Source organism: Colobus angolensis, unplaced genomic scaffold (assembly GCF_000951035.1).
Source record: "Colobus angolensis palliatus isolate OR3802 unplaced genomic scaffold, Cang.pa_1.0 Scaffold80, whole genome shotgun sequence".
Lineage (NCBI taxonomy): Eukaryota > Metazoa > Chordata > Mammalia > Primates > Cercopithecidae > Colobus > Colobus angolensis.
The window spans coordinates 4,327,847-4,399,935 of NW_012121821.1; the positions used below are offsets into that span (position 1 = coordinate 4,327,847).

At 39.7% G+C, this 72,089-nt stretch overlaps 1 long non-coding RNA gene across 1 annotated transcript; it reads left to right on the top strand.

The window, feature by feature from the left end:
- The first annotated feature begins 14,220 nt into the window (after window positions 1-14,220).
- Window positions 14,221-51,721, top strand: LOC105502647. The gene is made up of 3 exons (XR_001000370.1): window positions 14,221-14,373; window positions 17,261-17,373; window positions 51,521-51,721. It is a non-coding gene; the product is annotated as an uncharacterized LOC105502647 (long non-coding RNA).
- The last annotated feature ends 20,368 nt before the right edge of the window (window positions 51,722-72,089 follow it).

The window sequence follows — 72,089 nt, forward strand, 5'->3', positions numbered from 1 at the left end:
CGGGTGTGGTGGCATGTGTCTATAATCCCAGCTACTCAGGAGGCCGAGGCAGGAGAATCACTTGAGCCCAGGAGTCGGAGGTTGCAGTGAGCCAAGATCACGCTACTGCACTCCAGCCTGAGTGATAAAGCAAGATTCTGTCTCCAAATAAAATATAATAAAATCTAAAAAAAGAAAAAGAAAGAAGGACCTGGGCCAACAGGGTGTCACGTTAGAGGCAGGCACCTGAGAGCAGGCAAAGGAATAATTCCACCTGCTGAAATACTGGGAGAGGTTGCAAGAACACTTTGAACAGTGTCTCAGGGCTGAGACTAAACACAAAGCAATAACATGTATAACATGCTGACATTTTTACTGTGAAAGAAACTGTATATGACTTGGAAATTACAGAAAACAAAGAAATCACTCATAATTCAACAATTTCTATCTATTTCCATTGCACATTTTGATGCATTTCCTTCCATCCAGTCTTTTTGCCCAGTACTCACCATTTATGTCCCAGGCCTGACAAGTCTGAGCCATGAGAGAATGTTACGCTTGCTTTTTATATCTAACTTGTCATGATGTGAGCCCCCACCCCCACTCCCACCACCTTGGTTCCCAGGAACTAGCTGGCCCCCAGGGGTCTCCTGGCAGCAGTCTCCCAGGCGGGACTCCTGCTGTCTCAGGAATGTCCCACAACCCCCGTTTCTCCAAGCTGGCTGGCTTCTCACCTTGCACCTCACTGTGCCTCTGTGCCTACCATCCTAACAACATCACTGCTCTTCAGGGACACCAGTCTGCAGCTCATCTAACCTCACCTAGCCCAGTGAGGGGCTTCTGCAGGTTCCACTCTTAAACTCTTACTAAGGGTCTACAGGCCCAAACTCACAGCATTCTGCCAGTGGTTGGGGCTAACTCAGCTCACACTCATCAGAATTCTCTAGGTATTTCTATGCCTTAGAGTACAGGCCCGACTCAGCCCCCAGATGGAGGCCGCTTCATTTTCAGAGCCAGAATTAGCCTCTTCCCAGGATGACTGGACAGTGGAAGCACATGTTCCTTTATGGAAACATCTCTTGCAAACAAGGCTGTGGTCTGGTTCTGTGGCCTTAGCATGATCGTGACAGCAGCCTAACTATGAACTTCTCACTGCCTGGGCTAGAGTCTTGTCTTGTTTTCTGTTTCTCTTCTTTCTTTTTCTGCTTTTTTTCTTTTTTTTCTCTCTACTCACCTTTCTTCTGTCTTCTGTGCTTCCTTTTTCCTTTTTGAAATTTTACTTATATAAAATGGTATCTTAGAAACATTCTTCTGTCATGAAAGTACAATATATTCTCATCACAAAAAATGGGAAAATTCAAATAAACAAAAAAAGCAGAAGAAAAATAAACTTCATGAACGCAGTATTTCAGAGCTAACTATCCTGTAAATCCAACACTTTGATTCTTCACCATGAGAGAATGTTACGCTTGCTTTTTATATCTAACTTGTCATGATATGAGCCCCCACCCCTACTCCAAACAGCTTGATTCCCAGGAACTAGCTGGCCCTCAGGGGTCTCCCGGCTGCAGTCTCCCAGGCAGGACTTAAGAATCTGAAAGCTAAGGCAACCTCAAGTATCAGAACCCTGGGATAACCCAGAAATCTGAAAAGTCAGATGCTAAACTAAGCTTTGATTGATAATAAACTAGTGTTATCTTAGCAAGTTCCCAAGTGTAGGTAGGTCTTTGTATAAAAGTTGTCATAATAATTTCATTTGCTCCTTTATTAAAGGAATTGTTAAAAGTTATTTATCATTATATAAGACCAAAACTTTGGCCAGAAAACTGGAGAAAAAAATCTGAACTTGAACTCCTAAGTTATACAGATGGTCCCGACTTACGAGGGTTTGACTTATGAATTTCTTACTGGATTGTGCTGTGAAAATGATACACATTCAGTAGAAAGCATGCTTTGAATTTCGATCTTTTCCTGGGCTAGCAATATGTGGTACAAAACTCTTACATGAGATATTTGACATTTTATTATAAAATAGGCTTTGTGTTCAATAATTTTGCCCAGCTGTGGGCTAATGTAAACCTTTGAACACACTTAAGCTAAAATGTTCTACAATGTAAGCTAAAATGTAGGTAGGTTGGATGTATTAAAAGCATTTTCATCAAACTATGGCAGGTTAAGGGGCATCTGTAAACTACTACCAATAACCATCATATCCACACACTTAGGAAATGTTGACCTCTGCTAGGACTGTCTCAGTCATTAGTGTTTCCTTTCTCTTTCTTTTGTGAACTACTAAAAATAATACAAAATGGGAATCAAAAAAATCTGGATGCTAGCTGTTTCTTTATTACATGGTATCTGTTTCCCAGATGTCAAACAAGGATAAGAAAATTTATCTTAGAAGTTTTGTGAGGACAAAAATAAGACATTTGCTGTGAAATAACTTCAAAACAGTAAATCAATTGCATGATACATGGCATTGTTATTTTTAGAAAAAATTATTTCTCAACGGCTTTTTTTTTACATGGTTGTTACCATCATTAGAATTGTTTTGGTGAAAAATGATACCAAACAGGAAAGAATTTCTTTGCATTTCTCTACTATTTTAGAATTTGGAGATCCAGGTGCTTGAGATTGAAGACATGCCAGTGACAAGCTCAGTTTTTCCTGCAGGCATCTTGAATTCCAGCCTTCCAATTTGAACCTAACACCATTAACTTAGTTTTAGCTACCATGTTTTTAAAGGCACAAAACTCTGTTTTTGTAAATAACCTGAACAGAATGCCACACTCACACTCACACCTCCATCATTGCCACTCATTGGTCTTAGAGACATTTCTCAGGACTTGAATTATAAAACATCATGAAAAAACTAGCAAACAAAAAATTTGCTCCACACCATTTAAAATGAAATAAAGTTAGTATTTATCATTTATAAAGTTTTACAGGGAACTTTGCTAAGGAGCCAGTGACTTCCACATAGAAGGCAGTGGTATATTCAAAATTTAGATGAACGTATATGATGAAATCTTGTGCAACTCTGCTAAAGTTTGGAGAACAATTCTTTCACATGATGTACCGGACACGTGTGCTACTGGCTAGCAAGAAAATAAGTGTTTAGAGATTTACAAATACCATTTCTGCTACTGTCCCAGCTCCAAAGGCCACAGCACCAGCAGGTATATGGCTGGAGGCATCTGGTGTGGGAGCAGGCAGTAGGGTCCTCACACTGCCTGTCAGCTACAAGCATCTCCCACCGTTTCTCATTGGCATGATTTTCACTTCTTGGGGCTCTGTACTTATCAGGTAAAAATAACATATACCTAGTTCCTTCCCATGATAAGATTCTAAAGTTAAGTGGCATGATGGTGAACACAGTGCAATTTAAAGTATGCAAAAGCCCCTGTTTTCACTCTTTCTTCCTGATTCTGTGTGTGTGTCTATCTTTGTCTCTCTGTCTCTGTATCTCTCACACACATGTGCGCACACACACACAATTTGTTCAGATAGAATATATCATACTACTCGTCTTCTTAGAGTTAACCAAGTGATGAGCCCTATTTTAAATACATATTTCAGGTAAAAGAGAAGTCCTTGAACTATTAATGGTCATTAGAACAAGATTTTGAACGAGTTGACCAGACTACCTATTCAGTCAGCTTAAAGGGGATGGAACTATATTCAAGAACATTGTGATTGTGAGAAAATAGGTAAAATGTATGGGGCACTCCCAGGATAAAGTCTTGGGTGACACTACCAGGGGGTCATGCCATGCCATGGGGCCTGAGGCAGTCTTAGGACACCGAGTGTCTTGAGGTGGGAGAATGGCAGAGAGAGAGAGCATTCAAATCCAGGTACATAACAACCACCAGCAGACAAACCAGGAGTTTAAGCAGCCTCGTTGCAAAGGGAAAAATCAGAAGGCCTGGGGGCTCCAGACCTAGATTTTACTCAACTTGCATTTTCTCTATGAAAGAAACTTCTGAACACTGTAATAAGATTGTGAATAAACAATGACTCATTAATTCAGTACTTTCAAAGAGATTCTTAGACAGGCAAAAATAATACATGGAGCCTGAACCAAAGAGAACATCTCGAACTTCCTCCAGGCAGAACAGTCCTGAACACTGAGAGGTAGGTAGAAAGAGAATAAGGAGAGGAGAGAAAAGAATACATAAATCATATTGTATATCTTCCTTCTTCTTTCTCCAAGACCATTACTTCAAGTGACAGAAGGTAATAAGGAACAGAAAAGGCTAAAATAAACATTAAAAGGGAAGGAAGTCACTAAGTCAAATATGTAGTCTGGGGATGTTGTGGCTGAAGGTTATGCTTCACTCGCTTTGACTGTAGGATTAATGTTTGTGGGTTTATTGAAGCTATCTTGATCCCAGACCTTTCCTTTGGTATCAGTAGACAGTGCTTTTTCCTTTCCCACTCATATTGATTAGATTAGCAACCAGTATCTTGCTCACCCTTGACTGGTACTTCTTCCATCCATTCCGTATCTCTACATACATGCATGCACACCTGTGCGCACACAAACACACACATACACAGACACATAACATCACAGTTAGCTTGCTTCAGTTTGCTGCTCTTCATAGCTAGCTCCAGCCCTGGAAACCTGGTTGTTCACAGCAGGGAATACAAACTGAATTGAGCCCTCCTGCCTTCCATGGGAAAAACCACAGGGTCCCAAGTAAGGATGGATTTCTGGGGCCTAGAACACCAAGAGCTATGAGCCACTTTTATATGCACTTCGGCAGAGTTTCCGAAACAAGATAGCTGACAAGCAACTCAGTTTATCAAAACCAAGACAGAAATGCAAGTAATCAACTTGAAGGAACAGCAGGACAAGTCAGACAGAAAAACGTAACTCACCTCCTTTTCTCCACCCAACACAGTCTTTCTTTCAGAGCAAGAGACTATTACCATGGGGACTGTGCTAAGAATACATGAGAAAAAGTATAAGAGAGCTGTCTTGGGTGGGTACATTTACCTGGCAGATCTGCATGAAGTGTTGCTTATAAAAGCATGGTTGAAGGTTGTACCTGGGCCGATGATGCACAGTGAGGATTTTTGAGGTTTTCCCTTCATCCATTAGCCTGGCATTCCATCACTCTCAAAACATGTATTCAGTGCTTGCTGTGTGCATAAGACACTTTGCCAGATACTCTGGGGGTATGAATCAGATACATCTCTGTACTCAAGGAGTTCCCAATCTAGGAGGGGGCTGAGCAGATACACACATAAATAAGATATAAAGTAGAAAGTGATAGGAGCCCTAGGAAAGGAATTTAATGAATAGAGGTGTCAGCAAAGCTTTCTCAGAAGGGTGAAGCTGAGACCTGAGTGAGATGGGGTCATGACTTCCTCGCTGAGGGCAGAGAATGATCAAAGCACACACTGTGGTTCCAATGCCTGTGAGGAAACAGCTGCACCAGGCTAGAGCTAATGGCATATGGAAGGATCTCAAGGAACAAGAGCTTGGGGGTGTAGTTTAGGCATATATTTAAAGGTCTTTGAATGACATGGGAGGATGTTTAAACTTTATTCTGGAGGTAGAACAATGAAAATCCAAAAGCCCAAGGTCAAGGAGGGTTGTGAAAGTTTAAGTCAACAAAGATATTGACATGAAGAAGGGAAGCCCATTCAGAAGCTATTGCAGGAATCCAGGTAAGTGGGAGAAGGGCCTGACCTAAGGACGAGTGGGACTAGGAAAACAGCAAGAGATGGAAGCAACAAACATTGATTGATGCATGTCCCATCACTCAGGAAAAGCTTACAACTGAAGAAGCCAGAACAGAGGGTTTCTACATGCTTCTTGGTTTTCTCCATGCTTCTTGGTTTTCTCCAGCACATTAAAGCTAGCAGCGGGGATGTGAGTAACTGGGGATGATTGGCAGTGCCTGGGAATTTGCCCTTTGTTCCAAACAGACTGCTTACATAGCTCCAACCACAGCTTAGAGTAGTTGAGGTTAAGCAAAGCAAAAGGGTAATTAGAATCTCACAGGAAATAATTAGGATTGACAGAAAATATAGTAAAGCTGCTTTGAAAGCAAAACAAAAAAATTGAGATTGGGTACTATATCTCACAAATGTTTAGACAATGGTCATGTTTCAGAATATTAGTGTCTTTCAGAAATGTTACTGAAATGGATTTTATCTGAGGGAAGAGGGCATTTTGAAAAAAAAATACTTTTTGATACAGGGTCTCATTCTGTCACTCAGGCTGGAGTGCAGTGGTATGATCATGGCTCCCTGCAGCCTTGAGCTCCTGGGCTCAGGTGATGCTCACACCATAGCCTTCTGAGTAGCTGGGACTACAGGTGTGTGCCAAACACTGTTTGTTTTTTAAATTTTTTATAGACACAAGGTCTGGCTATGTTGTCCAGGCTGGTCTCAAACTCCTGAGCTCAAGTGATACTCCCACCTTAGTGTCCCAAAATGTTGGGATTACAGGCATGATCCACTGTGTCCACCCCCAGGGTTTCTTCATCACACCAGCACAATGTTAGCAGTGAAAGGGCCTGGAAGCTGGGAAAGCTTAAAAGATACAGACTGGACCTGAGGCACTGAGTTGATTTAATAATGTGAGCTGCAATGTGGGTGCTCATTTTAAGCCTCACTTGAGTGTGCCACGAATATGAAATGCATTTCCAAGGAGTTTGGGAGGCATCTAAACTACTCTTACCTGCCTCTGTGAGAAAATCAGTCACTATGCTGAAGGAAGGATCTTGACATTTCTTCTACAGTAGGAATGGTTGAGGGGTAGGAACTTGCCTCTTGGATGTCCTACCAGCAAGATGTGCAGGGAAAGGCAAGCTTTTGTTTTGCTCTCCTGGGCAGATCAGTTACCATATTAAAACCAAATCAAACAACCTGGAGAAGACTCATGAGGTGTCAGACACTTAATTTCCAAAAGTACAAGAGGGGAATGTTTTGAAATCCTGTTTGACAACCATATTTCACATACTTCGTACTTGTATATTTCTGTAGGTTTTTGGTCACATGAAGCAAATATGGAATTTCACAAGTTCTAAACATGGTGGGAGGCAAGATCAGACTCCCAAGGTGTCAGCTTTTCATGATATCGTATATTTAAGGAGCAATTGGTGCCAGTCTACACCCCTTTTGGCATGTGCATATGAAAGATATTACTGGTGTGTGACCATCCAGTTTTTATGCTACTGTGCTTTGCATGCCTACTATGTGCTAAAGTTTAAATACACAATCACATTTAATCTTCACAACCACCCCATAAGAAGTCTTACTACCCCTATCTTGCAAACAAGGGAAAAATGAGGCACAGAGAGAGAAGTGCAAGAGGCAGAGGCGGAATTAGTGCATCCACTTATCAAGCCTTAAGATGCAATCAGCACTGTTGACCAGCCCCTGGTCCCACTTGTCTCAGACACTGCATTCCCTTCCTATTTTTCTGGTTGAACCTTCTTTTGTTCTTTTTCTTTAGCTTTCCTTTAAATGTTGGTCATTATGGATTGAGTTGCAGCTCAACAAAATGTCTCTGTTGGAGTCCTAACCTCTGGTACCTCAGAATGTGACCTTATCTGGAGACAGGGTCTTTATAGGGGTCATCAAGTTAAACTAAGATCGTTAATCGGGGCTGTAATCCAGTATGGCTGGTGTTCTCATGAAGAAGGGAAAATGTGGACACAGACGTGCGCACAGAGAGAATAGAAGATGAATATTAAGGTAGAGATTGGGGTGATGCTTCTACAAACCAAGGAATGCCAAAGGTTGCCAGCAAACCACCAAAGCTAAGGAAAGGCACTGGACAGAGTCTCCCCTCACAGCCCTCAGAAGGAACCTACCCTGCTAACACCTTGACCTTGGATTTTTAGCCTCTGGAGCTGTGGGACTACAAATTCCGTTAAGCCACCCAACTTGTGGTATACCTTGTTACAACAGCCCTAGCAAACTAATACACAGCTATGCTTCAGTAAAGGGCACCTCATGGAGAAAGACCTCTGCCTACCTCCCCAGGCTTGCCCGACTTTATCCTCACATGCAAGGCACCTGCACCCCACCAAGTAATTAACTTCTGCTAGTTTCCTGGACACCTCAAGCCATTGTATGCCTTGTTCCCTTGCTATGATATTCCCCCTTTCTGGAACATCTCCATCAGCAGTCCAGCTCAATTATCACCTCCTACAGGAAGCCTTCCCTCATTTCCTCCTATGTCTATCACTCAAGAAGTATTAACCACACTTTTCTCTGTGCTGTAGCTTTTTTTTTTTTTTTTTTTTTCTATGGTTACATTTTCACTGTATTGTAACCTGGTATTCACGTGCTTATCTGTGTCCCCTATGGAGCTGTCAGTCTCTGAAAGGCAAGTGCCTACTTCATTTCCTCTCTAGATTCCAGCACTAAGATGGTGCCAGGTGTCAGCCCTCCTTGGAAGCCTTAGAAAGATCTCTCCAGCCGGGCGCAGTGGCTCACACCTGTAATCCCAGCACTTTGGGAGGCTGAGGCGGGCAGATCACGAGGTCAGGAGATTGAGACCATCCTGGCTAACACGGTGAAATCCCGTCTCTGCTAAAAATACAAAAAAAAGTAGCCGGGTGTGGTGGCGGGAGCCTGTAGTCCCAGCTACTCGGGAGACTGAGGCAGGAGAATGGCGCGAATCCAGGAGGTGGAGCTTGCAGTGAGCCAGGATGGCCCCACTGCACTCCAGCCTGGGCGACAGAGCGAGACTCTGCCTCAAAAAAAAAAAAAAAAAGAAAAAGAAAAAAGAAAAAAAAAAAGATCTCTCCAGTTGCCCTACCCCAACCACAATATAGGGGACTACAAAATGAGCACATAGTGGGAGGAGACAGAATGGCTCCGTGATTACCTGTAGGAACACAGCTGGTGAGAGAATGTGTCCTTCCAATGTGGGCGAAGGTAGAAAAGCAGCATCTATGAAAGCATGAAAAGAAGGAAATAGGTGCTGGACCTATCGAGGAATTGTCTGATAGGGAACCTAAGTTATCAGGCATCCAATCTTTTTAGTCACATTGGAAAGTAATCTCAAGAGACAGATGATTCAGAGTCTCCTAGTTCTTGGTCCTTAATCTCTGATTTTATATAACTCCCCTTATCCTGCTTCCATGTTTCTCAGACAACCTCTCATTCCCATCTGGATCTCCCACTGACCAAGAATAGGATAAGCCCATGGACTCCACGTGTTTCCAGTCCTTGAGCAGTGATTGTTCATTGCCAGTGGACAAAGTGGCTTTGGATTGCTTGGCTCCCAAGCAGTCTGATAACAACCAGAGAAGGCTTGGAGCATGTCAGTATGAGAATTTCTGGTCTGAATGACAGATACATTTGTCAAATTGAATTAGTAACCTGTCATTCTGGTAGCCACCCCAGTCTCCTTTGGGTTTTGCTTAGTGTAAGCTAGTGAGTTAAATCGATCTTGGTTTGTATTTATTAGGTAAATAGTAATACTAGCACCTGAGCAGGTGTCTCACGCCTGTAATCCCAGCACTTTGGGAGGCCAGGGTGGGCAGACCACTTGAGGTCAGGAGTTTGAGGGCAGCCTGGCCAACATGGTGAAACCCCGTGTCTACTAAAAATACAAAAATGAGCTGGGTGCGGTTGTAGGCACCTGTAATCCCAGCTGCTTAGGAGGCTGAGGCAGGAGAATCGCTTGAACCCAGGAGGCAGAGGTTGCAGTGAGCTGAGATCATACCACTGCAGTCCAGCCTAGGCAACAGAGACCGACCCTGTCACAAAAACAAAAACAAAAACAAAAAACAAAACAAAACAACTAGAATGTAAAACAGAAGCAGCCTACATCCTAGTGATTTAACAATAAAGGTATGATTCTCACTCGTGTCCTTACATTCCAGTCCTTGCAGGGTAAGTGAGGACTTGTAATTCAGTGCTACCTCCTCATTGTGACTTCTTTAAGCTGGAAATCATGTGGAAATAAAAGCAATTTTGCTTTCATGTGGAAGATAAAAGGGAATGGATATGGGAAGTGGCCCATATCCATTTTGCATATTGCAGACACCCTTGTGCTCCTGGACAGAATTTCGTCCCATGGTCACTTCAAGCTGAGGGAAACTGGAGAATGTGGTTGAGCCAGATGCTTGGGAAAAAGAGAACCTGGAAATTGACCATCCCAAGTGGTCTCTGCCACATAAGGACACAATAAACTGACACTCTAGATCCTTCTTTGGGTGATACCATGGCCACTTCCAGACTCTTCCTTCCTGACACTGATTGCTATACCTGAACCAAGAAGGGGTTGGTGCATGTTCATCAAATAAGTGAATAGAACTTTTGACTTTTCTCAACTATTCGGCAAGCTTTAGTCATTACCTCTAAGTGGATGTCCTCCTGAATAACTTCCTCTCTTTTCTCTCCTCCTGAGCCCCAACCTTACATTCCCATTTCTTTCCTGGGTACCTTCACATGAGGTTCAACCATACTTTCAAGTCAATATGACAAACCTAAGCTCAGCAAGCTCTTCGTTGGCTGAGCTTTGTTTTTCCTACACAAGGCCTTATCTAACTCCAGTTTCTCTTCCTCCAAGCATCTAGTACAACTTTGCACGCTAATAGTCATCTTTTGAATAAGTGTTTGTTGTGGAATTATGTATTTAAACTATGCTAACTTTAGATTAACAGAAAAAAATGTAATTTTTCTGTTTTTCTGTAGCTTACCTGATATTCCTCACATCTACCCCTCTGTGTCTGATAATCCAATCTGTTGTAAACTGTTGCATAAAATAATTGAAAGTCTCTTTAGGTAACTCAGTCTATCATTTTTTTGTTTTGGACATTCCATCCTCAGATGACCCTTTCCTCTGCTCTCTTCAAGAGGCATCTGTGGCTATGGCTGTACCCACTGAATCCAGGCTCAGGTAATCTGGCCTGTAGCCCTCAGCCACAGGGTCTGCCTGTTTAATTTCACCACAGCAACATCCCTAGTCAACTTCCCCCAGCACTGTTGTCCAATCTCTGCATGTCCTCCACGGGGGCCCAGAATGTCAGGACACCCAAGGAGAGTGGAGGAAAAATTGGGAGAACTAAATGTAGTCCTCCTTTGGCCTAACTGCAAAGGTTACTCTGATGGAGCCCATCAATGTTGGTGTGAGGGAAAGAGGGGCATCTGTGAGACTCTCCCCACAGTCCCCAACTGGAAATGAGAAGGAACCTACTCTCCTCTGTGCTTTGCTTGTAACCAGCCACCCCTACCACCCTTCCAGGAATTCTCCTATTGAAAGGAAGGTCCACCTGTAACACCAATCCATGCCAGCTTTCTCCTAGTTCTCCTAAAGTCCACCATGGGCCTACTTCTTCTCTCACTGTGGCCAACACTTTCCTGGCCCCATAGCTACTGCTTTTCCCAGGTGGCAGTGACTTGCCAGCTTTCCCTGGAGTGTCCAGTGAAATAACTTCTGAGTGTTATGAAATGCAAGAGAGAAAATGAAAACCATATTTATTTTTTCAGACGGAGTCTCACTCTGTCGCCCAGACTGGAATGCAGTGGCTCAGTCTCAGCTCACTGCAAGCTCCACCTCCCAGGTTCAAGAGATTCTCCAGCCTCAGCCTCCTGAGTAGCTGGGACTACAGGTGTGTGCCAAACACCACCACACCCAGCTAATTTTTTTTTTTTTTTTTTTTTTTTAAGATGGAGTCTTGCTCTGTCACCCAGGCTGGAGTGCAGTGGCACAATCTCGGCTCACTGCAAGCTCTGCCTCCCGGGTTCACACCATTCTCCGGCCTCAGCCTCCTGAGTAGCTGGGACTACAGGTGCCTGCCACCATGCCTGGCTAATTTTTTGTGTTTTTAGTAGAGACGGGGTTTCACCATGTTAGCCAGGATGGTCTCGATCTCCTGACCTTGTGATCCACCTGCCTTGGCCTCCCAAAAGGCTGGGATTAATGCCCAGCTAATTTTTGTATTTTTGGTTGAGATGGGGTTTTGCCACGTTGGCCAGGCTGGTCTTGAACTCCTGACCTTAGGTGATCCACCCACTTTGGCCTCCCAAAGTGCTTGGGTTACAGGCATGAGCCACTGTGCCTGGCTGAAAACCATATTTAAAAATATTTTAAAATGTAATAAACATTAAGTATCAGGCACTATTCTAAGAGCTTTCCAGATATGAACTCACTTGACCCTATGACAATCTGAGGGGGGGTTCTGTAATCAGACCCATTTTACTGACAAGGAAGCTGAGGCATAGCACAGCTAAATGATTTGCCCAAGGGCACAGAATTTTGGTTCAAACTTAGGCAAGATGGTTCTAGAATCTCTATTCTTAACCACTATGCTAAGCTACCTCTACATTTTCTTTATATTTTTAAAACATTACTCCTACTTCAGCTGGTAACTAAAAGGACATTATAATTGCCCATCATATTTTCCCACAGGCGGTAAACCAAGATGCCAAGTGAAGACTTCTCTATAGCATAGGGCAAAAATCCATGAAGCTAAATCCTGGTGTTCATGGTCTATGTTAATTTGAAAACCAAAAACCTGTGAAACGCTATGCGGGGAGCTTCAAAAGAACTGCTGTCTTGGGAATTCTTACCAACTTTGAAGACTTTGGGGAGGTGTGGTCTGTTTTTCCTTCTCTGAATTCTCCTCCCGGCCTCTAATCCAGAGCCTGTACATGTGGGTGAATTTGCACACACACACCCACCAATGGCAAAAGCCTCGCCGGGATCCTTCCAGGATCCTTGGAGTCGGGGCTCTACAGGGCTATGTTAAAGTGTGATGGTCCACTGAAAAATGTTGTCAAACAGCAAAGTACCAACCTTTTTGAATCACTAGGTCATATTTTAGAGATGATTGTGAGTTCTACCTCTGCAGGAGCAATGACTTTTTCACAGTGTATTTTCTCAAATAGGAGAGAAGAGAATTCCAAACAGCGAGATGAGAATTGCACAAATCCTGCAGCCCATCTCTGCCACAGCTCAAAGTAAGCAACTTTTACTGCTGTATTCTTAAATAGTCCCAAGGATCAAATTATGTCTCTGCTAAAACATTGTTAGGCCTAACTTCCTCACCAAGAATGTGGGCTTTGGTCTGACTGCCAGGTTGAGAGGGCGTTTCTTGAAAACTTTGGTTTGTAGGCACAGTATGTGCTCATTAGATATAAAAGCTGATGGATTAACTAATTCCTTTAGCCTTTCCAAAATAGAGGTTTCATGGAACTATCTAGGCCCATAACAAATGTTTCTGTGATGAAACAAACTCAGGAAACTGTATATTTTCTTTTTCCCTTAAAGTTTCACAGAATGCATCATCTCATTAAAAGCTCCAGAAACCTTACAAAGAAGAAACCTTACCTGGTATTCCCCAAAGTGAGATTTGATAGACTTCTACTGATTTGTAAAAGAGACTCTTATTCTGAGAATTTCTCATGGCTCTTAAAAAGAAGTCACCTTCCCATTGTATAGACTTAGAGACACAATTTGTACTTCTTTTTCGGATTGTTGGGTAAGTAATGACCCAGGCCATTGAAGAAAATGAGGAAACTGTGCACACAAACTGATGTCTTATGTGACCAACATGCACAGAAGAAATGGAAGCTTTCCCCTATCTTTCCAGTGTTCAAAAATCCTATTGCTGAATTCACCTCCAATTCCATGAGATGATATAGAAAGTCTCCATAAAGACCCCAGGTTATAATGTTTACAATTTATTCTGTACCCCTTTTCTCTGGCAATTGATGACTGTTATTATTAATGAAGACATTACAAGGAATAAAAGGGCTTGCCTGCCACTTCTCACCACAAAACCGTGTGGCATCAAACAGAATGAAATCCTTCTGACACTGACAGCTGGAGGAAACCTTGTCACCACAGTGAGTGTCAAGTGTGGTGTGACATCTTTGTGTGTGCTTCCTTTGCACCTAATAACTTCGTTGCCAATACAGACCAAAATAATGAAAGAAAACCTGCTTTTGCTGGCCCAAAGGATTAACTGTACTGTTGAGAAAACTGCAGGAATATTTGACATGAGATCACAATTTTTAATTATTTTTCCCCCAGGATTCTGTATGAAGTATTTTTCTATCAAGGATTTAAATAGAATTACTTTTCCTCACATTGGTCATGGAGAGAATTAAGACATTAACTGTTGATCCAATTTATACTGCCATTTGATCCCATAAGTGCTATACAGGACTCGGTTACTCATGGAAAATAGCTCCTGCCAGATCAAACACTCTCAGGGCCAAAGTCACAAGATTCTGACTTTACATGCTCTGTTCTGCCTCCTTTCATTTTGCCTCTTGGATTGTCATGAACTTCCTGAGCAAGGAGGCCATCCACCATGCAGCGTAATGTCTTGCTAAGAGAAATTAGTACTCAGTCTGCTCAGGTTCCAACAAAGACTTTCTTCGTGAAGATCTTCAAGTGGAATCGAGGTAGGAACTGTTATCCTTTTCAACCCTTGTCCTATTCATTCACACCTTGGAACAAAAACAGAAAGCTGAACTCTGTACAGGGGAAAATTGATACCACATGGCTTCTGATGTATCTGCAACTTTTGGCTCTCATTTGGAAAAGGATGTGTGTGTCATGCACACGTGTCTATTTCATCCCCATATCTGACAAATACCTTTGTGAATTGCTCTGTGGACTATTTGGATGTTAGTGCAGGTTACAAATTTCTAGAGGGCTGGGAGATGTCTTTAAATTTCATAGGTCATGAACACCAGAAGTTTCAGATAAAAGGTCTCATTTTCAGATGAGTATGAGGAATACTTTATTTTCAGCCCTCTCTTTTAAGAGGTGTAAAATCCTTTAGTGCTGAAAACACTTGTACTACCGATAATGAAGATTTATGTTTAACTTTAACTCAGTGTGTTCCTAACTTGACTGTGGAATTCAAAGTTCTTGTAAGATTCCACAGACCAGGTAAGACTTAAAGATTTGCCAACATTCAAAACCTCTGAAAAATAACCCATTACTGGGCAGCTAGGTAATCTCCCTCCTGATTTATCTGGCTCTATTTTCTTTTCTCTACCATCACCAACAGCATCTTTCTAATCCCTCACTCAGATCTTCTCATTCCTCCATTCATTAGAACACCGGTTCATTTCTGCAATAAACATGCCAAATAGGAGTGGCTCAAACAAGACGGGAAGTTTTTTCTGATGTGACAGTCTGTATATTTGCAGTATTTGCAGTCCAGCACCTGAATGATAACAGCAAGAGGACAGAGGCTCCGGGTCCCTCTTTAGTGCCCTGCCATGTGTAGGGTGTTTCCCATCCAGATGTTCCAAGATGTCTTACCACTATGCCTGTATTCCAGGCAATGGGAAGGAGGGAAGGGGAAGGAGAGAGAATTTTCCTTCCTTGCAAGAGGATCATCTGCAAGTTGTGTTTCTGCTCACATCCCATTGACCAGAGCTTTATTGCTTGACCAGAGCTAGCTGCAAGGGAGGCTAGGAGGTGTTTTTGTCAATCTGGTAGCCTTTATCACACTACAATTTTTATGTTAGAGGAAAGAGAAAGAACATTTATTAGGGAATAGCTAACCATCTCTGCTACACCTATGACCTTGCATTTGGCTTTTACAATGATTTTGTGAAGTGAGAATTTTTATCCCAAGTTTTCCACTGAAAAAAGTAAAGCTCATAAAGCTGAAATAATTTTAATATTGTCATCATGTTAAGAATGATGAAGGGTATGAAATTTTATCTGCTTCCAAGCTAACAAGGGAGCCGCCACAATTGTGTGGATTCTTATAGAAGACATAGACTCCTGACTCAGACACAGAGGACTTTATCACTCATGGCACAGGAAGCAGCAACAGCTCCAATATTCATGTTGGTTCTTCTTGTCCCCCAAATCCTGTGGGGCATTAAGAGGTGGCCAAGGTAGATGCTGTACATGCAGTCGGTTTGCACCAAAGGTGAGAAATCCCGAGCTTAGGAAACTACAAGCTTTTAGAGAGGCTATCAGGAAATCTGCCCTACTTTTTCCTTAGGAGGAAAACTTTTTTTGGTATCCTAGTAAAGAAACAAATCTCTCTGCTCAAGAGAGACACATTGCCTCTAAGCTCCAAGAAGTTCACCATACAAATATTCTCAGAAGGCAGTCCCAAATAAAAGTCTCTTTGTTGACAAAGCTTGCAGAAACATGAGAGACCCATGGACATTTTTTCCCCAACACACAGATAGTCTTGCTATTTTCATTACAATAAATGCACTTCTATAAGATGTCTCCCACGTACACTCACCATGCCTCCATCAGGGCAGTTCTCACTTTTTATTGTAATTGTTTACACCTCTGGATCTCCATATTGGAATATCAATTCCCTGAAGGTAGGGGCCATGGCTTTTGCTTTTATATCCCTAGCACCTAACACATTACTTGGAATATGGAGCATGTTCAACAACTATTTTGAAGTATATTAGAATAAGATTTACTTAAGGGATAGAACAAATCAGCAAGCATTACATGTTATTGAATCCACTTGAGGTTCTCTTTGCATGGATCCTAGGGTAGGTGGCTAATTTTTATGATTCTGGCCTCAAATACCACTCCCCTGACTACTGTATTTAAAATATCATTCTAGATAAGTCTAATGATAAGCACTTGTCACTACCTGATACTATTCTGCTTGTTTATTTAGGTATCTGACTCCCCTTCTAGAATAGAAACCCATGACTTCAAGGACTTGCCTATCTAGTTCATGACTATATTGCTATACTCTAAAATAGTGTCAGGCCTAAAATAGAAGTTTCATAAGTATTTTTGAATGAATAAGTGAATGAGTAAATTCAGCAAACATTCACTAAGTTTATACCATCTGCTAGGAACAAAATGTTTTACCGTGTCACAGTGGCCCACAAAGAATATTGTTACTTTGGGCAACTGAAATAATTCCATGTCTGGGTTGAGTTGAGTGGCAGCATCACTTTTGTTGGGGCAATGAGCTTCCATTCCTCACTACAGGTATTGAACAGATGTTTCCACTGCTGGCTTGAACTGGGTCCTGAACACTGCCCTTTCCTGGTCTTGCTGGCAAAGGCATCCTGTGCCAGCAGGCAGCTTCACTGCCTTCTTCTCCTCTCTGAGTCCCTAGGTAGCCATCCTGCTTATCAGGTATCCACAGTTCTGGTAAGGTAGCCTCAGGGAGCCATCTGATTGACTCTGCGGGTCCCACACCTCCAAGGACCCCATGCCCTTCATATGATGCTTAACCCTTTGTTTATCCTTATTCTCACGTGGGCAGCAGGTAGCTATCAGACCCTCTCTCACCTTTCCTTTACGCTTCTTCCACCTCTGTTTGATCTCCTGTAGCAGCCTTGCCCATAAAGTCTCTCCTGTGGCTCCACTGAGAAATTCGATTAAGTATTCTAATACTGCTCTGAAACAAAGTGATCCAATTCAGGTGAGGTAATTTGTCTTGCAAGGTGTATCAATACTCATTTTGTTCATTATTTACCCATTTCCAAAAATGATGTGAAGTGGGAAAATGTCAATGTTGAACAACAAAAGTAGTAAACTCCCTTTGGGGGGAAGATCATTATAATTTGTGTAAATACTGACAAATATTGATATCAATGGTGAACGTGGAGTTGGGGCATGAGGGAAATTAACAGAGGGAAATTACTAGGATATTTTTCAAGCCATCATTGATTCAAAATGAATGAGAGTAGAGCTTTGCATGGAAAATTAAAGACCTAATACTAAAAATAATTATTAAGTATTTTCTCACTTTCATAGATGAAGAAATTACCTCAGAGAAGTCAAATAATTTACCCAGAGTCACAAAATAAGCAAATGACAGAATATTCAAATCCAGGTCTTCTGACTCTACCTCCATTACATTGTCTGCCTTAGAGGTTTCCGAAGTATTGATAAGATGGAGGCTGGAAGAGCTTTAAACAGACCATATAAAGCCAGGTTTGAGTTGGAAAAGCAAAAAGGCCCAAGGAACAGCACAGACCCTGATCAGTGGGGTATCAAATACCAGTGTATTTGTATTTTAAATAACAAATACAACAAAGATTCAAGGTTGCACATGTACCCAGATGTTTCCATTATTGATATATATATATATATATATGCCAATTAAAAATATTTAAATGGAAAAAAATTTGTGTCCACTGTATTGTATAACTATGCTAGTTACAGGAATCGTCTCAGTATCAGTTGTGTATCACTCATGTCAAAGAACCAGGGTCAGAAAAAAAAATCTCCAGTAAAGATCCTTGCAACTCAGAAACACTCTTTCTTCTGGATATTGCTATGAATTAGAGTTCAAAGAAAGCATTTTTAAAAGAAATATGATTTATTTGTTCCTCATGATAAACAATCAAAACATCACATTGTACCCCATAAATATATGCAATTATTTGGTTAACTGAAAATAAAATTTAAAAAGAAATAGAACGAACCTGAGTTAAACCCTGAATTAAATGACTTTTTAACAAAATTCAATGGATTTAGTTTGAGTTCGTGTTTGCCTATGTAATGAATAGAGTATTATTTATGATAACATCCAGAAGAACAGTTCTCAGGGGTTGGCTTCATTACAGTATGTTAATTTAAATTAATTTACAACTATTCCCTACAGTTATTCGTTAGTCTTCCTCTGAAGATTTTCTCACACACACACCCCCACACACCCACCCACACACACCCACACCATCTTCCAGAAATGTAAGAAATATCTTTACCCTCATCCTATCCTATCTTTAAGATGCCAACTTCTAGTTTTGCAGGTAGGAAGGATTAAAACATGAGAAAGAAAAGTAGGCCTAACTTGTCATGAAAGTAAAACATATGATCAAAGCCCATACCAAATGATAATGCCTATATTTTTCCAGATATGAAGTTCCTCTTTTTTGCTCTTAAATGGGTTGAGAAACTATGATAGGTAGTTGGGGGAAAAAGTATTTGGGGCCCCGAGTTTTTCACATTACGGTGTTTTTGCTACTAGAAAATACATGTCTCAATGGTGAATATGTTTTAAAAGGTACCATTTCAATTTAACTAGACCCTTAAAAATAATAGAGGCTCATCAACAGGTGTCATAAAGAGAGGGACAACAAACATTGGGGCCTACTTGAGAATGAAGCATGGGAGATGGAGAGGATCAGAAAGAATAACTATTGGGTACCAGGCTTAGTACCTGGGTGAAAAAATAATCTGTATAACAAGCCCCCATGACACAAGTTTACCCATATAATAAACCTGCACATTTACCCTTGAACCTAAAATAAAAGTTAAAAACAAACAAACAAAAAAACCCCTAGAGGCTCACCTGCTTCCATTCCAAGTGAAATGTCGAAATCTGTATTCTTTTCTCCCACTTAATGAAAGTCTGGCATAAAAAATCCAGAGTCTACTGTAGCATTTTTGTCATGTGTTCTAATAAGGCATTTTTCACACCAGCAAAATCATAGAAAGTGTGGTGAAATACTGTTTCAAGTGAGAGCCATCCTTCACCTGGTATGAAATGACCGTGCTAGATTTTGTTTCACAGCCGAAAATTATGATTATTGCACCTTGTGTATGGGGTTAACCTTGATTATTCTTATTCACTACACCAAGAAATTACCCCAAACCTAAACTGATCCAATTAATAAGACTGCAATTAAAACCAAGAAAAAAATATAAACTTGTTTTCTAGTTCTCAGAAAATATATGAGAAGGAAAATTGACTCCAGAGACACAAATGGCCTAATGGAATAATGAAAATTATAATTAAATAATACCAAGTCATCCTAGGCCTACTTAACTCTATAACTGCCTCCAGGATTATTGTGTCATTAGGGGAGGGAGGATGAAGAAATCACTTTTCAGGATTTCTCAGTGTAAGAGAGTTCTCCAGACTTTCAGAGCCTGAGAAGAGACCAAGAAGAAATAAATATCAGGACAGATGAAGCTGACATTACACCCCTGCCCAGTCATTTCTACTTTACCATTGATAGCTGTGTGCCCAAGGAAATTGACCTTGTACCCTTTATCTTTAATTTCCTCATCTCCAAAATTTCTAGGACAATAGCAACATGAATCACAGAGTTGCTATGAAGATTAAGTATAACCATGTATAGTAAGTGCTATGGGCACTTACTCGGTATTGGATATCACTATTAATATGAGGAAGAGGAAGACATCAAATGGTGTAAAGAGTATTCCAGAACAGCTAAAGACGGTGACAATAGTGAATGCACTGAGCCAGGTGTTAATGGTAGGAGAGTTTCTAGAGAGAGTTGGAATTGCAAATTGGAAAAGCCTCCCTGTAAAATGAATGTGGGACTCTGGGAATGGAGGGAGGAGGTGAAGCCTCAAGCAGCTTTCTCTGTCTCCCATTAAGTGCAGACGCCAGAAAGTCTATCACTGATAAGGAGTAGGGCAATGAAAATGGGGAGAAGCCTAGTGAGGAAAAGGGTTCCCTTTCCATAGGCCACATAATCTGTTCTCCCAGCTTAGCAAGTGACCCAAGGTTGGCCAGGTGTGGTGGCTCATGCCTGTAATCCCAGTACTTTGGGAGGCTGAGGTTGGCAGGTTACCTGAGTTCAGGAGTTCAAGACCAGCCTGGCCAACATGGTGAAATCCTGTCTCTACTTAAAATACAAAAATTAACCGGATGTGGTGGCGTGCACCTGTAATCCCAGCTACTTGGGAGACTGAGGCAGGAGAATTGCTTGAACCTGGGAGGTGAAGGTTTCAGTGAGCTGAGACCATACCACTCCAGCCTGGGCAACAAGAGTGAGACTATGTCTCACACACAAAAAAAGAGTGACCCAAGGTCTCTAGCTTTCTATTTCTTTAAATTATTGTTTAAAAATCATTAGTGAAAAACTACCGAGGCCAGCATGGTGGCTCACGCCTGTAATCCCAGCACTCTGGGAGGCCGAGGTGGGTGGATCACGAGGTCAAGAGATCAAGACCATCCTGGCCAACATTGTGAAACCCCGTCTCTACTGAAAATGCAAAAATTAGCTGGGTGTGGTGGTGCGTGCCTGTAGTCCCAGCTACTCGGGAGGCTGAGGCAGGAGAATGGCGTAAACCCGGGAGGCGGAGCTTGCAGTGAGCTGAGATCCGACCACTGCACTCCAGCCTGGGCGACAGAGCGAGACTCCGTCAATAAATAAATAAATAAATAAATAAATAAATAATCAAATACAAATCATTAGCTACCACACTGATTAGGATAGCTAACCACAATGATGGAAAATAACAAGTGCTAGCAAGGATGTGGAGAAACTGGACCCCTCCTACACTGCTGGTGGGAATGTAAAATTGGCAGCCTCTTTGTAGCACAGGTTGGCAATTCTTCAAAAGGTTAAACATGGGGTTACCATATAACTCAACAAATCTACTCCTAGGCATAAACCTAAGGTCACTGAAAACAGATTTCCACACAAAACCTTGTACAAGCATGTCCACAGAAGCATTACACATAACAGTCCCAAAGTAAAAACAACTCAAATGTCTATCATTGATGAGTAGATAAACAAAACCTAGTATATCCATACAATGGAATAGTATTTAGCCATAAAAGGGAACGAAGTCCTCACCTTAAAAACATTATGCTAAATGAAAAAAGCTAGTTATAAAAGGCCACATATTATATGATTCAGTTACATGAAATGTCCAGAAAAGGCACATACATAGAGATAGAAAGTAGATTAATGGTTGCCAGGGGCTGGGGAAGGAAGGGTTGGGGATTGTTTGCTAATGTGTATGTGATTTCTTTTTGAAGTGATTAAAATGTTCTGAAATTAGATAGTGATTATGGTTGTACAACTGTGAATATATTAAAAATTATGGTGTGTGCTTTAAAAAGGCAAATTGTGAATTAGATGTCAAAAAAGTATGAGGAAAAAAATCAGTATCCCATTTAACAAATCATATTAAACTAAATTGAAGGCAAATAAAAGCCAAGGTTTTACAAATGCTTTAGTGAGCCTACACAAGTCATTCATTCCTGTTTCTTAATTTTCCTCAACTGGAGAAAGAATAGAATCACATTTGCCACCTACATTTGTGATAAGACCTGAGTACATTTTTTAAATGTGTTTTTCAGCCAAAGGTTATATACAAATACTGGGTGTTATTATGAAACTGGCAACACTGAACACTGGGTAACTTTAAATAGAGTCACCATGTGGCAGTTGAGTCTTAAACATATGCACTGGTGTTCATTTCTCACAGCAACTGAGTGGCCCATTGGATGTACCGTGGCTCTGAGTGGGTCATCCATGGGGGCAAAGCTTGGGATACACACACACACAGTTTTCAGATTCAAGCCCTAGTTGATTCCTCTAGTTATCATGGTGTCCAGAATATTAAGTTCTGTTTTCAAAATAGGCAGCCCACAAAATTGTCAACTCTGATGATCCTTTTAGAAAATAACCTAGGGCACTCGTCATCGCACCCGGAAGAAGGATGGTCCTTAAGAGGTGCTGTTCACATCCCTTTTCGTGCAATCAAAAGATCTTGATTCCCTTCCTTCAGATTTCTTTTAAGGAAGTAGAAAGAATAAGATTCTGGAATGTGGAAAAGGTAACTACCCCCTTTTCTTGATGGCAAATGTTGTTAGTTTAACCTTCTATGGAAAGGAAGGGCCATGTAGGAAGTGCAGTGAATCCTCAGTTCCAAACAGTCATTGCAAACTGACTGTCTACCCTTAACTCACTGTAAACAAGTGCATTTCTAACAAAATAATCTGCCTGCACCTCACTTGTGATTTACACAAATGAGTTTGGGATCCACACAGTGTAGAAGCCAAAGCAGGGAGACAAAACCACTGTCTACTCTCTCCACATTCTTTGTCCCAACTCCATCCCTTGCTGCTGGGCAGGTGCACAGGGGAGAGGGTATGTGCACCTTTATAGGGTGGAGAAGCACACACCTGCTTCCTGCACCCCCTGGTGTCTCTCAGAGCCACCAGCCAGAGAAGAAGTAAAGCTGAATTGCATGTTGCACTGAAAGGGCCAGGATCTAGTGACCCATCTCTCCACTCCAGTCCTTCACTCCCTTCAACACAGCTAAAGAAGTGGAAATGAAAAAGAGGCAAAGACTGGTATGGAAATTTAAACATAAGCAATGAATGATTTGTATCTTTATGGAAAATTTTGCCCTTCCCACATTTTCCTCTTATCTCATAGAAGAAGGAATCTCCATCATGACTCTCTCAGAAACACTGTACAGGCAAGATCCACCATCTCAATTCCTCTTTATTTGCTCTTTTTTATGGAAATGGGAATAATAATCTGATTGGTTAATTTGCCTCAAATCAGGAGACTGGATTCTGCTGCTATCTAGGGTACCTGGAAGCAAATAGGGGCTAGGTTTGACAAACGCTGGATGTCTGTGTTCAGTGATGGTGGACATCATTGGTGGAAGGCTTCCAACCTTCATGTGAGAAGCAGACCAAGCACTGGGTTTACAGGTTGGAGATGAGAAGCTACAAGGCAAGCAAAAACCAGCAGCCAAGGGTGGGAGTAGAGAGAAGAGGGAAAGAAGCAGCGTGGAGCTATTCTCGATTATGTGACTTGTATACAGTTTATAACAGACTAGCTTCAGCTGGATTGAACAAAAAAACCAAATAACTATTTTAAAAACAGTTCTTTCCCACTCCCAAAAAAGTTTGAAGATAGATGAGCCAGGATGTGTAATGTTCTCCACAATCATCAGGGAATGAGAATCTTTCTGTTTTCCACTCTACCTACTTGGCCCATAGCTTTTGTTTTCAAGGTCACTTCAAGGTTGAAAGATGGCCTCTAGAACTCTAGACATGGCACTGTGTCCCAGGGCATTGGGAAAATAGAAGGAGCCAGAGGAAGGACACGCCTCCCGGCTGAATGAAAGTTACCCTGGGAACCCCACCCACCAACTTCTGCTTGCATTTCATTGGCCACTTCCAGCTGCCATGTAGATTGGGATGTGGAGTCTTATCTGGACACAGTGGTGGCCTAAATAACATCATATGGGGTCACAGTGCATTAGTAAGGAAGAAATGGATGCCTGATGAGTTCCAGGGAGCAATCAGATTAACCACATTGGCTCCTATGGGGAGGAGAAAGCAGAAGATAGAGAGGTTAAGACTCACTCCATAGTACATTCATGAGAGATCAAAAGAATTAACAAAATTTTCTTTCTCTGTAATCTAAAGGTGAGCAGAGAATTAAGGGAGTTCTCTGAATAAATTAAGACCATTACCTCATTGCAAATACGCATACACACTTGCAAAAGTAGACCCACTTTTCAGGGACAAATGCCAAGAAAAGAACAAGATTAGAGAGGAAAAGGCTTCCTTCTACAGCTGTATCTTCCCATAAAACATTGTGGGGTGTGTGTGTGTGAGAGAGAGAGAGAGAGAAAGAAGGAGAAAGAGGGAGAGAGAGTAATGGAGTAGTGGTACTATTTTATTCAGAGCAAGTTCTCAACTTTCTGTGTACTTTTATATGTATCAACACACTCTAACCCTACTGAGTTCCCATTATAAAAATTGATCACCCAGGTTAGGGCACAGTTTGTTCCTGTGCAAGGACATTCCCAAAGAACAGATACAGGGAGGGCAGCACTTCCTCTGGGTCTTATCACTAAGTTAATGGTCAGAATTCATGCTGTGGAGTGAACAGCCCATCACAGTCTGAGGCATTACCATGGAGGATAAGCTTTAGGGAACAATGGGGTAAAGACAGACCAGACAGGACAGGCCGTCCGGAACACTGCCCAGAAAAATTCCCACCACCTCTGCCAGCTCCTGAACTGCCCGTGTAGGGAGATTTCTGCTGTTACACAATCAGCTGGCTTATCTTGTCTGCATGGCATGTTGAGAGAAGGCTGTTTAGGGGCCAGCTAAGTCAGTTTCTCTGGCTGCTGAAATAGCAGCTTTCATAAAAATAGAGTTACAAAACTAATGTTAAAGCTTGGGCTGCATACTGTCTTTTTAAGAAAAATAATGGATATTATAAACAAGGAACAGTAAAGGTTTCGGGGAGAAAATACAATAGAAAAGTTGTCCTAGCACCCTTTGGAGAAGGTAATGGGACTCTCTCATGACCTTTATTTCAGAATTGCTTTGTAATTCTGGTAAGACAGACACTAAATTGTCATTTCTGGACTGTATAGACATGCTAAATTGTCATTATTGGAAGTATACACACACACGCAAAAATGGACCCATTTTAAAATGAGCAAATACAAGGGCCAAAATGTTTGATTACAGGTTCATGATGGACTCTTTTTTTAATTACACAAATGTTCATATTTTTCTAACGATAATTTCATTTGAAGAAAAGTCAGTTGATAAATTTTAAGGTTGCATTTATTACTCCCAATGGTTTTTGAAAAGTGTTCATTCAGCCTAGGTGTCTTCAGGGTATCAGCTTTTGAACTCAGGGTTCTGAATCTTGAAAGCATAATGGTAAAAGTCCTGCTTTCATGTATTTAAGTGTTCTCAGAGACTACAATTGCCAATATAAATTTGAAAAAGCAAAATTTACAGTACCATCGGTTTTTGTTAACAAATACTGTACGCAAATCCACTGTAAAACTGTCTTACGAATATTTGCTTAACAGTGTTCTACAACTAGTAGTTATCTTTGAGGTGCCCAGCAAAGAAAACGAAATCCATCCACTTTGTGCCAGTCAGTAACAACCACAACAGACCAGCTGATGTTGTTAACAATGCCCCATTAGCTAAGGATCAGAAATTTTGTGATATTAGTTTCTGGGATCATTTCAGGATGGAATTAGACTGACTCATCTCAGGTCCTGGTGCTCTCTTAATTCTTTGGTCAGTAGGAATTAGTCCTACCAAGCTTTATCTTGGTCATACCCAACACTGTCCTCAAGTGTAAGTTAAGCGGCCCTAATATGGGATCCCATTTGTCAGAAGTTTTCTTCTCTGTGCTTGGCTAAACTCCCATTTGCAAAACGAGCTGTTTATGCAATTTGATTGCTTTTAAGAGCTGTCCCACCTCCAAATGCCGCCTCAAGGGGACTCAGTGACACCAACTAAGAGGCATGTGAGTGCTAAGGTTTAGAGTTGCCCGTGTTTGCTTTCTGATACAGGAATGCCGGAAGAAGCTGAGTGCTGGATGAAAGTGAAAGAGATTATCAGTACCAGAAAGCCAGCTCTTTCCTTCTTCCCTGGAAATGGAGTTGTCAGCAGCCGGTTCAAAGCAGACATGTGAGAAAATCACCATGTCTTTCTATTTTAATGGAAATGACTTAAATAATCGTCTTGCAGTAAACATGTTTTAAAAATTGATCTTTCTGGGGTTGAGGGAAGCTGGCTATACTAAATGGGCCATAAGCAGGGAGTCAGCTGACTTATTACTGGTTTTACCACTTACTAGACGGGTGACCCTGATCAAATTTTTAGACTGTCTAAACCCTAAGTTTTCTCATCTCTAAAGTGGGAGTCTTGCTGGATTACAGTTTTTGAAAAAAATGATCTATAGGCAGCTCTAAAACTCAGAGTAGAGTGCTTAATAACTTTTCCTTATCTCCCCTCAAGAGGAATATTCATTAGTAAATCAGAAGATGATGTTATTAACTTATAGCATGCCCATAATCCATAGCATACATACAGGCCAAATTGTACCTGATTTATCCAATTGCTTAGACAATGGTTTTAAACCTGATTCACATGGAACCCTTCCTAAAAGCACATTGCCTCTCCATCCCAGGAGGTTGAGATTCTTTCAGTTTGGCAAGGAATCTATATTTTAACTGTATTGATAATTTCAAAGTATGCCAAAGTCTGAAATCCTCTTAGGTTAGGAACAGGTCAGTATGAGAGAAAATAGTCATTTTGATTTACTCTAATAACTTTACCATTTAGATTAAAAGATACACCCAATCCATTAATAAAAATGTTAAAACTAGGTTTTTTAAACTCTAGGTAAACATTGCCTGAATCCTTTGGTGCTTCAATTTAGCTAAACCATAAAGTAAGCAGAAACTATAAAGCTTCCTGACTGTAAAAATGGTAAAATTCTAGTTCAAATGTCATGCCTCTCTGGGAAACCTCCCTGTAAATCTCATCGTCCTCTGTGGAACTCATCAAGTCCTCTTTTTGGTTCCTGGATAGTAGCAAATTATATTTAGATGTTTTATCCATGGCCACACCAATTGTGAACTTCTTGGGGGATAGACATGTTTCTCTCTCCTCCTTCAACAAAGCATCAAGCACACAGTAAACCTGAACAATGTGTGCTGATTTTCACTCTGTTACAGGTTTCCTAAAGTGATTTACCACTTATTTTAGAAAATTGTGGACACACAGAAGATTTAGATGAAATTACTGGTAACATTTTACATATTTGTTTGAATTTGGAAGTACATTAAACTCTTTAAGAAAAGATGTTTCCTAATCTCAAGTTATTTCTCTCAGGAAAGAAAAACACAGTAATTTGCCTAAAAGCTTACCCTTAATTTAGGTGTTGATTTAGCGTCTCCTCTAAATACAATCCCCCTTCTCTGCTGCGTAACTGTTTTTAAAAGGATTGGCAATGGATGAATGAATAATAAACAACTCCTTTTACAAACATTTGAAGACCCCATCCAAACACATACACACACACAACATAAAATCTTTCCACGTCAATTTAGTAAGCCCTTAATTTTGCTTTCTAAGCACACAATATTATAAACCACAAAACACACAATCAGTTTAACTCCTGCTAAAATGACATGAGAAGATTCTACTGAAACGCTTGGGAAACTGGTAATTGTGTGCTGAATTTGCTATAGGCTGCATCACTAGAAGAGCTCTAAGTAGCAACGGCAGCAGATGTTGAGCAGTCACTTTCCTCAATTTGTCCCTGTCCTTAGGGAGCTCACAGTATGTGATGAAGACAGATACGTGAACCATTAATTGCCATATAAGGCAAAAAATGGCACATGGAAGAATATGCAGCTGTGTTCTGGGAACGAGGCAAAAAGAACTGCCTGGGGTCACGTTTGACAGACTAGAAAACATTTGATCTGCCTTGAAGGATGCATAGGAGTTCACTCAAAGATATTCCACTAAGAAAGGTATTATGTTTATCCAGCTTGCTTTTCAGGTCGTTCAGGTTAAAACAGGCTCTAAAAATAGTTTAACAATAAAATATATGAACGAAGGAAGGACTAGATGCAAACAGCCCAGCCAGTACTTTTAGACCACATAAAGTCCAGGTATGCTCATGAAAATGCAGGCAGCAGGATGTCCAGTTTAATAGGAGAGGAAGAAAAGCAAGGGCACATAAAATAGAAAGGATTTATTCATTTTCCCCCAATAAAGACTAAGCACCTTCGCAGGTTCTTGTTAATTCATGAACTTTCCAATTCTTATTCCAGGTACTCATCCTGCTATTCTAAAATAGCTGTTGCAGATAACGGGATTTTATGTAGGCCACATGACCTTAATTTTTATTTCTGCCTCACTCAGCTCAATGTCTACTCAAATTTGTTGGTCATAAACCAGGTATTTAATTAGATTACTTAGCGACACCTAGTGACAGAGATCGGAATCAAGTGCTATTTTAATACAGTGGAGTATGTGCCTCTGTTATTGTCATGCTTTAGCCCAAGACAGCCCTCATTATTCCAAGTTCTCTTTTTTAACCTATTTCATTGCAATGATACTAAAGCAAACCCATGCCCAGTACGGCCTGAAAAACAACTAATTAGAGAGAAGAAGTGAGAAAGAGAACGAAAAGGGAGAGAGGGAAGGAGGTGATTGAGGGACTGGGCTGGAATCGCAGAAGACACAAGACCAGCAATGAGGGCTTCTATTTTTATGTATTTTTTTGGCTGTGTTCATATCAAGAAAGGTAAGACCACCTGGAAGCGGAGGAAGCAATGAGAACCAGGGGCAGTCTAAAGAAAGGCTCAATTAATATTTTGTCTCCGTCTTTTACACTTGTATTTGAAAGGGCAGAATAAACACATTTATAATGATTTTGAAATTCAAGATACATCCAAATTTAAACGTTTTTAAACAAAAGACAGTACTTATTGTCATAAAGTATAAAATGCCTTCCTCACTTTGCAATTCCTGTTCTTGCATCGCTGTCTATTCATCTTTTCATATCAAATTTTTTCCCCACTAAATGGATCTATTCAGATGGAGTCATTACTGAGTTGGCATTGCTCTGAAAATAAGCTGATGATTTGCTATCAGCAGTATGTGCTATCAAAAAAAATCAACCAAAGTAACAAGCAAAATAAACATAGTAATTAACATGTTAAAAATCAAAATATAAAAATACTAGAAGATAATGTGAGTCATGTGACAGTTTTAAATGGGTTGAAGGTGCTAATTCTAGGCAAATTCCATCCAAGGGTTCAGCAGGAATCACACAAGAAAGCACTGCTACACATTTTTGAGAAAATACAGAGAACATGAACAATGATAAAGGACTGAATTCTGAAACAGATTTTTAAGAATGCAGACAAGTGAGCCCTCAACTGTAAGCATGACACCGGCACAGCCAATTAAGCAGTGGTCTTTCCTTGCTGTGGTCCAGCCCCTTTGCCATCAATGGGTTCACACCCTACAAGTTGAGACCCTTTAGGGCTCTGGGTCCCCCGAAACATAAGGAGTGACTTGCTCCTTGGAGGTGGAATCCACAGATTATGTTATACAAAATAGCCCTGATTCCGAGGCCAGAGGTCCCAGTGGGCTCCACTGTTCCCAGGGTGCAGACATCGCACTGGACCATCAGTCTCCCTATTTTCTCCCCCACCAGTTAGCCATTATGTTTTATTGTACTTTTACAGACATTTATATAGATTTCTACCATCCCATTGCATTATAATAATTTGTCATGTCTGTTTTTCTTCTGTTAAACTATGACTTTCATGGGTGGAGTCATGCTGTGTAGTCTTTGACTACTAGCCCAGCCTATTTAATTGTTAATTAAATGTTAACTGAACATCTAGTATGTGCTGTGCACTGAAGTGGGCTTTGGGGATACAATGAAGATATATGTCCAGGCCTCAAACTACTTAAAATCTGGTGGAAAACACAAGGAAGACATTACTTCATTTTGGTATGTTTTAGTAAGTGCTAACATGGGGGTAAGCACAGAGTTCTGGGAGCAGAGTAATGCCACTGGATTTATAGTTTGTAAAAGAGTTTGGGAAGGCTTCCTGGAGGAGGGGTTGAGGAAAGAGCATGGGAAGGTCATTCTGGGCAGCACAAAGCCTCAAAGACATAAACTAGCACAACATACACTCTCACATGAGATCTAGTGGTCTGTCTGATGCTGATCCCTTCCCCTATAAACCCATTCTCCACATTGTCCCCAGAGTGGTCTTATCAACGTGCAGATATGCAATATGAAGATCTTTCCATGATCAGGTTTCTTTGATGCCTCCCCATTACCTGCAGAAAAAAAAAAAAAAAAAAATCAAGCTTTTTTTTTTTCTTTTATTTTTTTGAGATGGAGTCTTGCTCTGTCACCAGGCTGGAGTGCAGTGGCACAATCTGGGCTCACTGCAACCTCCACCTCCTGGGTTCAAGTGATTCTCCTGCCTCAGTCTCCCGAGTAGCTGGGACTACAGGCACGTGCCACCATGCCCAGCTCATTGTTTGTATTTTTAGTAGAGATGGGGGTTTCACCATGTTGGTCAGGATGGTCTCAAACTCCATACCTCATGATCTACCTGCCACGGCCTTCTGAAGTGCTGGGATTACAGGCATGAGCCACCTTGTCCGGCCAAAAATCCAGCTTAACATAACCTATAAATCCCATCTCACCTCACTGAGCCTAGGTGCCCACTGTGATGCAATGCAGTACATTGTACAAAATATTTTTGGATGAACAAATGAATAAAAGTTGGATGGCTCATGAATTGTAGACAGGAAGAAAATAGCAAGAATACAAGAAGCTTATTCTATTTCTATAGGCCATAATCCTCCCATACCATCCTCACAGGGCTTTATCAGGTGGCCAAAAAACATTAGAGTAGTCAAGGGTCAAAACATTATTAATGATAAAAGTACACTTTAGGTTATTTCTTTCTTTGCAACTCACTTTAGTTTGGAAATGGCTTTGAGTATTTTCCATGTATTTATCTTAGTAAAAATCCATAAACTAGAAATGAAGGAGATGCTATGGAAACCTCATTTTTCCAGAGAAAGAGATGAACATTTAGAGGTTAAGGGACTGACAGAATGTCATAGTTGATAACTGGTAGAGCAGAAATTTGAACCCAGGACTGTCTAACTGTAGTACCCATGTTCTTAAATATTCAGTGTGCTGAACAGATCAACTTGATGTAAGCCCAACATGGATCAGGAGAAGGGGGCACTAAGGCTGTATAGTTATGACATGAGGACTTGCTCCCAAAGGAGCAGCAACCAGAATTCTAATCTCTCCTGTTGCAAGCCCAGGCTCCATGTGAACCAGCCTCAGTATCTATATGCAGGAGAATTCAATCCAGCAGCTGGGGTGCAGAATTGGAGGCAATTCAAATATAAGCGGTCTTCAAGGTCACATTAGTACTTGGGTCATGGTTTCAAGGGACATAGCTATGTGAATTTGTGTCTCCACAGTGAACTGGGACTATGAAACCCAAGGTTTGAGACACAGAGGAAGGGGCTAGGAACCAGCACCACCCTCCCCATACATCATCAAGCCAACTTGAAATTCAAGGAACTGCAATAGACAGAAAGTCAGTAGGAGAGTCCAGTTCTGTAGGCACCAAGTACACAGGGGCTGGTAGAAGGCTGATTTAGTGGGTACCTTGGTGTTGTCATTTGAATGTCTCCCTGAAAATTCATATGGTAAAACTTAATAATTAATGTGATTAAATGAAAAGGTACAGGGGTGAATTAGTCTTGAAAATGGAGCCCTCATGAATGGAATTGAGGGCCTTATTAAAAAAGATTTGAGGGAGCTATCTCTTCCATTTTGCCTTCCACTTTCCATCATGTAAAGACTCAGTGTTCAAGGTGCCACCTTAGAAGTCTTCAACAGACAACGACCTTGCTAGCGCCTCTATTTTAGACTTTCCAGCCTCCAGAACTGTGAGAAATAAATGCCTACCATTTATAAATTATCCAGTTTCTGGTATTCTCTTATAGTGGCACAAGCAGACTAAGACATGAGGTGAACCAAAGTGGTTGCAAGACACCAAAATACCAAGCTTATGGCAGCAAAACCAATACTAACTTCCACCTGTTGAAATGTGGCATCTACTGGTTTCCCTATCCTGGTAACATAGTCCAGAAAGATGGGATAGGGCTAAGTCAGGTTACAGTGAAGGATTCAGCATCTATGGCTGAGAAAGGCTGAGAAAGGCAGAGAATGACAGTGAACATTGTTGGTGTTTAGCCAGAATCTCCCCCACAAAAAATCCCATGAAACGACAGTGAGGTTTCAGGTGGGTGTGGGAGATATTCTGGGGAGAAAAGAACTATTTTATGGTGTCCTTAAATAATATCTGTGTAAAAGGTCCTTATTTTTGGAAGACCCTCTGTTACCTGTATTTTCAACAAATGGGTCCGAAACCCCGCCATATTAACATCGTATTGCACCATAGCCAGATGCTACAAACGATGAACTTTTTTTCACTTTTATGAGCGAACATCACAATTACTTTAAAAAAAAAAAAAAGCAAGAAGAATTTTCATTCCTTGGAAAAATTCGTAAAAACATTATCAATAAGATGAAAAGATTCAGAACACATTTACTTGTATGCAGAACACACACTGAGGACCGAAGCATTGGCTAAAATGAAATACACCTGTAAACAAATGTCTTAGGGAGAGTTTATAGGTGGTCAGCTCCACTGTGCAAGGTATACAGCTCACACCCTCTTTCTGAATAGATTTTTGTCATAACTAAAAAGGTCCGATTTTATCTCAAAACATGTTAATACATTTTTAAAAGGCTTGAAATAGGCCAAATTATAATTACATATATTAAAATAGCACAATAATTTGCTTCACAAAAATACTAATGAAAAAATATCTTAGGCCTATCGATTAAGAGAAGAAATGTTTGACACATGACTTGAAATGGGGGACGTAGATATTTTGGTATAAGCTTTAAAAGATAACATATTAATTTCTGGTTCTACAAAAAGACTGACATTAACACCCATCCTATTCTATTCCACAGAATGCTTTGGTACAACTTCAATAAATCCTTATGTACTTTAATTTGAGCCACAAATCTATGTTGCTGCATGTTGCTTTTTAAAAGAGTGAAGTCCGGGGTTAAAGCCAACCCCTCAACTCTTACATCGTGTATTCACAACTACGTCTTCTGAAACCATGCAAGTTACCAGCATCAATGATTGACCTTAAAATTATTCTATTTGAGCAGCAAATTATATAAAAAAAGATGCTGTGCAATTTATGATTAGTACAATTGCTAAAATTTAAAGTAGCTCAATTGCTTTAAGATATAAAATTCAATATCTCCCTGTATTTATATAACATCTAATGAATACTTTATCTTCTGAAAGAGATAATCCTCTGTCAAGGAACATATTGCAGTTTTCCTTATGAAAAATTAGTTTGAATATAAGTTCTCAGCCTAAAAATCATTAAATTTTAATAAATCACAGAATTTTAAATTCAGAAAGGACCTTGGAGATCACTTAGTCCAACTTATTCTTTTCAGACAGGACAAATGAGGCTAATAAAGGGGAAATGACTTGTCCAAGGTCACACAGTAGCAGAGGCTAGACCCTAGCAATCTCAACAGCAAGATGTCTTGGCAAGCTATCTTTCCAAACTTCTGGTTTTGTTTGGTTTCATTGATTAAATTTAAAAACCTCAGGCACACAGCAATATGATAAACATAGACTTTTACTCCAATTTTAAAGTCAGAACATTAAAATGATTCCTGAGAGTTTAACTACCCGCATTTTATTGAGAATGCAGTCAAGAGTAAATTATGACTAGCTATTGTGATTATCCTCAAATACACACAGAAATTACCTTAATGTATTATATGGGATGGAATAAATTTTGCATTTCAGGTATGTATACTGTGGCAGCTTTTATTTATATTATGCTTGCCTGTAAAGTATTATAAGCATAACACAAATTTGACCTTTAATTCAGTATCTCATGTATTAATTAAAAATAATCAGGTAATTAGATACCAAGTAAACAAAACTTTAACTCAAAATCGATTTGCATCCTTTACTTTTCTGAATGCTCCAGAACAGAGACATCATTCATTTGTTCTTGTTTCTTCCAGATATGCGTACCATCTGCATCTAGGACATACTATAAACTTGTAAACCACGTTTGAGGGTACAAGGACAAAAATCAGATGCATGTTCATACTTAACAGTCCTACCTTCAACCGGTACCTTTTCTTAAATAATACTGGACAAATAGTACCATTTTGTTAATTATTTTTTGGTCAAGAGGTTAATATTTTCAAATTGCGTAATACAATTAAATATTAAAATAAAAACATACGTTACATTATATAGAGATTTAATACCAACCTTTAAATCCTCTTACCAGCAAAAGATAGTATGTTTTATTCCTCAGAATGGAATCTGACCTGTACTGTCTTTTACCATGGAGTTATTTTGAATGAAAACTTGCTTGGTTGAATGACAATATACAGTTGAAGTATTTTGTCACCATCAATGTTAGAAACAGCCATCCGTATATAAATATATTTACATAAAAATAAATTTTTATATAAATATAAAATTCCATATATAAATATACTTTTTGAGACAGTCCTGCTCTGTCACCTAGGCTGAAGTACAGTGGCATGATCTCGGCTCACTGCAACCTCCGCCTCCCGGATTCAAGTGACTCTCCTGCCTCAGCCTCTGGAGTAGCTGGGATTACAGGTATGCACACCAGGCCCAGCTAATTTTTGTATTTTTAGTACAGATGGGATTTCACCATGTTGGCCAGGCTAGTCTCGAACTCCTGACCTCAAGTGATCTTCCCACCTCGACCTCCCAAAGTGCTGGGATTACAGGAGTGAGCCACCATGCCCAGCCACAAATATACTATGAAATGCATCAAGTAGGATGGATTATAGATTGATGGGGGAATGATGGATGCATAGATATGTGGTAGTGCAAGTAAAGTAAAATGTTCATAGCAGGATTGAGATGGTGGGTACTTTAATGTTTACTCTAAAATTCTTTCCACTATGCTGTATGTTTTAAAATTTTCATAATGTGTTGGAAAAAAGAATCAGTGGGAAATAACATATAAGCTTAAAAAATCATGGGATTTCTTCAAAATTATTTATCAGCTATTTATTGTCTACAGTTTAAATAAAAATCAAGGATGGCTTTAAGAAGTCTCAAAATCCTGAAAATAAGTCAACATGGAACGACCTTTTTATGAAAAAGGGGGGATTTTAAAATATCAAAACAATTCTGATAAACTATATCTTGAGGTAATTCGGATAATATGTATATTACCTGATATTTTGATATTATACATATTTACCTAAATTGAGATTATATATATATTTTTACCTGAATTCTTTTGAAACTTGATATAGATATATGTGTGTGTGTGTTTGTATGTATATACAAATATACTAGAAGCTGCAGGGAAAGAAGAGGAGTTAGAGAAAAAGTAAAAGAAACCATGAAAGAGATTGTAAATATTTAAATAGGTCTGAGGGATAAGGTTTGATCATTTTAGATTAGAAAAATAACCAAAAAACTTCCTGAAATATGTTGAAGAAAACCCAGGATGGATTGTTTAACTATGACACATGCAAGATATTGGTGTCAATAGCATGTCCATGCATGGTATCAAGATCAATATACACGTCCTTATTGCTACAAGAACAGCCTGTCAGGGTCAGGGGGATTTAATATGGATTCATTCTCCCTGGCAATGAATTAGAACCACTGGTGAGGCTCTAAAAAGAGAAACCCTGAAGGGTTTATCCTTCTAAGATTCTGATACCATAAGTCTGAAATGATACTCAGGCATATGAATTGTTCTTAAAGCTGGAGGAGATTGCCATGCACAGCTGGTTTCAAGTACAATTTCCTTATCCCTTAAGATGCAGACAGCAAATTATTTCTTAGTCATTAGATCAGTAGACCTATAAATTTCTGTTTAAATTATTAGTCCTTGCTGTGGTCTCCTCCCATTTTGTTCAACTCGGCTCTTAGATGAAAGGATGTTATTTCCTTGAAGGTTCCAATAAACCATTGTTTCGCACTCAAGGAAAATACATTTATAAGATCTAATTGTAGTCTTTTTTTTCCCCAACAGACTTGAAGTAGACAAGAAGTTAGTCCATCAGGGTTTGCAAAGGGGCCTGGCATAGGATATAAATAGAAGAAAGGAGAAGGGTAATGCCAATTCAATAAACCCTGGTGGAACACTTATCTTTTATCATGTGAAGAACTTTCCACAGATTTGAGGTAGAATGTCATCAGCTAGTCAGGTCCAGTGTAGTGGAGGGTGGTCATGAATTCTAGCATGCCTGGGAGAGTGCCGGTTTGTGACTACTCTCCCAGTATCATTAATAATGTCTCTTTCACTCTTTAAAGTACCCTGGACTTTAGACAATAGATTATATGGTCACCGTAAGGTTTAGAGTGTTTTGAACCGGGTGCAGTGGCTCATGCCTGTAACCCCAGAACTTTGGGAGGCTGAGGCAGGCAGATCACCTGATATCAGGAGTTCAATATCAGCCTGGACAACATAGTGAAACCCTGTCTCTACTAAAAATACAAAAATTAACTGGGGTTGGTGGTGTGTGCCTGTAGTCCCAGCTACTCGGGAGGCTGAGGCAGGAGAATCACTTGAACCAGGGGGGTGGAGGTTGCAGGGAGATGAGATCCCACCACTTCACTCTAGTCTGGGCAACAGAAGGAGACTATCTCAAAATCAACAAAAAAGATTGTTTTGGAGATCAGATTATAAATATAGATTTGGCAAGTTTCTTAATCTTACTGAGCCTTTGTACCTTCAATTGTGAATTGTTAATATTATCTTGAAGGTTGTTGTAAGGGTTAAATTAAATGATCAAGGTGAAGTGCCTGGTCATGAGTCTAGATCCCTGTGAACACTCAGCCATCAGTAGTAGTTAATACCAGGATGGATAGTTCAGACTTGCAGTCTGCCTGGATATAAATGAAGGTACTATCTATCACTTCTTAGCAGTGTGACTTGGAACAATTTTCTCATCTTCTCTAGGCTATTCCTCAGCTTCTTCTCTGTGAAATGGATATAAGGGGAGTCCTTGCATACAGTGTGTGTTGTAAGGATTAAATAAAGTGGAATATGCATAGGGCTTTGAATAATACCTGGCACATAATACTCAATAATATATTATGGTTAATACAATAAACTTAGGTTTTTAAAGTAGTTTTATTAGTGGACAAAGGACTAGTGGGCAATCTACTGCATACAAAATGACATTTGACTTCATATGAAGGTGTTTCTGTGGTATAAACATATTTACAGTAAAACAGACTCACAAAATGTTGGCTCCTATTTTGACCTTTGCTATTCTATTATTTCACTTTCATGAATTATAGTTATTTTTGCTCTCTTTTTTGTTTTGGCATGAGTGGTCAGAACCTGTTCTAGTTTGTTCTCTTGCTGTCATTGTCTTAACTTCCATTCTGAGCAGGTGAGACCACAGAATTAGACTGAGGCATGACCTTGGGACTGCCTTCTGGATGAGATGAAGTGTTGGGGAAGAACCAAAAGAGCATGGACCATGTGTTAAGACAACTTGCTCAGAAGCTAACGAATAGGAAAACACTTGTTTCAACCGCAGATTCCAGTCTAAAGGAGCTAGAAGGTAGCAAAGTGTAAGTACCAGGCTTGGGGTGGTAGGGAGGCGGGAGAAGGAGGCTGGCAAGTTTTTATGAAAACCTCCAAACTAAGTTTATGTTTAATGTTTCTATCCCTTTATATAATAAAATAAGATGGTAGGCTAATAGCACAGAATGAAGTAGTGCTAATTTATTCATATAGGTGTATCTTTGCAGGGTCAGGTAGAAAACTAATAAAATTAAACACGATACTCTAATCTGAATGTTTGTGTCCTCCCCCAAATTTATATGTGGAAAACTAATCACCAATGTGATTGTGTTCAGAGGTGGGAAGCCATTGGGAAGTGATTAGATCATGAGGGTGGGGACTTTGTGAATGGGATTAGTGCCCTTATAACAGAGGTCCCAGAGAACAGCCCCTGTCCAACCATGTGAGGACAAAGGGAGAAGGCACCATCAATGAACCAGGAAATGAGCCCTCCCCTGACACCAAATCTGCTGGTGCCTTGGACTTCCCAGTCTTTAGAACTATGAGAAATACATGTTTGTTGTTCATAAGCCATCCAGGTTATGGTATTTTGTAATTCAGCCCAAATGGACTAAGACACATGGCATTCTTTAATTTGTCTAGCAAAAAAAATTTTGTTAGCTCACACTGAACTATCAATATAGCTACTTCTACTGAATCAAAGAAACATATGTAAACTGTATCTAGTTTATTGAAATTGCTGAAGTTGGTAAGATGCAAACAGAAAACAACTTTATATTTCTTAAGTAATCTCTCAACTTGGTCTTCCCCATCCCTTGGTTGCTCTCAGATAAGAAATCTCATTTCTTTTTCAACACACACATACAAATCCAATCAGTATAATATGAAAATTTCAAACTCTCACCCACTTTAAACCTTTTCTCTTTCCCTGGGCTGGGTCTGCTTCATGCTTAGGAACATGCCGAGGGGAAGGGGTGCATATAAAGCCCATTAGTTAAGGTTCTGGAACAGATAAATCCTGAAATACAGTGGCTTGGCACAATGAAAATTTAGTTTTTCTCATAAAAAGTGGAACTAGCTATAGTGGGATAGGGCAACTCCACCAACTGTCTGCTGCTGGAATTCTTGTGAAAGGAGAAAAATAACCTCCTATTATTTTAGGTTGTTAAAATAACCAGAAAGAAGAAATCACACTGTATTAACAAATAACGTGCTGGAGACAAAAGGACTGGACGGTGCTCTTGTTTTGATGTATTTTATTATTTTGTTTTTTCTGTTTTGTCCAGAAGGATGATTATTCAACTGATTGTAAAGAACACTCAGTTGCCATAGATGCGTTAACAGTTTCTAAGTCTAGGGGAACTACCCAAAACACACAAGAGTGTTCTGATAGAGCCACTGAACCACCCTTTATTGAGAGCTCAGCTGGAAGCTGAACCGTTACAGGGCCTTTGTGTCTGGTTTGCCCCCGCTGCTGGAAGCATCTATGCCCCACAATATCCTCGTTCTGCTGGGTAGTTAGTAACTTACACCTAGGGCTCCGCTGAGGGTGCATCTTCTCCAGGAAGCCTTTCCTGGCTCCTGAGGTTGGTGCAGAGACTACTGCTGCACATTCCCTGAGCACTGACTGCACTGTCCTCAAGAGACTCATCACAAAACCCTGCCTGTAAATTAACTATAAGAGGACCAGACCTCAGTCCCTGTTGCATCCCCTGGGCTTGACATAGTACCAGGCACTATTGGAATTTAAGTGTTCAGTAAATATTTCTTAAATCAATGAATTAAACACATTATTGCATCCTTCTCCATCCTTGCTCATAGGAGAGTTTTCCTGCTCTAAGGCCAAAGCTAAATAAATCATTTTGTCTGAGCATGAAGTCATAGTCTGAATGATAGTACACAGAGATACCTGGAGGAGGGAGTATAAAAATACACTGTCCTTGAAAAAAAAAAAAAAAAAAAAAAAAAAACACTTCATTAGGTCCAAAGCTGCAGCAGTGGTATCTGGAAAAATATTCAATTCTTATGCCACTCAATACTCAAACAAGCAATACACTACAATAGTTTCCCTTAACCAAGCACTTACAGTTTGTCAAGACTTGTGCTAAAAATTTTAAAGTTTTAAATCCTAGCAGTCCCAAAAGATAAAATTATTCTCTCCCATTTTACAGTTGAAGAAACAGGCTCTGAGAGATAAAACGACCCACCCAGGACCTCACAGATGGCAGCTTCCTAATCCTCAACTCTTACACCTTGTGTTGGCTTATTAGGGCTGCAGTAATAAAGTACTGCAAATGGGTGGCTTATAAAAATAGAAATTTATTCTCTCACAGTCTGGAGGCTAGAAATTTATAATCAAACTGTTTTTCCCTGAGACTAAGTAGAAGCCTTCTTTGCCTCTTCCTAGCTTCTGGAGGTGGTCATCGAGGATGGGCATTCTTTGGCTTGCAGCTGTGTCTTTCAAAGCATTGCCTGTCATCACATGGCCTTTTTCCCGTGTATCTGTCTTCACATTATCTTCCCCATAAGGACACCAGTCACATTGGATCAGAGCCTACTTTAATGACCTCATCTTAACTGATTACATCTGAAACGATTCTATTTCCAAATAAGGTGACATTCTGAGGTACTGGGGGTAGGACTTCAACTGTGTGGACACAGTTCAACCTGTAACACACCTACCCACTATTACACTTCCTCTCTGAAAAATGTGGGAGTGGCATGATTTTCTTGATATTGAGAGCACAGAAAACAAATTGTTCTGAAGAGGCACAACAGAATAACAATAAAGTAGAGGGAATCCTGAAAAGCACATCTAAACACCAATTGCATTATTCCTAGTTTCCATCATGAAATTTCAGTCAATAAAACATACTCCTTAAACTGTTTCCATATTAATAAGGATGCTACTGCTATGAGGAAGTTTAACAGAAGCAAAGTCTTACACTTAAAAAAATGTTAATTTTTACATTGGGGATTTGACTTCATTATACAGAAAAAAATGTTAATTTGATCAATATAAGGAACAAAAGCAGATGTGTGAGTAGGGTTTCAAGCAGCTAATTGTCTAAGTTTAATCAAAAGATTGTATAGTATTTGTTGTCAGCTGTGGGAGATGAAGCCAGCTATTCCCATACAATTTGTGCTTCCTATTCCAGAGTGTGGAGTTGCCACTCAGAGGTTACATTACCACTCACCAATGGGATGTGAGTTGAAGTGATGTGTCACTTAAAAGTTTCATACTCTCATTTCCCATCCATTGGTTAGAGGTGAGAAGATCAAAGATGTAGAGGCTTAAGACAAAGGAGTGCCCTAAATTCGTGTGTAAAGGAAAACTGCCTAGCAACCGGGACATATATTGGTTAGGTAGAAATAACACATTAGGGTTTATGTGTTACAGCAGTTAGCGCTATCCTAATTATCACAAAAATATATACCTTATAGAGCATCATTAAAATTAAAAATACTATGTTGGATTAAAGGTCAAGTGTATGCAATGAGAAAATGGATAATACAAGCTGGAAAAAATGGAAACCAGTATTATACAAAGACAAAATATTTGGTAAAATTGCCACGTGTCATAATTCAGGCAGACCATATGTCTACTGAGCATGTGGCTTTAAGAAAAGTGGTTGAAAAGAATATTAATGTAGGGTAATTTTCTTGCTACTTTTAGCAAGGTATTATAAAACAAACAAAAAGGACCTTTAGCAAATCAGCAAAAATTGCCTCATTTGAAATCACAGTTGGACATATGTGACTTCACAAGGAAGGAAGAACTAACTCCTAGAATCTGAGGAAAGAAAGACTGAAAAATAAAATCTTAAGAGGCCTATTATGATTTCTCAGTTGAATCAAGTGATTCAGTCCCATGGCAAAAACCACCATAAGACTATTTCAGTCCCACCCAAGTCTGTTCTTTCAAACACTCCAAAGCAGTTACTGTAAAGTTGAAAGATAGGGACACAGGGAGAGGAAACAGAAAAAGCAGACGTATGAATCTACCTTTAGAAGATAATTTGGGATATGATTATTGGTATATGGGACTGACTGAAAACAAAGAGATTAGAAGCCTACTGTATTTCTGAGGAATCTTTACTGCCAAAGATAGTAAAATATGTATTGGTCTGTACTCACACTGCTAATAAAGACATACTGAGACTGGGTAATTTATAAAGAAAAAGATTTAATGGACCCACAGTTCCACATAGCTGGGGAGGTCTCACAATCATGGCAGAAGGTGAAGGAGTAGCAAAAGCACATCTTACATGGCAGCAGGCAAGAGAGTTTGTGCAGGGGAACTGCTCTTTATAAAACTGTCAGATCTCATGATACTTATTCACTGTCATGAGAACAGCACGGGAAAACCTGCTTCCATGATTCAATTACTTCCCACAGGGTCCCTTCCAATGACATGAGAATTATGGGAACTACAGTTCAAGATGATATTTGGGTGGGGACACAGCCAAACCATATCATATGTTGATTATTCAATCTTAAAATCCATGGGACCTCAAACTTCCATAGGGAAAATACAGACAGTGAAAGCACTGCCGATCCTGTGGACAGCATCCTTCTCAATGCCCGCTTCAGATAGGCTAGGGAAAATACCCAAAAAGAAAGATTCTTCATAAAACAGAACCAGGCTCCACAGAGAACAAATGAGAGGAATTTTCTCCTGAGAGAGATTCAGGATCTGACCTAGGAAATTCTCTCCCCTTTAGGCTGCCTCCTGTATTCTTTGACATGTCTCTTTTTTTTGGGAAAACTTTTGTTCAGCTTTTTCTGGTTCATCTTGTACTTTTTCTGTTCCATTTTAAAATCAGCTCTGAAATCACATATTGTTCCAAGGAGTCCAGCTTTCTCTTAATGGGGAATAGCTTTCAGTAATCAAGATTTGGTGTGGTGTACTCATTGTAATTGGAATTTCACTTCTAGACCCTTTTGCAGACAAGGGTTGAGGGGGATGAGACACACACACACACACACACACACACACACATACACACACACACACATACACACCCCACACATACACATCCCTATTTTTCTACATCTATTTCCCTAGAAGGTGCCATCTCAAGAGTTTGTATTTGTAGTGATGGTTTTTGCTGCAGCTCTGGGAACTTGCTGTAGATATCGAGGGGCTCTCTGTGATCTCAGGGACTGTGGAAAGCTTGCAGGGGATAGGCTCCCTCACCTAGGCTATGATGGAGACCTCTGGTTCCTCTCTTTTATGTCGTACTTTAGGATGAGGAAGATGCAATTTTCAAAATTCCTCAGATGGGGTATGTGGGTGATACGCTTCCTGAATCCAACCCTTACATAGCCACAGATATCTGTCACCAGGTCAGAGGAGTCATATCACATGGCTGAGTATAGGATCCCCGAGTTTAGTTCTTTTTGATGTAGATGATTTACTTCTGTCTTCTGACTTGCAGCTTTGAGATATACATATATAGCCACCACATATATTGATACTATGTACCAGGTACTGTTCTAAGCCATGTATCAATTAACTACTAGCTAATTTAATCCTCACAAAACATTATGGATTGATATCATGATCACTATTTTACTATAAGTAAACTGAAATAGAGTTAGGTAACTTACTCAAGACACACAGGCATTAAATAGAGAAATGTGAAATCAAAACTAGACTATGTGACCCAAGCCATTATTCTAAACTTGTATGATATGCTATCTCACAGGTAACTTTAATCCTTTTCTTTCGGGGGGATATCTTGTTTATTCTCTCCGCAAGCATACAGATTTTTCTTTTCCTTCTTGTGGCTCAAGAATTTTGCTATAATATACCCAGGTATGCTGTTTAGTTTTGTTTTTCTTACCAAACTTGCTTGGAATGTAGTATCTCCTTTCAAACTACAAATTCAGGTTTATGTTTAGTCTAGAAAATTTTCATCTATTACCTGTAAAATCATTGTCTCTTGCTTATCTTTTACGTTTGTCTCTTTGTGGAAAACCTATTATTCTCACTCTAAGTCTTTGCATCCATGTGTTTCCTTCATCGCATCTGTCTCTACAATTTTGTTCATTCGTTGAGGGATTTCTTTTACTTGTCATTTATGGTCACCAATGCAGATATCAACGGACTCCATTCTTTTCTTCAATACACCTACTGGTTGTTTGTTTGAAAATCATGCTTTTTTTTTTTAGTTCCAGAAAACCTTTGGGGTGGACTCTCCACTCCGATTTCCCAGGGACCTGCAGTAGTGCTCTTTCTCTGGGCACCTACCTCTGTGGTTTGGTCTTTCTCTGAATGATGGGACCACATCACTATATTCTTGCCATTTCTTTTCTTGGCTCATTTAGGCACATGACTGATATTTCTGGTACCATAAGTGATTGTGGTTCACTTTGTGGAAGGCAAAGCATTTTCTAACTTTAGGGACAGAGAGGGGAGCCAGGAGGAAGCCTCCCTGCCCTCTGTGTCCTCACACAGTAAATGCCAAGCCCACCTGCTTAGTTTCCCTTGCGCCTCTTGGGGATCAGCAAGAAGAAACGTACTCATAATATCAGTGCCAGTTTTACCTCTGGGATACATATATTCCTTAGGGCCCTCTGGTTCTAATTATTGTCCTAGGGCTCCCCAGTAAAGGTTTAGAGACTCCTCTGATGCTCAGGGAGAAAGATCCACACTTGCTTCACAAAGGGCATCACCTAGAGCCTAGGACTTGCCACCCCAATCCTGTAGATAGATGGAACTAGGGATAGAGGGAAAGTACAAAGCGCTTAGATTGTCTGTCATGTTTCCAGAATCTGTCGTTATATTCAAAACAACTGAAAGAAGAAAAAATTCAATAGTTTCCCCAATATCAAATTTTCATGCTTCTATTATTCAAACATCAAATTTCATTTTTATATTTTAAAAAATATTAACCAATTGGAATATTCTAATTATGCATTTGATATACATACCAAAACATGCATAATTTAGCTAAAGACAATTGTGAGGGCCAAGGTCAAAGAAAAATGTGCAGGAGGAAGAGAATGCTTTCAGGGGTGTTTTGCTTCATTCAGTTCCTCAATAACCATAAACCATTGATGTAAGCATCTCTTAATATGCAAAAGTGGTAAAAATTTTATAGATACTAGTAGATCCAGGCAGGGCTTAATAGCAAATTGAGCCGGGGCAGAGTTGAGACTCTTGAAAATAAAGAAGTGCATCAGGACAACCACTTGGGCAGAGGGTCTCTTAACTGTGTTTGGAGATGAATTAAGTTAAGGTATATATGTTAGGCCAAAGTTCTCCTTAGAAAACATTTACTGAGTCTACTGTAAGCTAGAGATAAATGAGAAGTCAAAGCCATAAAGTTCTATATCATGTTCATAATTTTAACTTAGAAAAATGTTGAGAAATATAAGTAGACAACCACTTTGGCTACATAAAATCTCAATGAAGCACCCACAGCGTTCTTAACTTTAAACAATGATATTTCCTGATATAGTCTCTAAGATGAACTGTTCACAAAATGTGCATCACAGAAACCAAATGAAATTGTTTTCTCTTTGTCACCTTATCAGAAATGTCTTTTCTAACCATGCTACTCCTTTCTCGGCTGTTCTTTGTTCCTTGTACTTACCACCATCTGATACATAGGTTTACTTGTTTATATGCCATGAGCAGTCTCCTCCCCAGTAGATTGTAAACTGGGAGTGGGGACTTTGTTCCCTCATTGCTGCCTACCTAGTTCCTAAAAGAGTACCCAAGATATGATAGATAATAAGTATCTACTGAATCAACAACCCATGGATGGACTGACTGAATTATTATTTCTATACTAGGCAAAAGCTACATAGTATCTTCACAAATAGTGATTTCACTTTTGGAATATTAGATTTATAGTATTATCTTCTTGAACTTACTAAATGGCAAGATTATTCACCTATGAAATCCACTGCTGGATTTAGATATTAGACCCTGTCTTCTAAGGAAATTTGTATTTTTACTCTTATTGAGGTGGGTCGGACCCAAATATTGGGAAAGTATACATCAGGTTATCAAAAAAGAACTTTATTTCTTTTATTATGAAATAATTTTTATAAGGGCAGGCCAGAATTCATATTTTCCCTTGCTTGAAAGTATTAAATTAGCCATCCAGAATTCTTCCTGTCTCACTTCCTATTCCTCTTCCTCCCTCTCCTTCCTTTTTGAGATCTCAGACTAACAGACATTACTCGATTGATACATCTTAATTTCACCTTGGTAAGAGGTGAAGATAAAGTCTGATTTTTAGTACAATTTACTTCTAGCATAAACTTTTACTCTGCACCATAAATCTATATCAAAATTGCACATTATTCCAAAATTTTAAATACAAACAATCTTTTTAATGTAATCAAATATCTCCAACACAAAACAGCAGTTAATGTCAAAGTCTTATGAAACTGGATGATAAGACCATGTTCCTCAGAACAGTTGTAAGATCTGAGAGCTACAGAATAGTAAACAATCAAAAAATGAGAACAGAACATGAGCATCTGCAGGGCTTGGTTTATCAATGTCATTTTCATTAAAGTCTCAGAAATTTCAGAGATATAAGCAGTAAGAAATACAGAGAGGAGATTTGATTTCATAAAATTTGCAGATTTATTGTATCTGCAGTAACACAATTACTGTTATGCTCAGTAAATGACAGTGTTTCTTTAAAAAATGGTAATTCTATGCCAAGTTAATAGTTTGAAAGATCTCAATTCTTGATGTGTTTGTGGGTTTTATGACATACCAACTCAGTTAATACACTTAGGACACTTATCTGATAATTTCTAAGGCAGTGAAAGTAGTTGAAAATGTTGCCTTCAGAATTAGAAGGCGGGGGCACTGAATCCTGTTTCTGCCACCCATTTGCTATGCAATCTTGGGCATGTGGTTGAACCTTTATGTCCCCCCTTTTTCCCATCTGTACAATGGGGGTGGTAAGAAGAGCACTCACAGTATTGGACTGGGTTGTTCTGAAGATTAAGAATTAATCCATCTGAAGCACCTGAGAAAATGCCTGGCACATAACGGAGCACAGGATTTTTCTGGATTTCTTTGACTTTCCAAGAGGAGTCAAAAGGATTTCTGAACTACAAAATACTGGATTATCAGAATTAACTGTATCTGCTTCATGAGGTTTCATGGAGCATAATAGATTCTAGTTTAGGTTAACTGGCTTTGGTTGCATTTCTATTTCCACTTAATTTCTTAAATTGTCCTACATGGCTCTCTGGAAAGCAGGAGTGACACTTCCATTCTACCATATGATTGGCAAAAGTCTTCTGGCCTTTGAGTAGATTCTACTTAGAACAAGGATGTTTGTTCTTGTTTAAAAAATATGTATTGTACAGCTCAAGACTAGAGCTCTAACAGAATCACTGATTTATTAATTTCTTCTTTGGCCAACCAGTGGAAAGAAAAGCAAAGTTTGAGGCTCTTGTCTCACCTCAAAGAAGTGCATTTTATAGTTCTTCAGAGCTTTCAGATGCCAATTTCAATATATTCTTCTCTGACAACCAATTAACATGCAGTATTTTAAGATTAAAGCTTAACATTCCACAGGAGACAGAGTTTAACTCTAGAAGGCCAGCTTTCTCCCAGGCGACCTCTTACCAATATCTTTGCAAGGACATATTCATGGTAACTAGAGACCTAGATTTTGTTCTTGTGAATGTTATGGACCTTCAAGTTCACTAAGCAAGTATCCTCTAAATAGCTTTATGTTTAGAATTCTGTTCTCTTTTTACACCTGCAGAAACAGTGCTCTTCTCTGAGCAGAGCCCCCTTTACAAACAGTAGTTAACTAGTATGCCTTGTAGTTTTTAGGCTACAGAAATAATTTTATTTGTCTAGATTTATTCGGAAGTACAGTTTCTAAAGATATCTAAGACTCAATAAGATAAAGACTTTTAAGGAAGGCACATTAAAGCTACTCCTTTCTGCTTCTGTATTTTCCTTGACTTAGAGTATGCATCTGCTGGTGTGCCATTGGTCTGAAATAGGTCATGTGGAGACAGGAAACTGAAATATTTACCATGGAGCTGACCAATGATATACTTTTTAGAGGTGATGCATGAGATGTCTATTGCTGACCCAAGCCATTTCTGCCTCTTTCTGGCTAACAGAATCCCAATTTGTTCAGATAGGGACCTTCACCAGGGATGAACCATGATTGAGCTAAATAAACCAGGCTTTCTACTGTCATCCCTCTTGGATGTAATTGGTCGGATGATGAGCAGGTGACCTAGTTCAACTGCAGGTGGAGACACCTGGGAAGGACTTCTTTTCCTGACTAAAAAGACAAAGCTGTGCAAAAAAGAAAGTTTTAACTTTCTCCCCTTCTTTCTTCCTGGAATATGGCTCTGGTTCCTGAGATGCAACAGATGTTTTGTGACATGAGCAAAAAGTCCAAGGATGAAAGGTAAAGATGAAGATGGTAAAACAAAGACAGAAAAGCCCTGATTCCTTGGTGGGATCATGGAGCAGTTGAACCTACTCTAGCAACAGTAGGCCACTGGAATTCTCCTAATAAAAGAAAAATAATTCCCTATTCTATTAGGTTACTGAAGTTTGGGTTGCCGTTTCTTGCAACTGAATGCCTGACATAGATGGGTTCTCCTGAGGGTTGTTGTGAGACTCTATTGCTAACATAGTAAGCAATCTGTGTGTTTTCATTTGGATTCCCTCAATAACAGACCGTATGACAAGGATTAGGGTGCAAGTGGTTCACTTGAGAGGCAAAGGAAATATCAATAAGCAGTTAGGGAAGTGAAACAGAGAAAAAGCAGCCAATAAAGGGCACATTATCAAGTCAGCTACCACTGTGAAGAAACTCTACAAACCAATGGAAAACACATGCCTCAGGAGTAAAGTGGCTAGGGTATTTACATACCAACTCATTTATCAGTTGAGGAATGCTTCCAGGGAACATTAATTCCCTGGCATATCTGTCTACCATGTAGGAGGCAAACTGGGCTTTAACAGTCAGAGAAACCCTCAGGAGAAGAAATGCAGGGACTGATCATTGAAAGTCCAGCTAGCATGCTTTGAAAAACTAGGAGATATGGAAGGACAATCAAGAGCATCTTCTGCAACTAATGAGATGCTGTTACAGGCAAACACAGGTATCAACAGCTATAATCGCTGCATTCATCTCTAATAAGAGACATGTTAAAAGTACCTTACAGACACATGTGTCTCCCTGCTAACTCCAAGTATAATCAGACTCCTCCTTCCCTGATAAATCCCCATAAACGTGCCTTAAAAGTCATTGACTATTTCTTCCTGAAGTCAAAATTGATGGTAAAATAAAAACGGTATGCATTCAACATGCTCTTTGGCTCTGACTTATGTTGGCCAAGGAAGGAAAGAGGATTGGGATTTAAGTGAAAGGTGAACAAATAGTATTCATCTTCCATCTGTATTTAGTCTCATATTTCCTCCCTACCCTTCCCATTCTGGTTTCGAGAAGTAACACCTGCCGGGTGCGGTGGCTTATGCCTGTAATCCCAGCACTTTGGGAGGCCGAAGCGGGTGGATCACCTGAGTTTAGGAGTTTGAGACCAGCCTGACCAATATGGTGAAACCCCATCTCTACTAAAAATACAAAAATGAGCCAGGCATGGTGGCGTACGCCTGTAGTCCCAGCTACTTAGGAGGCTGTGGCAGGAGAATTGCTTGAACCCAGGAGGCGGAGGTTGCAGTGAGCCGAGATAGCTCTCCAGCCTGGGGACAGAGAGAAACTCCATCTCAAAAACAAAAAAGTTACACCCTACTCTATTTTAAAAGTTTACTCATTTCTCTTCTCTTTCTCCACCTTCCTGCAATAGATTCATAAGACCTGACTCACCTGTTTTATAATTCTTACTCCACGTTAAAAATAAAACATTATGATATGCTCCATGTATTAGTTCATTTTCATGCTGCTATAAAGAACTGCCTGCGACTGGGTAACCTATAAAGGAAATAGGTTTAATTGACTCACAGTTCAGCACAGCTGGTGAAGGTCTCAAGAAACGTACAACCATGGTGGCAGGTGAAGGGGAAAGCAAGAGACCTTCTTCACAAAGCGGCCGGAAGGAGCAGTGCGGAGCGAAGGGGGAAGAGCTCCTTATAAAACCATCAGATCTCGTGAGAACTCACTCACTGTCATGAGAACAGTGTGGGGGGAATGGCCTCCATGATTCAATTCCCTCCACCTGGTCTCTCCCTTGACAGGTGGGGATTATGGGGATTACAATTCAAGATGAGATTTGGGTGGGGAGGCAAAGCCTAACCATATTGTTCCACTTATGTTTTATTGGATTTACATATTTGTTGGAGGTGGGTTAATATGGTTGATAAAAGTAGCACTGGACTAGAAATTTTACAAGACCCGAATTCTTGTACCAAATGTATAAATATACTAGCTGAAAGAACATGTGCAATGCACTTACCTTTTCCATGGCTCAGTTTCCAGACGAAGAAAATTCAGGGTTTGACAAAACCAGTTCTAATGACCCTTCTTACTCTGAGGGTCTAATTCTTCAGTTGACTTGGAGGCTGGCTGCCTCTGTCTATGTCGTGTTTGTTTTATTACTCAGATTATTTCCTCCTGGAAGGCTTTCTATGGAGCTAGTCTAACTAGGCAGTGAAATAGGAAGCTAGCCCCATGGTCCTACTGAGATGAAACTAAGGGAAGGAATCCTTTCCTCAAATTCAAACCCTACTGCCTGTTATTCTACCAGTATAGTTTTATTTTATCATGTAAAGGCTTTGCCAGTTTTACTAAGTATCATTCTGGAGAATGGGGATTACTCTTTAATGAACAGATATCATATCAATTAACACTATAGCAGAAAATAATGGGGGTGGGAAGGGTAATGGCAGGTAGAGTAATAAAGACAAGAAGAGAAAAATAAAGAATGAGGCTAAGGGGGAAGATGGAGGGTGTGGAAAGACCAACTTTGCTTACTTTGTCATTTTATTCTGCCTGACACCTGCTTTATACAATGTCCAGCATAGCCCCAAGTCATGTGTGGGTGAGTGATTTTGATGGGATAATGACATGACACTTTTAGTCAATGGTATTTATGGAGGACAGAATTACTTGGGAAGAAGAATGAAATTAAATCAAAACAAAAATGAGTTCCTGTTTTCAAAAATAGAATCTTATTTTCATACTGAATGGATCAGCATCCATACTTTGAACTTTTAATAAATAGATGAGAATGTAAAAAACATAACTTGCAGCAAAATTCTACATTTGTTAGCTTTAAAGTTATTACTGAGTTCTCACCTTCACTTATATAACACCTGTCATTTTTCAATCTAAATCAGCCATATGTGCTTCAAAGGAGAATAGCCTGCTATTTAGAGCTTCCCAGCCATTATCGCAAAATCAGACCACCACTCAGCACGCTGTCACTCAGACAGAAAAGAAATGCCATCTTATCTGTGCAATTTGTCACCCGAATGCTCTGAAGCTCCTTTGCTTCACAGATAGGGTGCAAGTTAATTCATCCAACAAGTCAGACATCATTTTCCTAAAAAGGTCAGCTTGATACACTCAGAGACCACAAGCATGTATGCAGCAAGCTTCCAACAGCCACCTTGATATCTTTTCAGCACTGTCACATTTGCACGTGATATAAGGAACTAGCTCAAGAATTGGTGGTGAGTCTACGGGCTGCCAGATTCTCCTATCTGTGCTGAAAGAAACAATGGAATGCCTCTTGGATCCAAATTCTGTTCATGCAGTTGGTGTGAATTTTCACTTGGCCCCTGTTCCCCAACTATAGCTTGAAATCTTAGAAACATTGTATCTTAGAAACATGGAAACTATGATCATGAACATGACATTTCTTTTGCTCTTTAGCATAGCCCATCTGTATTCTTTACACTAAGGCAAGAGGCAAGCAGAAGACAGAGAGAAAGAAAGAGGCCTTCCAGGAAAGGAAGCCCCCTTTTCAGTCTGCCCAAGCAAAAGTAGATTTACTCTGAGGATTCACTTCAAGGGTGAAGCTTTAGGAGTCCTTCACTTGCTCTGGTTTCATAAATATTCACCTTATTACATACATTTGGATTAAATTTTCATGTTTTTTCTAAAAGAAATTGTACAAACCTGAGGACCCATGAATTTAGTTTCACCCCTCCTACTAGGGAATCCTAGCAACTCCAAATGGCCTTTGTCACTATCTGATTCTTCAATTCCAATTTCCACATTGTTGTGTAAAAACAAGAAGCTATAGACAACAGTTGAGTTGTAAAGTTATCTGGTGTAATTATTAATAGCAGTGATTGATGTGGATAATTGACAATCTGGAAAATCCTGAATACTTAACAAACAATATTATTTATATCTATCCATTTTACTTTACTTACATAGATGGAGGCTTTTTAAAAGAGTGTTACTTGTGAAACATGTTTTTAAAATTATTTTATCCTATTTTATGTTATTAGACCCCTGAGAATTCAAGTTAATAGAGATTAGCAATGTGATTTTTATAAATATTTTTAAGTATTTACCTTCCAGACCATTGTAAATCGGATGGGCAATAATTATAAATTTATCATTACAATAAAAAGAATGTTAAGAAGAATATAAAAATTACAAAATCCCAATCCATCTTTTCACAAATTGACTGTCAAATGCATTCTAATAGGAAAATGATTAGTAAAAAAAGACATAATATACTGACATTGAGCATATTTTATACTGAACAAGACTGTTTAAAATTCTTCACATAGCATGTTCAGGCTGCATTTTAATTAAATGCCATGCGGAAGTGCTCAGATTTTGAACCTGCAGTATTCCCAGGACAATAGTAAATTTCCAGGGAAAATTTGAGCTGCTAAAAAGTTATTTCTGAAATTGTCCTCTGTTCTTTATGATTTCAATGTAATGACCTTGCCACTCAAAAAAATCCATTAAAATATTTTTCTCTCATAAGTGATAACTTTATTTGATAGCAAATGTCTTGGAAGCATAATAAAAAGTAATATTCACATCACATCATGTTATTTAAAATTATTTTCACGTACTTTGTCTTGTTTAAAAAACATATCAACCCGATCAGTTTTATTTTTTATTTTTGTATTTTGCTTTAAGTTCCAGGATACATGTGCAGAATGTGCAGGTTTGTTACATAGGTATACATGTGCCATGGTGGTTTGCTGCACCCATCAACCCGTCATCTAGGTTTTAAGCCCTGCATGCACTAGGTATGTGTCCTAATGCTCTCCCTCCCCTTGCCACCCAACACCTGACAGGCCCTGGTATTGTTGTTCCCCTCCCTGTGCCCATGTGTTCTCATTGCTCAACTCCCACTTATGAGTCAGAACATCCAGTGTTCGGTTTTCTGTTCATGTGTTAGTTTGCTGAGGATGATGGCTTCTAACTTCATCCATGTCCCTGCAAAGGATGTGATCTCATTCTTTTTTATGGTTGCATAGTATTTGTACCACATTCTCTTCATCCTGTCTATCATTGATGGGCATTTGGCTTGGTTCCATGCCTTTGCTATTATAAATAGTGCTGTAATAAACATATGTGTGCATGTGTCTTTATAGTAGAATGATCTATATTCCTTTGGGTATATACTCGGTAATGGGATTGCTGGGTCAAATGGTATTTCTGGTTCTAGATCCTTGAGGAATCGCCACACTGTCTTCCACAATTCCACAATTTACATTGCCACCAACAGTGTAAAAGTGTTCCTATTTCTTCATAGCCTCGCCAGCATCTCCTGTTTCTTGACTTTCCATTCTGACTGATGTGAGATGGTATCTCATTGCGGTTTTGATTTGTGTTTCTCTAATGATCAGTGATGTTGAGCTTTTTTCCATATGTTGGTTGGTTGCATAAATGTCTTCTTTTGAGAAGTGTCTGTTCATGTCCTGTGCCCACTTGTTGATGGGGTCATTTGTTTTTCTTGTAAATTTGTTTGAGTTCCTTATGATTCTAGATATTAGATATTGTCAGATGGGTAGATTACAAAAATTTTCTACCATTCTGTAGGATGCCTGTTTACTATGATGCTAGTTTATTTTGTGGTGCAGAAGCTCTTCAGTTTAATTAGATCCCATTTGTCAATTTTGGCTTTCGTTGCAATTGCTTTTGGCGTTTTTGTCATGAAGTCTTTGCCTATGCCTATGCCTATGTCCTAAATGGTATTGCCTAGGTTTTCTTATAGGGTTTTTATGGTTTGGAGTTTTACATTTAAGTCTTTAATGCATCTTAAAGTTAATTTTTGTATAAGGTGTAAGAAAGAGGTCCAGTTTCAGTTTTCTGTATGTGGCTAGTCAGTTTTCCCAAAATCATTTATTAAATAGATACTCCTTTCTCCATTGCTTGTTTTTGTGAGGTTTGTCAAACATCAGATGATTGTAGATGCATGGTGTTATTTCTGAGGCATCTGTTCTGTTCCATTGGTCTATATGTCTGTTTTGGTACCAGTACCATGTTGTTTTGGTTACTGTAGCCTTGTAGTATAGTTTGAAGTCATGTAGCATGATGCTTCCAGCTTTATTCTTTTTGCTTAGGATTGTCTTGGCTATCCAGGCTCTTTTTTGGTTACATATGAAATTTAAAGTATTTTTTTCTAATTCTTTGAAGAATTTCAATGGAAGTTTGATGGGAATAACGTTGAATCTATAAATTACTTTGGGCAGTATGGCCATTTTCATAATATTGATTCTTCCTATCCATGAGGATGGAATGTTTTTCCATTTGTTTGTGTCCTCTCTTACTTCCTTGAGCAGTGGTTGGTAGTTCTCCTTGAAGAGGTCTTTCACATCCCTTGTTAGCTGTATTCCTGGGTATTTCATTCTCTTTTTAGCGATTGTGAATGGGAGTTCATTCATAAATTGGCTCTCTGCTTGTCTATTGTTGGTATTTAGGAATGCTTGTGATTTTTGCACATTGATTTTGTATCCTGAGATTTTGCTGAAGTTGCTTATCAGTTTGACGAGTTTTTGTACTGAGATAATGGGATTTTCTAAATGTACAATCATGCCATCTCCAAACAGAGACAATTTGACTTCCTGTCTTCCTATTTGAATATCCTTTATTTCTTTCTCTTGCCGGATTGCCCTGGCCAGAACTTCCAATGCTATGTTGAATCAGAGTAGGGAGAGAGGGCATCCTTGTCTTGTGGGGGTCTTCAAAAAGGACACTTTCAGCTTTTGCCCATTCAGTATGATACTGGCTACGGATTTCTCATAAATAGTTCTTATTATGTTGAGATACATTGCATCAATGCCTAGTTTATTGAAAGTTTTTAGCATGAAGGGATGTTGAATTTTTTTGGAGGCCTTTTCCGCATCTATTGAGATAATCATGTGGTTTCTGTCATTGGTTCTGTTTATGTGATGGATTATGTTTATTGATTTGCTTATGTTGAACCAGTCTTACATCCCAGGGATGAAGTCCACTTAACCATAGTGGATAAGCTTTTTGATGTGCTGCTGGATTCAGTTTGCCAGTATTTTATTGAGGATTTTCATGTCAATGTTCATCAGAAATATTGGCCTACAGTTTTCATCTTTTGTTGGGTCTCTACCAGGTTGGTATCAGGATAATGCTGGCCTCATAAAATGAGTGAGGGAGGAGTCCCTCCTTTTCAATTGTTTGGAATAGTTTCAGAAGGAATGGTACCAGCTCCTCTTTGTACCTCTGGTAGAATTTGGCTGTGAATTCATCTGGTCCTGGGCTATTTTGGTTGGTAGGCTATTAATCACTGCCTCCATATCAGAACTTTTTATTGGTCTATCAGGGATTTGACTTCTTCCTGGTTTAGTCTTGGTAGGGTGTATGTGTCCAGGAATTTATCCCATTCTTGTGGATTTTCTCATTTATTTGCACAGAGGTGTTTATAGTATTCTCTGACGGTAGTTTGTATTTCTGTGGGATTGGTGGTGATATCCCCTTTATCATTTTTTATTGTGTCTATTTGATTCTTCTCTCTTTTCTTCTTTATTAGTCTAGCTAACAGTCTATCTATTGGTTAATTTTTTTAAAAATCAGCTCCTGGATTCCTTGATTTTTTGAAGGGTTTTTGTGTCTCTATATCTCCTTCAGTTCTACTCTGATCTTTGTTATTTCTTGTCTTCTGCTAGCTTTGGATTTGTTTTCTCTTGCTTCTCTAGTTCTTTTCATTGCGATGTTAGGGTGTCAATTTGAAATCTTTTCAGCTTTCTGATGTGGGCATTTAGTGCTATAAATTTCCCTCTTAACATCACGTTAAGCCATGTCCCAGAGATTCTGGTATGTTGTCTCTTTGTTCTCATTGGTATCAAAGGACTTCTTGATTTCTGCCTTAATTTCATTATTTACCCAGGAATCATTCAGGAACAGGCTGTTCAATTTCCATGTAGTTGTGTGGCTTTGAGTGAGTTTCTTAATCCTGGGTTCTAATTTGATTGCACTGTCATCTGAGAAACTGTTTGTTATGATTTCAGGATTTTTTTGCATTTGCTGAAATTATGTGGTGATTTTAGAATAAGTGCATGTGGCACTGAGAAGAATGTATATTCTATTGATTTGAGTTGGAGAGTTCTGAAGATGTCTATTAGGTCCACTTAATTCAGAGCTGAGTTAAAGTCCTGAATATCCTTGTAAATATTCTGTCTTGTTGATCTAATATTGATGGTGGCATGTTAAAGTCTCTCACTGTCATTGTGTGAGAGTCTAAGTCTCTTTGTAGGTCTCTAAGAACTTGTTTTATGTATTTGGGTGCTCCTGTATTGGGTGTATTTATATTTAGGATTGTTAGCTCTTCCTGTTGCATTGATCCCTTTAACATTATGTAATGCCCTTCTTTGTGTTTTTTGATCTTTGTTGGTTTAAAATCTGTTTTATCAGAGACTGGAATTGCAACCCCTGCATTTTTTTTTTTTAATTTATTTTTTTGCTTTCCATTTGCTTGGTAAATTTTCCTCCATCCCTTTATTTTGAGCCTATGTGTGTCTTTGCACAAGAGATGGGTCTCCTGAATACAGCACACCAATGGGTCCTGACTCTGTACAATATGCCAGTCTGTGTCTTTTAATTGGGCTGTTTAGCCCATTTACATTTAAGATTAATATTGTTATGTGTGAATTTGATCCTGTCATCATGATGCTAGCTGGTTAGTTTGCACACTAGTTGATGCAGTGTCTTCATAGTGTCATTGGTCTTAAAATTTTGGTGTGTTTTTGCAGTGGCTGGTGCTGTCTTTTTCTTTCCATATTTAGTGCTTCCTTTAGGTGCTCTTTCAAGGCAGGCCTGGTGGTAACAAAATCCCTTATCATTTTCTTGTCTGGAGAGGATTTTACTTCTCCTTCCCTTTGGAAGCTTAGTTTGACTGGATATGAAATTCTGGATTGAAAATTTTTTTCTTTACAAATGTGAAAATTGGCCCCACTCTCTTCTGGTTTGTAGGGTTTCTGCTGAGAGATCCGCTGTTATTCTGATGGGCTTCCCTTTGTAGGTGACTTCATCTTTCTCTTGGCTGCCCTTAACATTTTTTCCTTCATTTCGACCTTGGAGAATTTGATGATAATGTGTCTTGGGGTTGATCTTCTTGTGGAGTATCTTAGTGATGTTCTCTGTATTTCCTGAATTTGAATGTTGGCCTGTCTTTCTAGGTTGGGGAAGTTCTCCTGGATAATATCTTGAAGTCTATTTTCCAACTTGGTTCCATTTTCCCCATCTCTTTCAGGTATTCCAATCAATCATAGGTTTGGTGTTTTTACAGAGTCCCATATTTGTTGGAGGTTTTATTCATTCCTTTTCATTCTTTTTTTTCTAATCTTGTCTGCATGCCTTTTTTCAGCAAGATGGTCTTCAAACTCTGATATCCTTTCTTCCACTTGATCGATTCTGCTGCTGCTACTTGCGTATGCTTCATGAAGTTCTCATGCTGTGTTTTTCAGCTCCATCAGGTCATTTATGTTCCTCTCTAAACTGGTTATTGTAGTTAGCAACTCCTGTAACCTTTTATCAAGGTTCTCAGCTTCTTTGCGTTGGGTTGGAACATGCTCCTTTAACTAAGTGGAATTTGTTATTACCCACCCTCTGAAGCCTACTTCTGTCAATTCACCCATCTCATTCCCATCCAGTTCTGTGCCCTTGCTGGAGAGCTGTTGCGATCATTTGGAAGAGAAGAGGTATTCTGGCTTTTAGAATTTTCAGCATTTTTTCAATGGTTTTTCCTCATCTTCATGGATTTATCTACTTTTCATCTTTGAGGCTGATGACCTTTGAATGGGTTTTTTTTTGGGAGGGGGTGCTTTTTGTTGATGTTGTTGTTGTTGCTTTCTGCTTGTTAGTTTTTCTTTTAACCATCAGGCCCCTCTACTGCGGGTCTGCTGCAGTTTTCTGGGGGTCTACTCCAGATCCTGTTCGCCTGGGTATCACCAGTGGAGGCTTCAGAACAGCAAAAATTACTGCCTGCTCCTTCTCCTGGAAGCTTTGTTCCAGAGGGGCACCAGCCTGATACTAGCCAGAGCTCTCCTGTATGAAGTGTCTATCGACCCCTGTTGGGAGTTCTCTCCCAGTCAGGAGGCACAGGGTCAGGGACCCACTTGGGGAGGCAGAGCTGTCCATTAGCAGAGCTGGTGCACTGTGATGGGAGAATTCCCCTTGTCAGGATCAGCTGCTCTCTTCAGAGCTGGCAGGCAGAAAAGACTAAGTCTGCTGAAGCTGTTACTGCAACCTCCCTTTTCCCAGGTTCTCTGTCCTAGGGAGATGAGAGTTCTGTCTGTAAGTCCCTGACTAGAGTTGCTAGATTTCCTGCAGAGACCCCCTGCCCAATGAGGAGGAATCTAGAGAAGCAGTCTGACCACAGCTGCCCAGTCCAAACCTCCCAGTCTCCTTAGCACCATCAGGGGAAAACCGCCTACTAAAGCCACAGTAATGGCAGTCACCCCTTCCCCACCAAACTTGATTGTCCCAGGATGACTCCAGACTGCTGTGCTGACAGTGGGAATTTCAAGCCAGTGGTTCTTAGCTTGCTGGGCTCCATGGAAGTGGGACCCACTGAGTGAGACCACATGGTTCCCTGGCTTCAACCCCCTTTCCAGAGGAGTGGACAGTTCTCCCGTCTCAGTGGAGTTCCAGGCACCACTGGAGTATGAAAAAACTCTTACAGTTCAGTGCATGCCCGAACAGCCGCCCAGTTTTGTGCTTGAAATCCAGGGCCCTGGTGGTGGTGGCTTATGACAGAATCTCCTAATCCATGGATTGCCAAAATCTGTAGGAAAAGTAGTACTCTGGGCAGGTAGCACAGTCCCTCACTGCTTCCCTTAGCTGGGGGAGGGAGGTCTCCCGGCTCCTTGCACTTCCTGGGTGAAGCAATGCCCCAACTTGCTTCTGCTTGTTCTCCATGGGTTGCATCCACTGCCTAACCAGTCCCAGTGAGATGAACTGGACACCTCAGATAGAAATGCAGAAATCACCTGCCTTCTGCATTGGTCTTGCTGGGAGCTGCAGACAAGAGCTGTTTCTATTTGGTCATCTTGGCCTTTCCTGCCTATCAGTTTTATTACCCTTGGTTTTCAGATAAGAACATTGAGACACAGAGTGGTTAACTAGTCCTAATTTTTAAGTCACGGGATCAGAATTACACCATTCCAAAACTTTCTTTTTCTTTCTTTTTATGAAATAATGTTAAAAATTTATTAGTTAGAACACTTGATCTCTAATACATTCTGAATAAGAGTAACAAATTGTTATACTAACAGTTAAAATGTGAATCCTACTCAAGAACATGCCGTTCTAGTTTTTGAAATTGAACTCTCCACCCTGATAACTGTTCTTTCTTCAATTTCAAAAATGAGACCAATTTTTCATCAACCTTTGCTATGCAACTATTATCGCCCTTCTGTGGAGAATGTAGCCATTTTCTCCTGCATTATTTCTACCACATAATCAGTACCTAACAACTTGTTACTCTACCCCCATAAAAATCCCAGTGTCCTAAGGGTTTGGCCTGTTCTATATCATGGTCAGCTGGTAGAGCATTTCTTTCCTTTAACCCACAGTGCCCTCCTGTGAGGAGAAAGGCACCCTGAACACAATGAGCATGATGAGTGGCATCATCATTTTATGTTATTCTCAGCCTCTGCCAAATGCTCTCTCATTCAGACAATATTTAACTTTCAAAGGTGGAGTCCTTCTTCTTCCAGGAACTTGGAGAGAAACGATCCTCACCTAATGAAATGGGTCATCTCATACAATTGGTTCTTTCCCAGAGACCATAAGGAAAGGCCTGTGATCCCACATTTGATCCATTCTCACCCATTTCAGTTTCTTGCTATTTGCACTTGGCTCTCTACAGTCCAAAGTTCTTTCCCTTGCTCCAACATGGAGATACTACCCAGGTCAAAAAGAGAGAGTCCCAGGAAGATAAAGTTCCTATAGTTCTTCAACGTCGCATCTCTGCATAAAGCTCTCTGAGGAGAGGCTCCAGGCATGGCCACTTCTCCCAAGAGGATTCTATGGCCACATCTCTAAGTGTCAACAGTCCTGGAGTAGGAGTCATCCCTGACTCCTTTTGTTTTCTCTTCCTCCTCTTCTAGGCTGCTTTCTGGTGTGGAGGGGCTGGTGTGGGGATTTTCAGATCCATAGCAATCCCTGGGTGCTGGGTATGGAAATGGGGGGTGCTGAAGCACAGGTTTAATCTAGACAGAGGGACAGTCAAGCTCCCTGGTGTCACCCTCACTCCATGCAATTCATTTCCCAGACTATCCTGAAACTTTCTATCAAACCTCAAACCACCTTTTAGTTACATTATGTACGATCTCATAGTAAAAATATAAATTTTCAAAACTTGCCACCATAACCACTCTTGACAGTTCTTCTATAAGAGTTTTGTTACTGTCCCTTCATTACTCCAAATAGCAGGACTCAAAAAATAACTTTTATTTCTAATATCGATAGAAAAGCACCAAATGAAAAGAGCCAGGAAATGTAAAACCAAAATAAATACTATGCAACTGATATGGTTTGGCTCTGTGTCCCCACCCAAATGTCACCTTGAATTGTACTCCTCATAATCCCCACGTGTCAAGGGCAGGACCAGGTGAAGGCAATTGGATTATGAGGTGGTTTCCCTCATGCTATTCTCACGATAGTGAGTGAGTTCTCATGAGATCTGATGGGTTTATAATGGGCTCTTCCCCTTCACTTTGAACTTCTTCTTGCTGCCTTGTGAAGAAGGTGCCTACCTCTCCTTTGCCCTCTGCCATGATTGTAAGTTGCCTTAGGCCTCCCCAGCAATGCAGAACTCTGAGTCCATTAAACTTCTTTCGTTTATAAATTACCCAGTCTCGGGCAGTTCTTTATAGCAGCGTGAGAATGGACTAATACAATGACGATTCAAAATTATGCTTTTAGTAGAAAGGGTAGAATGGGGAGTTATTGTTCGATGGGTACAAAGTTTCACTTTTTTTTTCAAGATAAAAAGAGTTCTACATGGATGGAGCTGGAGGTCATTATCCTTAGCAAACTAACATAGGAACAGAAAACCAAATACTGCATGTACTCACTTATAAGTGGGAGCTAAATGATGAGAACACATGGACACATAGAAGGAAACAACACACGTTGGGGCCTATCAGAGGGTGGAGGATGGGAGGAGGGAGAGGATCAGGAAACATAACCATGGGTGCTAGGCTTAGTACCTGAGTAACGAAATAACCTGTACAACAAACCCCCATGACACAAGTTTACCTATATAACAACTCTGCACATGTACCCTTGAACTTAAAATAAAAGTTAAACAGAAAAAAAAAGAAAAAAAGAAGAGTTCTAGAGAAGAATGGTGGAGGTGGAGATGACTGCACAACAATGTGAATGTGAATGTACTTAACCTCACTGCACTGCACACTTAAAAATGCCTAAAGTGGTATATTTTGTTATGTGTATTTTAACACAATTAAAAATAATTTTTAAAAGATAAACAGATTAAAATATTAAACTCATGGGGAAACAGGACTAACTACTGAGGGCACTGTCCCATAAATGTAGTTTTTTACATTTGGCTTGTACAAATGTAAATGGACTTTCATTTTTTTTTAATTTAATGACTTGGGAAAATATTCATGATGTAATATTAAAGTGGAAAAAAACCACAAGATACAAAACTATATAGAACAATGTTTGTTGGAATGTAAGCCAGTACAGCCACCGTGGAAAACATTACAGAGAGATTTCTCAAAGAGCTAAAAATAGAACTACCATACAATCTAGCAATCCCACTGCTGTCTATTCACACCCCCAATAAAAGGAAATCAGTATATCAAAGAGACACCTGCACCCCTATGTTTATTGCAGCAGTATACAGAATAGCAAAGATATGGAATCAACTAAATTGTCCATCAAGAGATGAACGGATAAAGAAAAGAAAATATGCTATTATATATATGATGGAATAGTATTCAGCCATAAAAAAGAATGAAATCATGTCACTTGCAGCAACATGGATGGTAGTGCAGGACAATATGTTCAGTGAAATAAGCCAGACACAGAAAGACAAATATTATAGGCTCTCATTCATTTATGGTAGCTAAAAAAAAGGTTATCTCAGGGAGGTAGAGAGTAGAATGATAGATACCAGAGGTTGGGAAGCATATATGTGGAGGTGGAGGAAAGAAGAGAGGCTGGTTAATGGCACAAACACACAGATAGAAGGAATGAGTTCTAATATTCAATAGCAGAGTAGGGTGACTGTAGTTAACAGTCATGTATTGTATTTTTCAAAATAGCTAGAAGAGAAGACTTGAAAGGTTTCCAACACATAGAAATGATAAAGAAGGTGGTGGATATTCTAAGTATCCCGACTTAATCATTACATATTCCATACATTTAACAAAATATCACATTTTTAATAAATATGCGCAAATATTATATGTCAATAAAAACTATAAACAGCAGTATCACAGACTTTGTTTTCTTAAAAATTTGCACTAGTGCTCAATAGAGATTGGAAAGAAGAGGCACCAAAATAATGGTGGTTATTTCTGGATTAAGGATCAACCAAATTTTTCTGTAAAAGTTCAGATAGCAAATATTTTAGGATTTGTGAGCTGCATAAGGTCTGCAGAGAGGGGTGTTCCTCTAATTTTGGCTATATCTTGTAGCTCAAAGTTCATGTTCCCTCTGCCCTCATAGAAGGTATAGACAACTCAGTTTATTTTTTAGTTTACATTAGTTCATTTTTGTCTTCTTGAACCTTCCAATAAAACTCTGATTCTCCTCAACAACTTGCTTGCTTTTTTAAGTTTTTTTGTTATCATTTCTCATTTTCTACTTCTTCTGTTGATCCCAGTAGAAGTTATCAGAAATTCTGCCCTTGAACCGAAATGTCTGTGCCTGCCAATCAAGTTTTACAAAGGCATTTTCCTGAATATCTGAATTCCATGAAACAAAAATGTGACAGGAATGGAATATCGTCTTTGAGACCTTTTGGGAACATGAGAGTGATCGTCGTGGTTTTGTGGTGATGCTAACCAAGCAGTGGCAGAGCTTTCCCAAGTCACCACTGCAGCAGCAGGGGGTTTAATCACAGCTCCGAGTAAGTCAGGAGTCATCTGACTTGGACAATGACTAGGCCTTTTACTCACAGGTTCCACAGACATTTTAAAATATTAATCAAAATAATAGAGAAGATACTTATTTAGACTACCATTTTTACCAAGTCATGGCTTCTTGATTATTGAATTCTTGTTCTTCAGAGGAGACAGGGAGAGCTGCCTGAATTAGCTCCTAAGTATCACCTTCTCATATGCTTTGGTTGTGTAGAATCTGCCCCATTTAAAAATGATTCTTGGAAATGCCTCTAGGATCAGAGACTTTGAAGGGGATTGCATTAATAGGAAATAAATTAAAGCAGCTGCCAAACAAAGATATGTTCCCATTTGTCTTTCTCCTTGACCATTCCATTCCCATTAAAATTAACTCTCAATGCTTTTAAAAGGGTTTGTTCCTGGCCTTGCTTTTAGAGAACATGCCCTTTGTTGTTGCACTCTGAAAAGATAGCGAGGGGGTATTCAAGGATAACTCAAACAAATGAATTAGCCTTGTATTCGAGCAGGCATGGGGGCAGGAAAGCTCCAAAGTACACGGAGAACACTCTAAGCATAGTCAGATGGGCTGCGCTCAGGGTTTTACAGACTCATTCACAATTTGGAAGTCATTATCTCAAGCACATCTCTGTTGTCATCTCATTAAATAGCAGTCTCATGCTCTCTATTTTTCTTTTTTTCTTTTTTTAAACTTTGCATTGCAGCTTTGAAAGGGAAGTCAGCTTTATCACCAACAGATATACCTATAGAACTCAATGCTTTACTGCCTTTCTTTTCAATTAATCTTAGCTATGCTGGCCTAGTGGGGCCGTGTTCTCTGGTGATGCTCCAGGGGATCCCAGGACTGACCCCATCTACCTGTCGTTGCTTCCTTGGTGGTTTGATGATTTCCCTCTGGTTTTTCCTGGCAGCAGCTGCTCTCCTAATTGAAGCCACCTGTTTGGTTGCACGTCCTCCATTCCCCAAGAGGAGCTAAAACTCCACATGCTGCGCTATTGTCAGTTCACCGCTGTCTATACTTGAATTAGATTGCAGAAGAGGAGCACAGTGTCAGCCTGAATCCAAATTGATCCTGCTGTGAGAAAGTGTATATACGTATTGCCCTGTATTACAAGTGTGCCTTGATTTAAACAAACTGAAGTATGCAAAAGTATAATTTTAAAAACTGAAATATCCAAGGTGATAGTTCTTAGGAACATACTCTTTGAGGCTGAAGGAAACTTAAAAGCCACATAATTCAAACTTTTATCTAATATATAAATTCCTCTTACAACACCCCCTATAAGTGGCTCTCAAGATATTACTTGGTACATCCAGTAATAAGGTACATATTCTCTCAAGAAGTAGTCCTTGCCATTTTCAGAGAGAGAATGGAATTTCCCCTGTATGTCAAACCAAAATCAACCCTACTCTATTTAGCTCATTTTCTTAAGTGCTGACACCTGCAACCAGATAGAAAAAAATTTCTGCCCCAAACTTCAACCATTTAAAGACAACTATAGTGCTCCACAAATATTCTTTTCTCCAGGATATTTGTGGAGTGTTATAGTTTTCAATGTTTTCTGATAATATCACGATTTGCAGATCTGTCCTTCCTTCATCATACTGTTTTTTTTCTTTTTCAACAAAATTGTCTCTCTTAAAGTGTGGAGCTTAGAAGCAAACCAGCAATCTAAATACTTAGTGTAGAAGGGAGTTATCATTTCCCTTCACCAGAGACCATCTTCCGTGATTGTGGTCTAAGATCTTGTACTGGTTAGAGAAAGCCATGTGTGTTGCCTGCTATAGGTTGGATATTTGACTCTTCAAACCTCATGTTGAAATTTGATCTCTAATGCTGGAGGTGGGGCCTAATGAGAGGTGTTTGGGCCATGGGGGCAGATCTCTCCTGAATGGCTTTGTGCCTTCCTCCTGTTAATGAGTGAGTTCTTGTTCTATTAGTTCCCAAGAGAATTCTCCGAGAGCTGGTTTTAAAAAAGAGTCTGACACCTTCCATCTCTCTCTTGTTCTGTCACCATGTGACTTCTGCACACTCTGGCTCCCCTTCACCTTCTGCCATAAGTGGAAGCAGCCTGAAACCCTCACCAGAAAGCAGATGCTGGTACCATGCCTCTTGTACAACCTGCAGAACTGTGAGCCAAACAAACCTCTTTTCTTTATAAGTTACCCAGCCTCAGGTATTCCTTTATAGCAATACAAAGGGACTAAAACATTGCCCCAACAAACATACCCCCAAAACTCAACCATAATAAAAGTTTATTTGCTCACCCCACAGTTGGATGAGAGTCTGAAGACCATTCTCCGTCTCATAGCCAAGTCAGTAGGTCCCCATGGCTCCAAAGGTCACTTGGAGGTGTGAAAGTGAGGACTGGAGGGTCACTCTGATTTTAAAGGCCAATTCGGGGAGTGGCTTACATATTTCATTAGCTAAAACAGTAGATTTCCATGAATTTCCAGAAAGAGGAAATGCTATGGGAGACACATAACTTTGTCTCCACCACCGATCTTACTAGCTTTCTTGCCATTACAGCCTGAAGACATCTTTGAAAACTGAACCCAGCTTATCTACTGTCATTCTCACTTAACGTGATAATAAATTTTATACCCACAGGAATCCTTATAAGTCAATATTATTATTTTCATGTTATAAATGAGGAAACTGAGGTTTAGGAAAGTTAAATAACACAATTGAGTTCACATTTGGGTATTTTACAAAAAGTTTTAAATAACCAACTTTCTTTCCGTACTGAAAATTTAAGATACTAAAGCTCTTATTGCATTCAACATTTAAGAGCCCAAGATATATAGATATTGCAGAAACTCTAAGAGATCATTCAGTACATTAGTTCTTATCTCTATCTGACCCAATGCCCTCTTTTAATAATTAATAATTTGTAATACCTTCTTGGTAAACATGAAATAAAATTAATAATAAAATATAATATTCAATAGGCAAAACTAGACTAGAAGAAAATAAGAAAATGAAAGTAGCTGAATTAGTCAATGATTGTTGCATTACAAACCTCAAAATCTCAATAATTTTTAAAAGTAAGTATTTATTTTTCATAAACTTGAGAGTTAATGGAGACACCTTTGCTGAGGTGACTCCTCTCCAGGAGATCCTCATGCTTTTCCTGAGACCAACAGACAAAATGGAGCACTGTCTTCTGTTGACTATGGACATAGGAAAAGTAGGAACAAACAAGGCCTCTCAAGGTGGCATGTGCCACCATACTTGGCTTATATTTAAATTGTTTTGTAGAGACAATGCCTCACTATATTGCCTTTGTTGGTCTTGAACTCATGGGCTCGAGCGATCTTCCTGCCTTGGCCTCCCAAAGTGCTGGGATTACAGGAATGAGCTACCACGGCCTGGCCCAGCTTGGCATTCTTTGACTTGTAGATATATCACTCCAATCACTGCCTTTATCACTAGGCTCAGGACCAATGCCATGTCATGTCTGCTCATATTTCATGGTCCAAAGCAAGTCACTAAGTCAAGGGGCAGAGAAAGTTACTACCTCGAGTTGGAGGAGTGGCACAGTTATGTGGCAAAAAATATGGATACAGGGAGGGATGGAGAGTTGGGTCCTCTAATTGATCTAACTCAATACCTGGAGTATTACTAGTCTTTCAAGACCCTGATCCCCATGCATCCAGCTTCTGTTGGAGCCCTGTATTAGTTGCTAGGGCTGCCATAACTAAGTACCACAAACTTGGTGGCACAAACAACAGAAATGTACCCTCTCACAGTTCTGGAATCCAGATATCTGAAATCAAAGTGTCAACAGGTTTCATCCCTTCTAAGGACTGTAAGAATCTGTTCCATGCCTTGCTCCTAGCTTCTGATGATTTGCTGACCATCTTGTCATTCTTTTTTTTTCTTTTTTTTTTTGAGACAGGATCTCTCTCTGTCACCCAGGGAGGAGTGCAGTGGCACAATCTCAGTTCACCGCAACTCCTGCCTTCTGGGCTCAAGCGATCCTCCCACGTCAGCCTCCTGAGTAGCTGGAACTACAGGTGTGCACCACCATGCTTAGCTGATTTTTAAATTTTTTTGTACAGATTATATCTCACTATATTCCCTTCACTGGTCTTAAACTCATGGGTTAAAGCAATCCTCCTGCCTCAGCCTCCCAAAGTGCTGGGATTACAGGCCATGAGCTACCTTGGCCTGGCCCAGCTTGACATTCTTTGACTTATAGACACATTGCTCCAGTCACTGCCTTTATCTTTCCATGGCATTCTTCCTGCATGTGTGTCTGCATCCTCATTACTCCTTTATGTAAGGACATCTGTCATATTAGATTAGTAGTCCTCCATACTCCAGTATGACCTTAATATAATTACATAGCCAATGATCCTATTTCCAAATAAGGTCACATTCAGAGGCACAGGTGTTAAAAACTTGTGATGGCTAATTTTTTGTGTCAACTTGACTGAGCTAAGGGATGCCCAGATAGCTGGAAAATTTATTTCTGGTTGTGTTCATGATGGTATTTTTGGAAGAGATTAACATTTGAATTCATAAACTGAGCAAAGAAGAACCACTCTCTCCAGTGTGGTTGGGCATCCAATCCACTGAGGGCCCAAGTAGGACAAAAAGGCAAAGGAAGAATGAATTCACTTTCTCTTCCTGAGCTGGGATGTCCATCTTCTGCCCTTGGACATCAGTGCTCCTAGTTTTTGGGCCTTCAAACTCAGATTGGGACTTACACCATTGGCTGTCCTGGTTCTATGGGCTGTGGGCTCGAACTGGAACTATACCATTAGCTTTCTGGGCCTCCAGCTTGCGGATGGCAGATGGTGGGATTTCTTATCCTTCATAATCACACAAGCCAAGCCCTCATAATAAAGCTGTTTTTATATATCTATATTTTAATCTATATCTTATTGTTTCTGTTTCTCTGGAGAACGCTGACCAACACAGACTTTAGCATATAAATTTGCAGGGCAGGAGGTGGGACACAATTCAGCCCCTAATAACTCCCAACTAATTTTGAAGTGTGAAGGCAATGAGATGGTGGAGGGGAAGTAAAGCCAGGATCACTGTGCTAGTACATACTAGTCATAAGCCTGGTCAAAAATAAGATAAAGGAAATGTTTGCATAGTAGAGTCCAGAGGAGATAAGAGGAGGTGAAATCACATGCATTGGTGAAAGATTTGTCTTTACAAGCAAAACAAATTTTAAAAACCTAATCAAACACAAATTTTAAAAAACCCTCTATATTCTCTGACAGGACAACTTTTATCTTACAGATGAAATATTCATTAACACATACTGGGTGCCTACTGTGTGTCAGGCATATTATCTCATATCCCACAATAACCTGAAAGGCTGGCACCACTTTCTCCACTTTATATGTGAGAAACCTGAAACCAAGAGAAATTAGAAACATAGTTTGATTCATAGTTTATAAAGCACCAGGTTGTCCAACCCCAAGCATGCCTGTTTCATCTCAACCACTTGTCTATTGTTGAGTTACTGCTGCTTTTACACAACTTGAGAAAAATCCCAGATGTCATTGATTAGGAAATGATGTACTAAAATCCCTCCTGTTTGGTCAGTGTTTCCCATGGGATAAGAAATAAGAGGACAGCTTGATTAGCTTTTTTTTTTTTTTTTTTGGGCCTCTGAGGTCCACCTTTAGGAACACCTTTAATCATAAATTCTTAACACTTTAGCTCATCCAGGTAGAATAGTAAAATTTCTCCTCTTGTTCTTGAGACCTTTTCCAGGCTTTCCTTATAATATCCATCATGTACTAATCAATTTGCTTATTTGTGCTTTCCTTTCTAATTCAACTGAAGTCTAGAATTTTCTTTTGTCTTTGTATCTCCAATGCCTAATATAGTGACTGACACATGTTGGGGGAGGGACTTAGTGGGAGATGATTGGATCATAGAGGCGGTTTCCCCATGCTGCTCTCCTGATAGTGAGTGAGTTCTCGCAAGATCTGATGGTTTTCTAAAGGACTCTTCCCCCTTCACTCTCTCTCTTTCCTGCTGCCTTGTGAAGGTGCTTGCTTCCCCTTCTCCTTCCACCATGATTGTAGATTTACCCAGCCATGTGGAACTGTGAGTCAATTAAACCTCTTTCCTTTTAAATTACCCAGTCTTGGGTGTTTATAGTAGTGGGAAAACAGACTAATGTATCAACATATGCAAACAGAATTTGCATATGTTGGAGACAGAAAATCTCTCTCTCTCTCTCTCTCTTTCTCTGCTATTAATTCAATTAATTTTCTCAAGAACTCTGTCAGGAACATGCTCCTATTGTTCACATTTTACAAAAAACACTGAGATTTAGCAAAACAAAGTATCTTGCCCAAAGTCACCCACGTAGTAAGTGGAAGAGCCACTCAAGGCCCTTGGTCTGCCCGTGCCTGCCAGTGCTCTTGATAACACAACATGGAAAGTGCCCTTTAACAATGATTGGCAGTCAATTAGTTATTTTAGAATTTCATTCTAACCCTAGAAAATCTTCCCTTCCCTTTTCCAATAACGGATATAAAATAGAGGAACCTCATTTGTGTTGAGGACAGGAACCCGACACTTCTGTCTGTGTCAATAGTCTCTGGCTTGGTGACTCCCATATATGGGTGCTCAGTAAATGTGTAGGAGCCCAATACAGGACATGTTCAGTCTTTATGCTAGAGGTGTCTTGGGCACAGAGGGCCAGGGTGACCTTTCCAAGATCAATCCTATGCCTCTTGGCTCAAACGCTAATCCATCTCTAGAACCTGGGGATATATATTATATAATGTTCTGTATACTTTATATAATTTGTTCTTATGATACTTGCTTGGGTAAGTATGAGAATTATTTCCATTCACATGAAAAAAAGTGGTCTTGGAAAAAGGCTAAATGACTTGCCCAAGTTCACACAGCTAGTAAGTGGCAGAGCTAAACTTTAGACCCAGTCTTCTTTCTCCCCAGCCCCTCTGCATTTGCTCCAGTGTAGCCTACCAACAAATCAGAACTGTTTACTTGGAGATTTTCAAATTGGCCGTGATGTGACTTGTTGAGGCCACACACATATAAAAGAGGGAGGGAGCTGTATTCTTTACTCTGTGCCAGATTTTGCTCAGATATGAAAATAAAGCTACCGAAAAACTAGAACAGAAGCTGTTGAAACTTTTTCCTCAAAGACGGGTAATAGGTCTTTAATAATCCAGACACATGCTGCAGTCCGGTTGATCTACAGCCAAGAGTGCAATTGCAGGATAGCAGTTAGCTGTGGTCTCTCCAGTTAAGGAACAGGATTAACCTAATTAGCCACTAATGTCACCAAATGCATGACCTGAAAAGGCAGGCAGGGGCTGCCCAAGCTGGAATAGCCAGCCACCAACAGTCATTTAGAGTACTTCATACAGAGGAGGGGACTTATTTCAGTGGCATTTCAATTAAACACATCACTAAATCATACAGACACATGCAAATATAAAAATGCAAATTTGAAATACAACATTTTCTTGTAGGTGATTTTGGGACTGAAACAGGGGAATGAAACTTCACACAACCACTGTTTTGTCCCCGGTGGATTCCTAGGGAGTATCTCAGTGCCTTGCACTCAATACTGTTTACTGAGTAAAGGAATCGATGAGTACAAACATGTTCTTATGAAAGCAATCACCCATAAAGCTACACACATCTCTAATTCTCATTTGGTTTTAACTTCCCCATTGCAATTAAAAGTCTACCTTCATTTACACGCATATCAACCAACATCCCCCAACAAAAAAAAGAAACTTGCATGAAAAAAAATAGAAAAGCTATGAATTTCCACCATGTCCCAGATTTTCCAAATAATCCTGCCATTCGGAAGCCTGTTCATAGCCCCCAAAGTACTGAAAGGCCTTGCAAAATGCTCATAGGTGAAACAGCAGGAAGCATCTAGAGCCATCTCAGAGGGAGCCTTCTGCTTCCAGAAATAAAGTCACACATTCACAGGTGCTTCCTGTTTTTTCAAACACCTTGCCCACCTTCTGCACACCAAGCGTGGATTCTGCAAAACGTGAGCCCAACAGGAAGCTGCCTGCAATTTCAGGTAGCTTTTCTGACTCTTAAAGAGATCTCAAGTATACTTTCAGAGAAATGCCAGCAAAAACTGTAGTCATTCGGGAAGGAATAAGTCTGGAAGAAAAAGATACAGTGAACTAGCACAACGAGGGTGAGAACATTTTTCATGAAACTGCTGTCTGTAAATTACATTTTAAAACAAATAAATGTGTTTTCTTTAGGTTTTTAGCTCCTGTGGGTGGAATTAGGAGAACCGACTGTAAGTGGGTGGTGTTTGTCATATCTCTGCTGTGAGGGAGGAAGAAGGAGGAAGGCTGGGGTGGAGAGGAGGAAGGAGACCCGCATGGCTGGAATGTCTCCACTGAGCTCAGGGGGATGAATTCCTCTGAGACTTCTTGCATTTGAGGAAGCTCACAAACCCTTCCTGAGATCTCAGAATAACCTTGAAATGAACATGTAGAACACTGATTAAGTTGTGAGAGTATTCACAGTAAGCTTTGATTGAATTATTCTAGGGAATTTCTTCTTAACATGGTCATAGGTGGATGAGTTGGGAAGAAAATGCCACGGGCGCTGTACTCAGTTTTAAAATGAAATCAGAGAAGTTGTTCAAGGTGATAAGTGCCATGTCACATATCATAGGTCTTGGATAATTCAGGGTGATTTTTAAAATGTAATTATAACTGCTAATTGCATAATTACTGCTAACAGTACTGGTTCAGTTCCAAGCATGTATTCTTACATTTGCTTTCGTTTTCTTCTATATTTTCTCATCCATCTTGCCAAATTAAGTTAAATCATGTAAATAATTTTGCTTATTAAATTGACTTCTTAATGTTCTTTTTTCTGAAATGAA